Below are 72,089 nucleotides of genomic sequence, written 5' to 3'. Positions count from 1 at the left end.
AGTTAATGTTTTAAGTGAATAGAAATAGGGACTGAAATCAAATAGCAACACATCTTTACAAAACACGTGTCTGTTTCAAACTTAGTAAACGTTAACAGGAGTTAGTTTGAACAAAAACACCGTATAAAGAGGCAAGTAAAGTATAAGAGGCAAGCATAGTAAAGTTTTGACGGCTGTGCTTCATATAGCTATTATTAGATTTTAACAAAGGTTTAAACAAGTATTTTGAAATTTCAGCATAATATTAATAGAAGGGTGGTGGATCAACCAACAAGACTTCTCGTGTATAAAGAAGAGTCCTTGGCCCAGCAGTAGAATGTTTACAAGTGATTTGTGTGCCAATGTTGTACACTATTCATTCGTATTTTTTTACTATTTTAAATTTCTATAATCATATATAATCTTATATCTTATATTTGAAATTCTCGTGTCGCGGTGTTTGTAGCTAAACTCCTCCGAAACGGTTGACCGATTCTTATGAAATTTTGTGTGCATATTGGGTAGGTCTGAGAATCAGACAACATCTATTTTTCATCCCCCTAAATGTAAAGGGTAGTCCACCCCTAATTTTTTATATTTTTATTTTTATTTTTTGATATGTTATTTATTCTTTATTATGATTTGGCGTTGAAAAATGCATACAACCCTAAATTTTCACCCTTCTACCACCAACCCCTAATTTTAATAGCGTTTAGCGGCAAGAGAACGTTTGCCGAGTCAGCTAGTAACTATATAAAATTCTCGTGTCACAATGTTAGTTACCATACTCTTCCGAAACTGCTGGACCGATTTTTATGACATTTTCTGTGCATATCAGGTAGGTCTAAGGATCAGCCAACATCTATTTTTCAAAACCATGTAATTCAAATTAATAGGGAGGCTATCAGCTATTTATTTATAAATAATTAAGTAAGCTTCATAACATAACTTTATTTCTACTAGAAGATCAGTCTATTTTTAAATGCGTTTGTTTGCTGCTATATAGGTATATATACATTTTAGCGTAATGTATGATAAGTTGCTCTAAGTATGTTTTGTTTGTACTCTGTGTATGTATGTATGTTTTTGTTTGTCTATCTAATACTATTAAATGAGCAATTCTTGCATATTTAAATATATAATCTGACTCTCGAAAACAGATCCAACGATGAAATTTAGTATGTAGGAGATTTCGGGGCGATAAATCGATATAGCTAGTATTCATTTTTAGAAAATGTCGTTTTATCCCTATTTTTTGTCAATGAAAAAATGGCTACAATATCGTTAGAATACGAAGGTAAATTTCGCAATTGTCAATAAAGTTGTTATCGATTATTATTTTCCTTCGTTTTTCTAATTGCACTCATGATTTTTTATTTATATAACCAGTTCATATATTTTATTATTATGTCGGTGAAATCGGAAAATATTTTTCATATTTTATCAATATGTAATTCGTATTTAAATATGATCTCCAAAAAAACATGATTTACTAATTAGGGGAACACCGGGCAAGACGGGGTGGTGGGCAAGACGGGGCATCAGGCTTTTCAGGTGATTTAAATTGATCAATCTTATTCGCTCTGCCCTCTCGCTACTGGCCGCCACGACAGCTCTTAGTCACACGAGTACTAACACGGTGGCTATTCATTTGTTTTAGTTATCGTCGAAAAGTAGATTTCGTTTGTTCGTATTAAAATTTCTTATATATACGTTTCGTAGTGCATGAAACTTGTATTTAGTAAATTTTAAGTGGCACCTCGGTTAATCCTATCTACAGTACATTGCAGTAACAGATAATAACTTGTTTTGTTATGAAACATTATTCAATTTTTTTTTGTTTGAATATTAATGTTGAAACGAATCAACGGGCAAGATGGGGTATCTGATGCCCCATCTTGCCTGACACGATTTTGATTATTTATATTTTTTTATATATTGTTTTCGGATGGTTTATATTTTAAAACAGTCATATATGTTTATAAAATAAACTCAGGAAGAGGAAAACGATCAAGGGAAGCACTGAATAAGGCGATAGAAGTTGTTTTGAAGCGAGAAATGGGATATTATGTTGTCTGCAAAATTTTTCTTAGTCCCACAAACTACATTGGAATGAAAGGTAAAAAAGGCAAAAAAAGAATGTAAAGGTACCTTTAGGTACCAGTATTCTTGCAAAAAGAAGAAGAAGATGATGGGCTTGATGGATTATTTATTAGACATAGAAATCGGTTTTTTTTTAACTGTAGATACTGTGGCAGCACCTCTTACAACAACAGCAACGAGCACTGCAATTGTTGTTACAGATCCTGCTACTTCAACAGTTGTGACAACTAGTACAACTGAAATTAACACATATTTAAATTTGAGTCCTTCCCCTAGATTTTCTTATTGGCCTAATTTAGTGCATTAGCCAGCCCAAAGCAACTATTGCCTCTTCCAGTGACCAAGAAGACATTAAAAGTGGCGAAAAAACGCGGTAAAACTACTATCATAACCTCTTCACCCTATAAACAGTAGTTGTTAAGAGTTAAGTTAGAAGAATTTATTAAAAAAAAAATGTGACAGAAAAGTTAAAAAAGCAAAACAAGGAAATTAGACAGAGAAAAAATGAGCGAAAACAGAAAAAGGAAGAGTCACAAAATCTATTTCAAGACGAAAGCCACAAATAAATATAATCCAAAGAAACGTATTAGACAGTCGTCTTCTGAAAAGAGTGATGTTGAAACCGAAAACACTCCATGCCTACATTCTACAGGGTTATAATTCGGCTCCAAGAAAGGTTGGATTGCTTTTTCTTCTTGTGGTAAATGGTTACATTATGGCTGCGCAGGAGTGGATGATAATGAAGCCGAAGCAACATTCATTTGCGAGTTCTGCACTCCTGAATAGTCGAGAGAATGGCTATACCCCATCTTGCCCATTAGGCCCACCCCATCTTACCCGACCTATCGGGCATGATGGGGTGATATGTCATATTTTACATTTTGTTATATTATTAACAATTCTGTGGTGCTGTGTTCCTGATTTCAATTTAATATGTAAGATTGATAACTAAAAGCCTGATTAAGAATAAATATGATTATGAAACCATGAACCCCTACGATTTCTGGAGCTTTAAACCTTAACTACCCCATCTTGCCCGGTGTTCCCCTACATACATTTTGAAGCGGGAAAGTATATATCAACCATGTAATTCTCTAATATTCGGACAATTTTGAAGAAATAAATAAACAAATTAAAAGGCTCGTTAGCTTATTACTATTATAGAATTCTACGTGAAAATGTTTCTTCAATTTATTATACCATAACGCTTTTATATTTTGTCAAGATTGGAAAACATTTTAACTGAAAGATAGGAATTTAAGTTTTATTAATTTTTTTGTGTTACGTTGCCCTATTATCAACTTAATGTAACCTCAAAATCCTGCGGTTGGTATGATGATAGCCGGGATCAATTCGGTGCGATACAAAATGTCATTTTGAAAGTCTGCGGCTTTGTCCCTTAAACAATCTTGAGCCGTGGCTAATGTTTGTAGTCATTGAGACAAACTTATTAAATGTCTTTATCGTACAGATTTTAAGTTCCTATTTGAAAAGCTAAATCTATTTCAATCAGGATAAAATTTTCATTTATTCATTGTCTATACGCTGCGGTAATCGCTTACCATAAAATGAGCCGTACGCTTGTTTGCCCGGTCTTATTTATTTATTTATTTAATAAAAACCACTAACCGAATTACATGTTTAAAAAATACAATGAGTTATATGTTATATTCAAGGTTTAAACAAACAAATACAATCAAATATAGAATAAATATTACTATTATAAATTAATATTATATATAACTTTTGAATTCAGGAATCAAATGATATTATTATTTAAATTCTTCATTGTACAATAAATACACTAATACAAGTGTGTACAAAAGGCGGGCTTAACGCTAATGCATTTTATACCAGCCAACCTTGGTATGTGCAAGAAAGTATACCATAGTTAAATAAAATAAAAAATACAAACATTTGAAATACGATTAATTAATCTTAAAATATATGTACAGATTCATTGTATTAGAAAATTCAACAGATACATACTTATAGATTAATTTTATTTCCCTAAACGTATTTACATAAAGAGAGGACAGAAAGGGCTAAACACAATTATCAAGACATTCAATATTTGCAGGATCGAAGTTTTACGAAGAAATACATCATAGACACAATGTTAATACAAAGTTATATCTACATTGTTATATGTAATATATAATAATAACTTTGACACTTGAAATAAAATATTTAGAAGTATTTTTATCTTATATTTCCATATGGAATCGATTATGTATATATGATATATGTATGAATATCAATGTTTTAAAATCCGATCAATCCTCCTAACATTTACATTTCAGGGTACCGTTCCTAAGTACAAAGTTTGTATTCTCGAGCCATTGAAAGTCGTACGTTAAGTAAGTGATATATTTATTGTACGTGTGCTTCTGACGTCATGGTGAATCTTCATTGAAAGAGATTTTTTATCTGGAATAGAAGATTGTGATAAATTAAAATTCAGAAAGCTATAATGAATTATTATTAATTATTTTTGTGATGCAAATATATAGTAAAGTTTTCATCTCGCTCGCATTTCTCCGACTTGATGTACATAATAATATAACTATTATTTTTCTTGATCTGACACCGAGTTGGCGCAACGGTTACAGCCATGGATCGTACCTGTTGCGCTGGCGGTTGCGGGTTCGATCCCCGCACATGACAAACATTTGTATTGGCCATACAGGTGTTTGCCGTGGTCTGGGTGTTTGTGCAGTCCTTGTGGGGTCTCCCCACCGTGCCTCGGAGAGAACGTTAAGCCGTCGGTCCCGGTTGTTATCATGTACACCTGATAGCGATCGTTACTCATAGTAGGGAATATATCCGCCAACCCGCATTGGAGCAGCGTGGTGGATTAAGCTCTAATCCTTCTCCTACATGGGGAAAGAGGCCTATGCCCAGTAGTGGGATATTACAGGCTGAACGTAAATATTTTTTGTGATATTAGATTGTCAAAACATTAAAATGTTCTCAATGTTATCCTCTGACTTTTGTTCGGTAATTTAGAATATATATTGCTTATTATTAATTACTATCATGACAAGAATTTAGTTTACTGTGACGTAAATAACGTGAAATTTGATTAGAAGATTGTGTCACGCATTTTGAAGCTAAAGTTTTTTACGCACGCTTGGGGAGTAAGCTTGTCAATGCAATGCGTGACGACAGCGTTACAAAAAGTGTTATCGGGCGAGGCGAACGGAGCAAGAGAGAGAAGTGCGAACACACACTTTCTCTCTCTTTCTCTCATAGCCACGTTTCGTGTATCTAAGACTCAGTGCAGGTCTATTGCTAGGGAAGTTTCACTTCAGTCGTGTAGTCTAAAGCAGACTCTTTTTTTATTAAGACAAAACAAATGTTAAGTCAAAGGTATATTTTTAAATTAAACTTAATAAAGAAATCTGTTTAATTTTTTTTTAATTTACCTCGATCGTAATGAACTATTGTTACAATGAAACAATGAATCCTTTGTGTCCAACTCGCTTCAGAGAATTTAATTTTAACGCGTTAATCTCTAGTTACCACAACGTAGGAGTACCAAAAAGTCGATATACTCTTATTAGGATCTTCTCACTTCAACGTGGTTAGTCAATAAATCTTCAACAACCTTTGTAAGGACTTTTATTTACGGCAACCAACGTGTACTCTTCGTAGTTCTCACCGTTAAACTGTTTTTGTTAAAACACAATCAAGGACTGAATGCCCTCTGTTACAAGCTCGTCTTTATATAAGTTGAGTCAAATTAACAACATATCATCAAAAAAGCCTACATCATTTATATATAAAATATTGCACTACATGTCACAGAAAACAAAACTCAAACATCTAGTATTATAGCATAAAATCGTTGAACTCATAACTTATTCAGATATATGTAATTCAGTTTATAGAAAGCCAACCCTTGAATATCATAATATCCTTTACAAAAACGGTATTGCGAAGGTCAATTTCCTTTTAATGCTTAATCCTCCTTCGCCAACAAGATTTTTGCTAGCAAATAAACCGGGCACATAATTTAATTATGACTCGTGTGTAAGTGTGTTTCTACATCGTTGCCCATCTTTGTGGAAGTGTAATCCATCTTGTGAGCTTACGTCACGTGGATTTTATGTGTGTTGTACATACTTTATGTCCGAAACTGGGGCATGGTATGTAAGGAGTATAATTTATTTTTCAGTTCACGCCGGAAATTAAAATAGAGCATTTGTTGTTGCAGTACGGTTATTGGTTACAGATATCAGGTACATAATATATGTACTGTGTTCGTAGAATTAACGCCCCTAGTGAGTAAAATTATATTGGTTACAAAATAATTGGGATAATCTTTACGCGAATTTTACTCATTATAATGAAACATTTTTTTCGGATTTCATCTCGGTTTATTAAGTTTTTTAGATCCCTGACGTTTCGGACACTTTACAGCAACCATGGAAGGACTGTCCTTGATACGACTGTCGCGACAAAATCTGTAAAAGTTCTATCCTGCAAATATTGAATCTCTTGATAACTCCAAGTTTCTGACTGCGTAAAATAAACTTTTCCTCTCTATGCTATGGTAGCTATGGTTTTCGACGACGGTATGGATTACGAGTATACAATAAAATCCCACAAATGATTTTACTGTTATCAATACAGATTACGCTATTATTAATATACTATCAGGAAAATACCACTCTACAATAGCATACCAAATATAACCGTTGATCTAATTGGAAGTGACCGTGACTTGTGCCTCAGGAATTAAGTCATCAAACTCACAACGGTTTCGATTTCCGCCCCAAATCTGGATTATTAAATAATAAATGTATAAATATACAGCTAGAGCAGTCTCAAGTATGATGTTGTCGGAATTGTGGAATCCAACGACTGAGTTATGAAAAATGGCATACGCGTTCCGAGAAATCATTATCATAAATACTCAGTCAGTGTAGTGCGCAAGCATCTTTACACGAAAAATGAAGAGGATAGATCGTTATGTCCTACCCACAATATAATAACAAACTCGCAGCTCCTCAGTTACCCGTGACCTACTGTACTCAGAGTTACACACGTACTTAAATCGTACTCAAAATAGCGGCGCTTCCCCCCCCCCCTTCTCGCGTGATGTGTCACAGCTCTTACTTAGGGTAACAAATTCTTTGATCCTTTAAGTAACCAGTGGTGTAATTCAATTTTTGATGGAGATAATAGATTCATAACTGCAATACCAAACTATATCCCACGATATTCTTATCATTCATCTCTTCGCCAAAAAAAAGTTCAAAAAAAGTTTTTTACATATTTGAAAAAGCTATGAAACAACAATTCTCAGCCCTGACTGACAAAACAACCTCTGCTAAGGAAACCTCACTACATCTTCTGGAAATTTACCCTTATCGATCAATCACTCTATGACGATAGTAAAGTTATGTCTAATATTGGCTTTCATCAAAAGATCCACTTAAGCTACTCTTTTCAGCCCATCCGTAAGTTAGTACAACCGTTATAGCAATTTAAATTTAAGTTCCCGCATCAAACTAACAAAGTCACCCTACTCGATAATTAAATTAACAGATTATCGGACAGATTATTCCTGCCATGAGAACAATAAAAAATTGAATGACTCCTAAATATACGAGTATAGACGCCTTTCAGTTTTCCAGTTTAAGAGCGGTCGTTAAAAGCATCGTTAAAACTCGTATTTGCAATTTTATAATATATTTCGTGGTGTCAAAAGGAGTTCTTCGCATTTTGCTGTATATTCGTGAACATTGTTTTTTTCTCTTGTAATTTGATAAACTTGCAGTTTATTTAAAAACTTTTGTTTTTTGTTTATTTTTCGCGCTTGTTCTCTTTTGTCTTAATTTTCAAAACGATTTAACGCTATTTAATGGTATGTTAGCCATTCTCAAAGAATAACCTAGATAAAAATAACTAATCCTCAACGTAAATTAATGAAATAATCATAAATTATTTTACTGTTTATTTATATATTTATATAAATATACAATAATATTATTATATTTGTTATTAGTACACATTTACCTGTCTGTATTCACTGGTCATAATATCCTTCGCAACACGGATGTCTGGTAGAGAACGCTTTTTAGCGACAAGGCCGCATATTGTACAAAGCTAAGACTAATCTTAATGTATTATATTTTTTCTGTAGTGTACAATAATGAATATTTATTATTATTATTATTAATTAAAAAATACTAACCATTTTAAGGATCATTTTAAGTTCTCGACGTAATTTTAATTGGTTATTCACTGTTCTATGTAACTGAACTATGAAGTGCGCTTTAATGAGAAGGTGTGTTTAAAATTATAACAAAATACAAAGTAGGTTATATTTGAAGAGAATTTGCAAAAAATCTTTTGTCGTTTGTATAAAATGTGACAGTTTTAATGTTTAACCTACAAATAAGTAATTTACAAATGTTGCAACAATTAAAACTTGAGGTGTAAAAATAAGTAGTGAATTGCATTACCTAAACATTTAATACGCGCATCAAGGCTATTTTAGACAACAAAGACTAATAGAGATTTAGTGACCTATCTGTATATGTATGGCCTGAAACATATTACACTAGCCAACCCCACGGTATCAGTGTGCCTCCGACTTAACTTCATACGAAGATAATTAAACAATATATTTGAATATAAGAAACCCAGGTGTGCTCACATCCTTATTTTTCTCTGTACGGCACAGGTGCAAGATTTCAACATCATTTCGGACGAAGATGGCAAGCAACGGAAAGCGACCACCGCAGAGACTACCGCAGCGACGGCCCCACCGTTGAAACCTTTCTTCAACTTCGTTTTATTAAATCATTCTTTTACTTAACATCAGTAGGGAATCACCTCTCTTTAGTTTTAAGTATAATTGTTATTTAAATTAATAAATTATTATAAGTAAATTGCTTTTTTTGGCATCTGCGGCTGCAACAATCGTAACTAACATATAAATATAAATATTTATTTATTTGTTTATTTATTTATTTATTTATTTATTTATTTATTTATTTATTTATTTATTTATTTATTTATTTATTTATTTATTTATTTGTTTATTTATTTATTTATTTATTTATTTATTTATTTATTTATTTATTTGTACAAAAATCCACAGCTACATTTTATGTATCTTAAACCAATACAGAACATCCAAACAAAAGCCAATTTCGGATTTTACATTTTTTAAATTACACTGTTAAGGTAGACAAAGTGTAGTTGCGGTAGTTAACACAGTTACAATAAAATGAAAAATAAAAATATATATTATTATTATATTATTTTAAAACATCCATGGTCAATAATGTGTGGATGTGTATATGTAATTTTGTGTGTATGGCTGTGTATTTGTATGTAAGTGGGTGTGGGTATGGATAAGTGACTGTGTAGATTAATTATGCATGCGTGCTAGTAAGTTTCTCTATTAAAGCCCTTTTAAAGGAACTTCTAGATGTGAAAGAAAGGTCAATCTCAGAAAACAACTTGTTATACTGTCGTGGCAGTCGAAAAATATGTGTATATATATATTTATATGTTTTATCATTTTCTTATTTTTCATTGTTCTTTATTTTTTTTTTATATATATATTTTGGGCCAAGTGGGTGCAATTACAGGCTTGTATTGAATATGTGTGTCTAGTAAAGTCGTCTACGTTATTTTATATTAGAATATTATCTACGATCGTCGATCTACTGTAAATTACGAGTCAATGTAATTGGAGTTATTTTTTTATTCGTTGGCAAGTAAACACAATTATTATATTATTTATAAGTAATATTGTTCTGTGACATATAATTATTATGTTTTACGCGAGATTTTATGTAGTACCTACTCGTGTTTACTTAGTTTAATAAAAATTTTTAAAGCAAACCCATTCATTTGGTACCCATATTGTAGGAGTGCATTAAAAATAACTAATCTACCATGCTTAGAAATCCGCTACATCGGACTGGAAAATAAATTTCAATAGCTTTAATAGGAAAAGTTGACATATACTTTCTTTTATTGAACAGATAAACCTCGACAAACAATTGTCATTTAAAGTCTAAAGTCGTCAATATGCTCTGAAGTACAAAACAATCAGAAGTAAGTTATAAAGGGAATCCGTCAGAGCACGATATATGACAGGATTTTTTTCATTAAATGTACTTTACGAAAGTAACAATCAAAATTGTAATTACTTTTATTTATTATTATTATTATTTTTTGGAAAGATTTAAATTTAAATAATTCTTCGATATCTTTAATGATAAGAAATATTACGCTTCAACTTACTCGTATACCGCAATTCTCATACAGATACTACTGGCGATTTTACGTAAATTGTCGGTACAGCATACGATGTAACGGTGTAACACGTCGGTGCAGGAGGCCGTCTCACAGATATATATAAATATATATAATATATACTATAATATTTATTGAAATATTATACATTTTTACTATTCACAGCTTAAGAACTAAATATTTACAAATGGTTTTGGTATAAATCATGTCCGCGTGGAATAGTGCCAAGAATGCTGGCAGCATTTCCCTGTTTAATCGCTATGCCGATTCTCTGGGCAAAAAATGCACCAACCCTCTTGTCACCAGTGGAGGCAATAAGGCGATGAGTTATCTCTTTTAAAATTTTTTTAGCACTGCCACTTCAAGGTACAAATGTTTCGATTGCAAACGGCACAAAGGTGTATTTTAGAATTCGTGACGAATATTTGTGCCGTTTAGTCGTTTCAGCATTCAATAAAAAAATACACACAAAACTAAATTATAAAGAGAAAATAAAAGTAAAAACGAAAAAAGAAGAAAAAAGCAATTAATTTAAAATTAAATAATAATAACAATTTTTAACAATGTCTGAAATTATGTGGTGTGCCCCAAAAAGGTGTATCGCTCAGCTTAAATATTCGTACATATACTTGCTCTGAAGAAGAATCATACCCACGGTTGCAGGTGTCTTAAGTGAATACGCGCCTTAATAAGCAAAACGGTTTTCACAAGAACCTTACTGTCTTAATATAGCAATTGGTATGATATAACTTTAGTTTTATGCTTTGCCTGTAACGTATCTAAAGTCAAACTAAATTCTGGAAGTTACGTTATAATCCGAATAAAATCGAATTCCGAATCCGCATTAGCAATCAATAAATCGTAGAACCGAGCAAACGTCGATACATCCGTATGTCAACTTAATTTGTATATCAGAGTACTGCAATATTCACTGCGATATGTGATCCGGACTTAACGAGTTTTGATATATTGAACGCAAAATATACTTTGTTTTTCTTGAGAGCTTGTCCTTTTCCATTAGATTTTTTTTTTTCATAAAAATTATATGAATTTCCTCTCGGAACTTGGAGTTATTTATATCAAAAATGAAGGCCACGCTTGTTATCTATTTTTACCTTTCTGAGTAGGATGACAAATTTTGACCGACAAACTTACTAAAGATACTTTTTAACTTACCGTAAAAACGTTACAGTATAAAATTTTTATCTGAATGGATTACAAATCATCCATTTAAAACAAAATTATAATTTAAAATTTAGAATAAATTACTAATACAATTTTATTTAGACTGAAAAAGCTAAAAAAAAAATATTTTCTTTCAATAAATAAAGTTGTCGCCAAACGCCTTCATCTTATATGAATTCATTATATTCATCCAATGAAAAATTTGCCTTGAAACAACTTTTCCAATGCATAATCGTCACACTTTCACCTAAACTCAACTCTCAACGTTACATGAACTCGCTCTAAAGTTTACGATCAAACTAAACCTGAAATACTATAGTATTGTCGCGCGTTTAAAAGTTAAGTATAAATATGTATGTGTAATTAAATTAAATTAGCATGGAATAAGAGAATATTAATTCTTTTTAACGCGACGAACTAAATCAGAGAGAGGTAAATATATATTTAAAAAATTAATGATCAGATTGAATTGGAGAACAAAATTAAATTAGACTAATATAGAAAGTAATTTAATACAAAGGAACCACTTTTAAGCTTAATACCAATTTGAATGAACAAACAACTTTAAATATATTTTTTAAATCTAATATTAATTTAAACTACACTGGGTTCGAATTATTTCTGACACTTGGGTGGAGGTTAACAGAGGCCACTTATCATAGCGGGTCTCCGTGACATGTGGCTCCGCAAAAACTCCCTGGACGATCAACCACCAGTCTCTCGAGTTCAGATATTCCAGGTCCACGACGCCATCTCCATCACGATGTTAGCCGGGGATGAGAAATTTTGCTCAGCCAGAGGATAGAATCCCGATGCTTCTTTAACGTAGATGTTGGGCAATTCTTTATCGTAAATGTTAGGGTCCTAGCAGCCAATCCACAAAATCCGGCCACGTGGTATCATCGGCAACAACAGCACCGCACGTGTCCGCACGCCAAGGACTCCAACAAAATCGCACCCTGAACCTGACCGAGGCTGAACACCAAAGAAAACGAAGGAGCCGCACAGCGCCAGCGCTTATAATATAGGTGAGCCTAATCTACACCGCGAACCCCACCAATCGCCTTCTACACAAAACACGCTTACAGCGAAACGCCTAGCATGAAGAATAGCAACTCGACGAAACGAAATAATTGCTAAGAGAATGAACGAAGAAAAAAATATACGTTACAGTATAAAAAAAATTCTGTTGAAGAGTTCTTAGTTTTCCGCAATAAACGTTACTTAAAACCAACTTTCCAATGCAATCGATTCGATTAACTGAAATGATGTGATTAAGGAAATGACTTTTGTAGTTCGCCGCAGTTAAATACAACTACATAATCGAAACTGTTCTCAACATCGCTAGCTCGTTTCTTACGTTACGTATAGCAACTTTTAAACGATAGCCTCACCGTTTTCAGGGTTCCGTGTTCAAAGATGTCAAGGAACGCTCTTTTTTACACTGCAAAGGTGACAGACAAATGTACGTTTCGCCTGATGGTAAGTGGAAACCGTAGCTTATAGACAAATGTACAATGTACCATTGCTTATACTTTATCCATCACAGGACCGCGACATTAGTTGAGGACGATATTATTTAGAGTCTTCTGTGAGGCTGTGATACTTCCGTAGTCTCTGCTCTAAATTTTATTTTTCCGTAACATACCTTAATAAGTATTTCGGTAATTACTACTTTAATTTTAAAAATATTGTTAAATAAAATAATTTAGTTTTAGTAACTACTTGTGGCAATTGTAAGAAACAACTTCTTTCGCTAAACATCACAAACAACCTTTTTTAAAAAAATTCAATTTGACTACAGACTTTGACAATCAACAAAAGAGCATAATAAAAAGTAAATATGCGTGTGTGCATCAAATACATGGTAGTGTGTGTATTTTTTTTTTTTTTTTTTTTTTATTGATTTAATAGATTTTTATGAGTAATTAAAAAAAAATTACATTCTGCACTTCTTTTCTACAGAATATAAATTCTGAATGAAATTTGAAATTTTTTAAATCTAATAATCTAATAATCTGAAAAGAATGAAATTTTTTCACTTATAAAAGTGTACGAAATTTCATACCCATGCGTACGCGCAATTTTCGTAAAAAGAGGTACAAAGTTTTTACTTCACGTATTAATATATAGATTAAAAACACACATCATTTATTGCAAAATTTTTTTTAGAAACAATCAAGGACTAGCAACATACTTGGCTAACGTTACGCTGAGTTAAGAATTAAAATGGACCCTTTTTTCACGAAGCCTTTTTTTGTTCTTAAGAAATCGGTAGAGAGAGAAAATGAGTTTTCTTTTCGATCTCAAGAAGTATATAGTTCTTACTGTCCCAACTAAATAATACTGTTTTCAAGCAGTATTGTGTTCCTGTTGGTGAGTAAGGTGACCAGAGCTCCTGGGGGGGAATTGGGGATCGGGTCGGCAACGCGCTTTCGATGCTTCTGGTATTGTAGGCGTCTATAAGCTACGGTAATCTCTTACCATCAGGTGAGCCGTACGCTTGTTTGCGGACCTAGTGACATAAAAAAAAAATACTAAAAATTTAATGGTCGCACGAAACCTGCCGTGTGCAAGTCCAACTCACACTTGGTTGGATTTTCTTCAAGAGTTCAGTTGAATGCAAGAAGTATTTTAAAAGCTGAGACGTCGCCAAAGATACTTTAAATCTAAGCGGACTGAGAAAAACTTCGATGCTTACATACAAGTTTAATACTATATTTAAATGTGCTGTTTCAATTCAACCACTTCCTAGAATTCTCTGTTATAATAATGATGAATTATTTACGTATCTTAGTTTTGTAATTGCGTATTTCGAAGTTACCATATTTACAATATTAAAAGGATTTTTCTATTATTAAGTCTTTAGTACTCCTGCATTTATAATTTTGAAGTATTAATTGACTATTATTTCATCCCGTCTCCATTCTACGTGACTTTGGCGAAATCATTTGTGTCATCTCGTCACTTGGTATCTTGAATTACTTAATTAACTAATTCACCCACTAATGTCTGACTGCCGGGCCTTTTTCTCCACGTATTAGAAAGTTCAAAGCTCCACCACGCTGCTCCACTGCGGGTTGGTAGATACGTCTAATACAAGTAATTAATACCGTCAGGTATCCGTGATAGTAACACCGATAGGTTTACGAGTGTGTGCACTATGTGCACTCTTGGCTTGAGTATGTGCACTCTTAGGCACAACCAATAAGACAAAAACCCGGACCAGGAAAAACAAATTTTATACAAATACAAATATTAATCCCAAGTGGAAATAGAATCTGTGATTGCCGGCATTTAGGAGTCTACACTCACCTCTACACCCCAGTGGATGTCATTGGATGTGTGGTGTGTCATGATAATTGAAGTCAATCAAATAGATAAAAATCTTGTACAAATATTATGTTAAAATTGTGCCGAATAATGAAACTAAAATATATCTGTTTACTTTCCATTAATTTAAATAGTACCCGGCTACTCTTTTGTATATAGTTAACTCCTTTATTCCAATGAAGCAGTTTGTTGTCCCAGTTTATGAATACGGAAGAACTACTACAATGTATTGGACATTTCGATTGTTCGTGTGTAGCATTGATTTTCTAGGTAATTAAGTGTATCTTCATTTAAATGTAATTTGAAACTCAACTGGTTCTTGGTACAAATTATTTCCCATTAGAATTTCAATACCCCATTGAAAATTCAATACAATTTGTATTCGCAGCTTCTGTTAGTAAAGGAAATAGAGATTATCGTTCACTTGTTTCTTACACATTATCTTATCATTTTTTATTGACACACACATAAACACACAGATTTAACATTTGTACATAATTATAACATATAATATTTTTAATAACTTTTGTAGCAGTAATCAAAAATTTCAAAGATCTATACTAATATCATAATCCTGAAAAGCTTGTTTGCTTAAGCGCGCTAATCTCAGAAACCTCCGGTTCGAAGTGAAAAATTATTTTTGTGATGCCCATTTAGTAAGGAAGGCTATAGGCTATTTTTTCCCTCAAATTAACGCGTGTAAAACCGCGCGGCACAGCTAGTGTTAAGATAAGCACAGTAATATTTCATGAGTGTACTTTCACGTGTCAATTAGATACTTGTTTATATATGTAATTTATTTAAACACTAGCAGTGCCCGCGACTTCGTCCGCGTGGAATTTAACCAAAAGAGTTATTGTTCAGTTCGCAGAGTTATAAAATATATAAATTTCTGAAATAAAAGTAGCTTAAGTTACTCCTTAATATATCAGCTATCTGCGAGTCAAAGGTCCATGAAAATCGGTTCAGCCGTTTCAGAAATTAGCCGGAAAAAACAGATAGAAAGACAAAAATTGTAAAAAATGTTATTTTGGTACATGTACATTATATGCATTCAGTAAAAAGCGGTTATTTTAATATTACAAACAGACACTCCAATTTTATTTATTTGTATAGATAATAAATAGATATAGAAACTGTATGCAGACGTTAAGAGTGTAATAAATTTTATTGTAAACATTAAAAATATTAAGCATATTAACAAGCAAAATCAGGGACTACCTTATTGCTTTAAAACATTCTTGTGTTAAATTAATTTTTCAACCGACTTCAAAAATGGATTTTTGCAATTTGACTGTATTTTTTGGGTTTTACCTCATATGTATATTTTGACCTGGTGTATCGATAGTTTAATTAATTGAAACGAGATCTTATGACTACTTCTTCATTTATGCCTAATAATAGTTAGTGTATTTATTTATTTATTTATTTTTTTTGACTACCTACGTTGTATTACATGTGAATGCGAATTAAAGTCGGCCTTATTCATTTACGAACAAAACAATTATAACATAGAAAATTTCGTCGTCACTACCAACACTGCTTTTCTCGGTAGGGTTGACATTCCAAAAAACAGCAACTTAGGGGTGCATGTAGTGGTTACATAGGCTCCTTTGTTTCCGATGTTCACTGATCCTATTTCTGCTCAGTGTTTGTATTTCTAAGAACATGCAACAACAACAACTTTAAATCAATTTTCTATAATAGATCTCTCTACCGTTACTCGGGTAGCATTTTTTCGAGGCTGTCATCATAAATGCATGACAACTGAGACAAGTTTTATAGACATGTTTCATTCAGTAAGAGAGACCTTGCTGTCAATCTTATCCCAGTATTATTTTATTTCGGCTGACTATTACTCTCCTATTTCCTTAAAGAGTAACGTATGTTTGACCCCTTTGATATAAGTGTTTATGAGGTCGGCAATCGCTTACATCAAGATCCTCTCAGTAATTTACTGGTTATTACTCTGAAGGAAATCACACTAATTCATATTACATAGATATACTAGCTGACCCCGCAAACGTTGTTTTGCTATATATTTTATTAACCCCCTTAATCCCCCCCCCCTTATAACTTAGGGGGGTGAAAAATAGATGTTGTTCGATTCTCAGACCTACCCAATATGCACACAAAATTTCATGAGAATCGGTCAAGCCGTTTCGGAGGAGTTTAACTACAAACACCGCGACACGAGAATTTTGTATATTAGATGTTATAATTAAATATTAATTACAAAGGAAAAAAAAACTTACACCAAGGGTAGATTCGTGCCTGAACTTGGTAGGCTTTTTAATGCCATTCCTGTGAGCTTTGCGATCTAAAATAATAAGTTAACCCCATTTTAACAAACCGTCCTAAATAAGAGAATTTTATATATTAGATAAAGTTTCAAATACTTTGAAAATCTGCAACGCAGGTGAAATGCGGGTGGTCTAATGATGAAATGAACACATTGAAAGCCGATATACAGAATCTACTTGGAAGGGAACATCACGAAGGTTAATGGGCAAAGGCTAAAGACAAACGGCCTGACCGCGATAAATAATATTCAGTATCTATTTAGGAAATGGGAAAAATAAATGTAAACGTTTTATGACGTTTCATATTGTTTTTGTTTTCTTTTTTGTGTTTGTTTTATTGTAGAGCGTTTAATATTACTGATTCAATATTTTACTTCCTTTCGGTATTTGTTTATTCCTTATTGTATTCCAGACACAAAAAAATTTCAAATCAGAAGACAGAAAGAGAAAATTAGATGGAGACTGTGAATTAAAATGCGCGGTCTTATGGCTATTTAGCCATTTTCCCGGATCGATGTTTAAGCCTGTAACGTCCCACTGCTGGGCACAGACCTTTTCTTCATGTAGGAGAAGGATTGGAGCTTAATCCACTATGCTGCGAGTTGGCGTATATATGTATTTCCTACTCTTAAATAAATAAATAAATATCTAATCAAGTCGTCTGTTCCTAAAGTAAGCAAATTAATGCTTTGCCGACTGGTATAGCTACATATTTTTTTTATTGATAAACATACTTATAAATATTGCATATATAAATAAATATTTATATTACACCCAGACTCGGAATGAGAATCGAACCCACAACCCTCGAAACAGAAAGTAATCTGCATTGGCTAGGTTGAAAAAAAATAGTCATAATTCAACATAAAGGATTGAGCTAGCTACATTAATAAAAATTATTCGTATAAAAATCATATTTTTAAAATTAGGTGGCTATTTTAAAAAGTGAGGCATCTATCCCGGTTTTACCCTACAATTAATTTTCTTACAAAAACACATTAATCACTAAAGTTTCCACTAACAATAATATACAGACATGTCATTTGTCAAAAGTCGTAATTTTAAATCAATTAACATAATATAAATTAAATTAACTATCAAAAAAGCCAAAAAAAAATCACTTAGATATAAAAATGTATGTGATTTATAAAAAAAAAGTCACAAAAAGAGTCGAGCGTGTCAATTATGTCAAATGAAAGGATTATAATTTAAAAGTAAGTCAAAGATTAGAATTAAAATTAAGATTAATACAAAAATTACTGTAATAAATCAAAGAGATACATTATTATTATTTTTTACTTATTACGTCCCTAACATGCTGCTTAAATGAGGTTAGGGTACAATTAAAAATGTCAATAGAATTAAATATGTCGTCATAGTTTTTACAGGACCTGAGAACAAAGATGTTTCCAGCATATTTGGTCCTGGTTACAGGTTACCTTTTTGAACGCGAACTCGTCCGAGGGCATCTCAAATTAATATTTTGTAACAAAAACGCCGAATCAATATGAGATTTCAGTATCTTATACAAAAAGACCTGGTCTCTCTCTAAGCGCCGATCAAGCAACGATGGGAGAGGTAACGGTGCGGTAACATCATTGCGACTTAAAGCTTTAGAATTAAAGTGCCTTTCAAATTTTCTTTGAATTTTTTCTATAGCTTCAATATAAGTTTTGTATTGAGGGTTCCAGACTGTCGATGCATACTGTAATATTGATCTAACATATGAGTTGTACAATAATAATAGAGTAGATCTATACCTAAAATCTCTACCACATCGAAATACAAAGCCAAGCATTCGGTACGCCTTTGTAGTTATATGCTCGATGTGAGAATTAAAGGATAGTTTACAGTCAAGAAGAACGCCCAGGTCTCTCACTTTAGATACCCTGTTAAGCATAACATTGTTTAAAAAATAATCATATTTCAAGGACTCAGTCCTTCTAGAAAATGAGATAATGCTACACTTTTTGGGACTCAGAGTCAGGTGATTGTTTGTACAATAAATACTTAATTCGTTTAGATCGATTTGTAATAATTGACAATCAAGAGATGTTTTAATTTTTTTATATATTTTCATATCGTCAGCATATATCAGTAAGTCAGAATATTTGAGGATAAAACCTACGTCATTTATAAATAAATTAAAAAGAAGCGAGCCGAGATGAGAGCCTTGGGGAACACCAGATGTTACTGGCATAAATGTTGAACAAAAACCCTTTACTGTAACAGCCTGACTGCGCTCCCTCAAATAAGATTCAAACCATCGCAAAAGGTCACCATGTATACCAATTTCAAGAATCTTCTGAAGAAGTATAGAGTGTGGAATCTTGTCAAATGCCTTAGAATAGTCCGTATACACAGCATCAACCTGATAACCCTGATCCAAGGCAACTGATACCTGATGTACAAATTCACAGAGGTTGGTTTCAGTGGATCTTTTGTTTACAAAACCATGCTGCTGATCAATAATAATAGGCCGTAAGACAGGGAATATAATGTCATAAATTAATTTCTCAAATAGTTTAGGTATAGTACTTATTTTAGTAATCGGTCTATAATTTTTTATATTATGTCTGTCGCCTGACTTAAAGACGGGAACAACGTAACACTGTTTCCATACAGCAGGTATAACGCCGTCAGTCAAAGGTAAATCAAATAAGAATGTCAACGGGAAAGCCAGAGACTTATAACACTTTTTCAAAAATGAAGGTGGGATACCATCAGGTCCACAGCCCTTAGAAATATCGAGTGATTTCAAATATTTTTCTAATACGTCAATCCTGAAAACTATTTTGCCAATGGTATTTTTACCACTTACAGGAGTAATCTGGGATGAAGGACTCTGCCACACTGGGGGCTCAAAAACGGAATGAAAGTAGCTATTAAATAATGAACAAATATTATTACCCTCGCCAGAAGTCTCTACGTTGAAAAACATTGTTTCGGGAAGATCGGAGGAGTACTTTTTCGATTTAATGAACGTCCAAAAATACTTGCTGTTGATTTTTATTCTTTTTTCAGCATCGATAATAAATTTGTCATAACACTCTCGCATGACTCGCTTTTGACGATCACGCAGAAGGCTAAAAGTGTCATAGTCACATCTACGACCGTAAATCTTCCATTTCTTGTGATACTTTAACTTCTCCTTTATTATTTTTACAAGAGAACGAGAAAACCACGATGGATAGCGAGTATCATGTCGAAAAATTTTGATTGGGACGTGTTTAGAAATAATGTTATTAATCAAATCGTAAAATGTAGCCACCGCGGCATCAACATCCTTACCCTGAAGCAGAATCTGCCATTCAACAGAAGCAATATCATTGTCAATAGCGTCATAGTCAGCATTGTGAAACAATCTTACAACACGCGGAGCAGAATGAAGCACCTGTGGTGAAGATGATTTAAGAATCACATCCAGAGCCGGGTGGTGAGGATCCTCGTCGATCAAAGGCTCCTTATAATGAGTAACTAAACACTCCCTTTATGAAAAAACGAGATCGAGAATCGGTTCTTTGCGTTGAATATGTGATTATACTGCCTAAGATCCGTAAAACTAATGAAGCCTTGCAATGCCAGTACTAAATGATCGCCATTTATTGTGGAGTTTGTCATATAGGGTGCATGATCGGCGGAAGTCCATTGAGCTGAAGAAATATTAAAGTCTCCTAAGATGAAATAATCATCATCAGGATTGTTAACAATGACATCGGATTACACTCTCAAAGAAATGCAATAAGCTATCAAAGTGTCGAGGACAGTGAGGAAAATAACCACAAAAAATATGGAGTCTTTCTCATTTGTTTGAAGATTTTAAATCAACACACAATTCGATAGCCTCAGCTGCAGCACCAGGCATTGAAACCGTACTAAACGAATACACCTGCAGCTCTCGACGCAGAGCTATGAGCACACCTCCACCGAGATGATCCCCTCGCGTTTCATAATCTCTGTCACATCTATAAACTGTGTAACGAGAGTCGAAAATTTCCTGATCATAAATACCTGATAAAAGCCATGTTTCAGTTAGACAAACAATGTCATAGTCGACATGCATTATATTACGAAAAAAAGTATTTGTTTTAGTCCGCAAATCACGGACGTTCTGATAATACACTGATAGGTTTTTAGTTTTCATATTTGAACAAAAAATAAAAATATAATTTATACCACATATATAAAATTATTCTCAAATGATGTCGATGATGAAAATTATAACACAAAGCAAGACAAAATCCCACGACTAGTAATAACAGTATAATAGCATTTACATTCATAGTATTTACAAAAGAAAAACACGGGTCGCAATAGAGAAAACCGTTAAATTGAGAGTAGCGAGAACACCTGGACGAGTCACAATACACAAAATAGATAATATAAAAAGTCAATTCAATTAAACAAAACAAAAGACAACCCAACACAACCGGAATCAAAAACAAAACATACATTAATATTATCAAAAAGGCTCTTACTTGATCTTGTTTAAATCAGATACTCTAGATATATGTATCACAGGTGACGTATCAGAGCGGCGAACATTTATAGTACAATCTTTGACCCATACATATTTATATACTTTTTCCTTACAAATAGACTTAGCACGCTGCAAAAGGGCCTTATTAGTGCGGGTTAAGTGATCATTAAAGTGAATAAAAGAGTCACCAGAAATATTTATGTCAGTACATTTAAGCCTTAATTTTTTAGTAGACGACAAAAATTCATCCTTCTTCCAGCGTGCTAAAAAACGAACAACAATAGGTTTAATTTTTTTACAATCATTATTCTTAGGGGCTACACGAGTAACAAAATCAATATCTTGAGATGGATCAAGTGAAAATTCTGCTTTACTAGCAATGTCCCTAAGAATTTGCATTAAGTTCTCTCCTTTCCTCTCTGGAATGCCAAAAATCTCTACATTAGACCGCCGAACCCACTGCTCCCGCTTGTCATTATCCACTTCAGCACTGTCAATGTGATCCTTAATGGAACCAAGTTCAGATTTTATATTGATGCACGATTTCATATTTTTCTCAAGATCGTCTACACGCTTCACAATTGTCTTATATTGGCTATTGATGAAATTCATGGATTCCCTGATTACAGCGAGCTCATCTCTAACTGGCTTAAGTTCCATTGAAATAGCCTCAGTAATGGCTTCTCGCAGTTCAGATTTAAGCATTGCCATCTCGGAGGCCATTATATCCTTGACAGTATCCAGTAACGTAGGGTTTATCTCAAAATTAGCAGACGGTGGAGGAGAATCAGCGCAGGAGCCACCTCTGCGAGCATTTACATTTTCTGTGCCGGGCCTGATAGGGGTGTTATCATTTTTCACCAACCTGGGTTGATTAAGCGAACAACCAGGGCAAAGCCAAGAGTGTTTAAACTCCACACTAAAAGCCTTTTTTCTATCAGAAGGAAATAAGCACGCCACATGATAATTCAATTTACATTGAGTACATTGTAAAGATCCAGTCGTACCCTCAGTCGTAAATTTACAACAAGCGAATTTCATGTTGACGGTATTAGTATATAAGGACTTGCTAGTCGTAATTTATAGTCAAATATTTATTTATTTAATTAGTCTCTTATGAATTTCACACAATTCAAAGTCAAGTTCTTTGTATCAACCTTTGTCTGTCAAAACTTTAAGCGTCACGCTACCTTACACTATAATCAATTAGTGAATTCAACACAAGTAGTTTTAAATATTACTATTTCGGTAACTTCACACGCTAAAGTATTCAGTTCACTAAACGATTTGATATATATTTTACGCTTATATAGATAACTTTTTTCACCAATCTAGAATAAAAATGAAAGAACAACAAATAACACGTCTATCTCATAACAGTCTACAACTACCCACTGTGTATCTTTTGAGTATATCGCCAACAGATAGACAGACAGACGCCAAGGAGGACTTAGTTTTACTAACATTACAAACTACATGAGTTTGTTAGTTGTTTATTAATTTTGTTATTTTGACTTTTTTATAGCAATAACGACTTCGTTAGTGATTGTAATCTCTTTTATTAATTAAAAAAAAATATGTGGTGTCATGGAACACCAGGTAGGAACGAAGTTCCTTCGGTTAGTATAGAAGCAACACAATTTGAAAAAAAAATGTTGAATTTTATATATATTTTCTAGTTCTTGATTTTTTTTTAATTTTGTTGCTTGGTTTTTAATTAAGTACATAAAAGTATTTAGGAAATTTAGTACTTTAGAAAATAACAAATACTGTAAAATAAAATAAATCAAACAAAATAATAATAACAATAATAATTCAAACTATTAAGTGAAATAAAAAACATATAGTCTTTATTTATTTTCTCTTTCTTTTTTTACTAGTAATATTTTAGTTTTACAAACGTCATATTATACAGTCGTCTGACTGATATTACGTCACTTCCGTTATATATTTTTCTTACGGTTTTAATATCACATTTTTTTCAGTTCGGTCGCCCAGCCAAATGTCAAGCCTGCCGTAAGGAACTTCGTTCCAATAAACAAATAATAAAGTCTTTATTTGGACCAAATACTTTACTATTTTTTAACACGTCAAACTGCGTGACAGTTTATCGACGGTATATGTTATTAAATTTTTTTTTCATCTTGAAATGGTTGTCAAAAGCCAAAGAAAGTGTCACACTCATCGCCTATCCATCGTCCCATAAAAATTTTTTTTCACATCTATCATGTATATAAAATAATTAAACAGTCTTTGAAAGGATAACTTAATCAAACTTACAAACTTAAAACTAGATAACTAAATCAGTTTTAATTTTTTTTTTGTTGTGATAACGTCTTATAAATCGATGAACACCGGCGAAAAGGTGTAACCAGTGATAGCATACTTTGTGGTACACGTTTGGTTTAGGCCTGTTAGAGCCAATTTTACCGGTTGTGGCTTAAATTTATCCTAAACAGAAGTTACGAAGTTAAGAAGTTATAGAAATATGCTATAAATATCGTAGGATTCGATGAAGAGAAAGAATAATACATCATAACTTTTAGCGGTTGGATATGGTCATCAGTCAAATAGAGTTAACGGTAACCGGTGAAACAGGCGCTTAATCTATAGCATTTGACCTAGTATAGTTTATGATAAGTATAGATTGACCCTTTTAAAAAAAATCTTATGAACTGGATTAAAATTTACAACAATCTAACAAGTATCGCTAAGCGGCTTGTAAAAGCGTTTGAGATGTCTAGTGATGTGATATTTACAGTTAAATGTCAATAATAATTTCTTTTCTATATATTGTCATTGCTTCCATTTATAGACCATATTAAAATTAATTTTATTATATCTTTGATTATGGTAAAAAAAAAGTCATATTAAAATGTCATTATTGATGTCAAGTATTTCTTTTTTTCTTACAATAATTGTATTATATCAAATTTATATTAAGATGTTCTAGCTTAGTAAACACTAAATACAGCTTTGCGTAATACAAGTATATATTATCTTGATCAGTATAATAGCAAACTCAATATTCGTCTATTGATCTTGTAATTGTAAATTTAAAACTATTTACAAATACCAAAAATGATACACACAATAGTCAAATGTTCCAAGTTCGGCCGTGATATACCGATTTCCAATCACAGGCAAGCTCTACCAGATTAAAATTGCTATTGGAACGTTCTGTATTTCGCACCAAAAGTTATGTGTCTAACAATACACAGTGTACCTAAAATGAAACAATACTTATTGATAGATTACTTTTATTTTGCAAATTTTAACTAATTATATATCGTTCCACTGAAGTTTATAATAAACTTCAAAGATATTGAATTTTCAATACGTCACTACCTAAGCTCAAATCCGATCTCTTCCAACACTCGGCTAAGGTCATCAAAAAAAAATTACAGAACTAAGCTCACCATAGTTTAATTTTTTACCTATAATTTTAAATTATTTATATAACAAGCCTGCTGCTAGCAACCCTTACACTTGTTTACCATAATATTACTTTATAAAATGTTATTACATTTTTGTTTATCTTGAAATGATTGTCAAAAGCCAAAAAAAGTGTTACCCTCATCGCCTATTCTCCGTCGTCCCATATTTAAAAAAAAAACATACGTGTAAAACTATTATTTATTTATTTATACTTTATTGCACAATACATTAAAGAATTGTACAAAAGGCGTATTTCTAACAGCTTAATATATAGCAGCGAGTTTGATTGAAATTCAATTCTTTTCCTTTCTTCAGCAAGAAAAAGAATAGGGATAGGCTGTTATGATACAGTAAATGACTTAAAATATCTACATTACTAACAATTAATATTTTATGGCAGAGCCCATTTATTTAACAGAATCCCTGACTTCTAGAGACTATTACAATTTGAAAAAATATATTTACGAAAAGACTTTTTGTAGAGGAAACAGAGAAAAATATATGCTTCAATTGTCACCCTTTGTTTCTTTATAAACATAATAAGAATAATAACAATAAATTAGACAAATCCGACAGCTATCGATAATTAACATCGGTAGAAATATGAGAGACAAAGAATTAATATATATTAATCTTTTTTTTTTTTTTTTTTTTTTTTATGTCACTAGGTCGGCAAACAAGCGTACGGCTCACCTGATGGTAAGCGATTACCGTAGCTTATAGACACCTGCAACACCAGAAGCATCGCAAGCGCGTTGCCGACCCAATACCCAATCCCCCCCAGGAGCTCTGGTCACCTTACTCACCAACAGGAACACAATACTGCTTGAAAACTGTATTATTTTGCTGTGATCTTCTGTAAGGTCGAGGTACTACCCCAGTCGGGCTGCTCCATATTTTGAGCAGGAAATTCCTGCTGTGCCCTACCTCAGTCATCTTAATTAATTCTAGTCGAAGAATAATAATAAAAAATTATCGATGAGTAATTGAAATATAATTATTATTTTAAGCTCTGATCCTTCTCCTACACGGGGAAAGAGGCCTATGCCCAGCAGTGGGATATTACAGGCTGAAAAGATGAGTAATTGAAGAATATACTAAAAATATAATTTCTCACAGAACCTGCTACATTGTATTAAAATCATGATTATAGTCACGCTCTCTTGATTGGAGAAGTAACCATAAATTTTGCCACTCACGAAACCAGCGAACGGTCTTATCACTGTTAGACGTGCACATTAGGAGGTAATAAGATGGTCTGCTAAAATTATAAAATTTTTTATTAACTGCTTCTTTTAAATTAATCCTTAATAAAAACAATTAAATTAATTGTAATGTACATGACAATTCATTTATAAAGTCCGTATTAAAAATGTGCAACCAGTGCTTAAAAATGTCACAGATTATCGCTACAATAATAAGGTTAATGTGTTCATAAATTCTCATCGCCTGATAAACACTGAAATATTCGTGTAATATTTTACGCTTATATATCGGTTTCATTGGCAGGTGTAATGTGCATTCAACATAAATGTAACTTTACACTTGTTCGTTAATGAGTATATCAAAGAACTCATTAAAGAACTTTTAAAACAATTGTTTAAAACATTACATTGAATTGTCTTAAATCTTAACAATAACTATAGGTATATTCAACTCAGCCTACAACATACCACTACTTTACATAGGCCTCTCTCTCTCTCCACGTAAGAGACAGAGAATAAAATTACATTTAATGTATAATTAGAAACTATTTTATATGAACTAGGAACAACACAATAAAATTATAATACTCTTTATTGTACACCATTAAATGAAACAACAGAGAAAAAAAAAAAACATAAAATGAAAGATGTACAAAGGCGGTCTTATCGCTGAAAGAGCGATCTCTTCCAGACAACCTTTGGGTATAGGACACGAAATAGTAACTGCAGTTAGGAAGTAAACAAACGATTGGTGTGCGAATTAGAATACTCGAACAAAGTACTAATAGACAATATATAATAATAATAAACATACATAACACTTACATATATAAAATACAAATATAATACATAAATATATATATATATATATATATACACATAGTAAATACATATATATTATATCATACAAAGACGATATAGGCGATCATGACGTGCTTAGTGACAAATAATGTAGTTTAAGGTATTTTTTGAAGGAGAAAAGAGATTGAGCTTGTCTAATAGGAAGAGGAAGAGAGTTCCAAAGTTGGACAGCTTTAACGGAGAAGGAGTTAGAGTTAGGAGTAGAGTAGAGTTAAATTAAATATAATTTGAATACGTACATCAAAATTTTTAATTTTTATACAGTTCCTGTAACTAAATTGTTACCAAGAATTGACATTTTTAAGTATTTTAACCGACTTCCAAAAAAGGAGGAGGTTCTCAATTCGACTGTTTTTTTTTAATGTATGTTACTTCAGAGCTTTTGACTGGGTGGAGCGATTTCGACAAATTTTCTTTTAATCGAAAGGTGGTGTGTGCCAATTGGTCCCATTTAAATTTATTTGAAATCTAACAACAACTTTTCGAGCTATATCTAATAATGCGTTTTTACTAGACGCTTTTTTCGTCGACCTACGTTGTATTATACCGCATAACTTTCTACTGGATGTACCAATTTTGATAATTCTTTTTTTGTTAGAAAGGAGATATCCCTAGTTTGGTACCATGATAAGAAAACCAAGATTTGATGATGGGATCTTAGAGAAATCGAGGGAAACTCTCGAAAATCCGCAATAACTATTTACTGGATATACCGATTTTGATAATTTTTAATTTAATCGAAAGCTGATGTTTATCATGTGGTAATTATCGAGATCTGATAATAACTTTTTGAGTAATCTTTGATAACGCGTGATACTTGACCATTTTTTCGTCGATCTACGTTGTATTACTCGTCGATGTAATTGAAGTCGGTTTTTTTTTAGTTTGCAAGCAAACACAATTATTATTCATACACGGGTTATTTCAAACGTATTTTCAGCTCTCATGATCTTTGAAAAGTTTACTATTAATGATTATACTGATTCGCATCATATATCGCTTGATTAGAATTGAATTGAATTTCTTTTTTGTTAATAGTTGATATACCTACGGAAATATTTTACTTCAATTACTTATTAGCAAACTATACGAGGTAAAAAATTCAATTGAGCTAGGTAAAATGAATTACGGTCGTGATTATTATTCAAATCAGGTCGAATCTACTTTTTCATCGTGTTCCCATTTGGTTCAACCAAATTACTTTATACCACGCCTTTTTGGAGTTTAGTGATCTTGCCAATCGAGAAACTTTCGAGACATTAGAATTAAAAATCAATTTCATTATTATTTAGCTTAATTTTTTTTTATTTTTTATTTCAAACTTTATTTAAATATAATTACACCTTTTTGTTTGAAACACGTAAGCGACTAAACAAACTAGGACGTGTAATTTAGAATTATTTTAAATTGTTTTGTGCTTATTTAAAGTTCAAAGTAAAAACATTTTCTACTGTGGCAGATTGATTTTTCGGATACGTGTCATTGACGATTTTTAAAGTTTTTAATTAATCTCAAAAATGTTTCACAAAAGTACACACAATTCTAAGAACTTAACTTATTTCAATTACATATTTCACTTATAGATTCGATACCAAGATATAGCCCGCACTAATATGTCATACCTAACTTTATTAGCTTACTATCTGTACCCACGACTTCGTTCGCGAGGAATTTAACAAAAAAGCTATTGTTCAGTTCGCCGAGTTATAAAATAAATAAATGTATAAAATAAAAGTTAGCCTAAGTTACTCCTTTCTACATCAGCTTTCTGCCAGTGATAGTCCCTATAAAATCGGTCCAGCTGTTTCAGAGATTAGCCGGAACAAACAGACAGACCTACAGACAGACAGACAAAAATTGTAAAAAATGTTATTTTAGTATATGTACCGTGTACACATCCATATACATTTAGTATAAAGCGGTTATTTTAATATCACAAACAGACACTCCAATTTTATTTATTTGTTTAGATTTAAGACTAAGATGTCAAATTTCATGTCAATAATTGTGTTTGCTCGCAAAGGAAAAAAAAACCGACTTCAATTACATCGCAGAGTAATACAACGTAGATCGACGAAAAAATAGTAATACTTTGTTCGTATTCCATATAACGCGACATTATAAAATTGTAGAATTACATAATGTTCTACTGTTATTTCTAACATTTTGTTAGCGATTGTAGGCAGAAATTTCATAAAAGGCCCGTCGTCGATTCGCGCGAAGCGCTGACATCGCTTATTACGGCGGGTTTTTTAGTTGAAGCGGATTTATATTGAATTACGGTCTGTCTACGGTCGGTCTGTCTTCTTTATTAAAAATATGTAATGTTCATGTTTTCACACAGCTCCGATGCACGACTGGAGTTTACCCCTTCAGATTAACTGTCTAAATAGGCACAAAAAGGCTTACTAGACTAAGAAATATATTATTACTATATCAAATTGTAAATAAATGAATCCAATAACGCCATCTATCGGAACCTAATTGCGTTATTAGAAAACATCTGAACGCCATCTCTAACAAGGTCATTTGTTCAGTAGATTTTACTGTTCAATTTTTTTATTCCGGGGCCTTAAATGAAAATCGATTCTTAAGGAGAAAACTCCAAAAACAGTCAAGTAAATACGCCATATCAGATATAGCTCAAAAAGTTCGAGTCAAATCTCAATTATATTTAAATGGGACCACATGTCAAGCACCACCTATCGAGTAAAAAAAGAATCATCGATATCGGTCCATCCAGTAAAATAGTAATGAGGTTTATATAACGTTAGTCGACGTAAAATAGCCAAGTAAATACCCAGTATTAGCGATAACTCAAAAATTAAAAGCTCAAATATATTTATAAAGAATGAAGTGCTACTCTCTACTCTAGTGGAATATTATAATTTGATCGATAGTGAACGAAGTAATTAGTTATTGTGGATTTTCAAGAGTTTCCCTCGATTTCTCTGGGATCCCATCATCAGATCCTGGTTTCCTTATCATGGTACCAAACTAGGGATATCCCCTTTCCAACAAAAAAAGAATTATCAAAATCGGTACACCCAATAGAAAGTTATGTGGTATAATACAACGTAGGTCGACGAAAAAAGCGTCAAGTAAAAACGCATTATTAGATATAATTCGAAAAGTAGTTGTTAGATCTCAAATAAATTTAAATGGGACCAATCGGCACACACCACCTTTCAATTAAAACAAAATTTGTCGAAATCGGTCTACCTGGTCAAAAGTTCTGATGTAACATACATAAAAAAAAAAAAAAATACAGTCGAATTGAGAACCTCCTCCTTTTTTGGAAGTCGGTTAAAAACAGTTTCGGCGCTACTAACAAATTTTGTTACTAGAAAGGTAAACAGCGTATAAATATATTGTTACCAACGACATGGAACAACATATCATTGGGTGTTTGTACATGTACATGTACTATACACCTACTATCTAAGGCAGTGAAGTGAGAATTTACTATGCCTGGATGGTTTATGGATTTACGTTAGGTAGGTATTTTTGCACGTGGAGTATACTTGTAAATATTTGTTGCACATTGAATAAAATTACCGTAAAGCGTATTGTATAAAAATTTTGTATTGATTTAAAATGATAACATATTGTTAGTGAACCTAAAAAATATATTCATTAACAGGTTACGTTTCTTGACTCAAAAAATTTCTTTACTTGCTAGCACATGTAAAAAATACTCAATATTTAAAATTTCATAGAGATTTTGATACGAATATATTTAACGACTTGCGATAAAGGGCCATTTGAGATTAAGTTCTTATCCTTCCTTTTAATAACGAAACAGACCTTTGCCCAGCGGTAGGAAATTACGGACTGTTTGTTACGAATACCCCTAATATATTTATTTTTGCTTTCCTTATTGTATAACATTTGTAATGAGTCACGATAGCAAGTGTAGACAATAAAAATGTTTGCAGTTTGACAATTTTTTTTCTACCTGTATCTACTTGTAAATTATTTTTATTTATTTATACCAAAAACAGTTTATTTCGAATAACATAACATGAGTTTCGTACGTTGTCAACGTACTCTTAAGTTGTTATGTGACTTCAAAAAAGGAGGAAATTAAGAAATTTCAATTATATTTTTTTATGTGTATGTTTTGTTGTTACCTCAGATTTTTTTTACTGCGTGTACCAATTTCAATGATTCTATTTTTAATCAAAAGCTGGCATTTGTTACATGGTCTCATTTTTATTTAATCGAGATTTGATTAGCACTTTTTGGATTTTTTCAAACAACGCGGGTTTACTTGACTATTTTTTGTCTACCTACGTTGTAATTGATGTCAGTGTTTTTCGTTTGCACACAAATATCTTTTTTTTATGTCCACTGTCAAAATCTGTCTATAATTGAAATGCGCTATTAGCAGATGAAACTTCGATATAAGATAACTTTTCGTAATAGCTATACCTCGGTAAAACTAGTGTTAGTTGATGTGTACATTTTTTGGATTTTAGGTAAAATCAGCATTTTCATCATCGAACCTGTATCTCCGACTGACCGTGTTGGTGCTTCAGCCAACTAAGCTATGAAACGATTTACCCCTAGGTCGAAATTTTTGATATGATTATTTTATATTCTGTTCTAAGCGACCTCATAGCCGTCTATAGTGATTTTTTTACAGCATTCGTAACTATTCAGTTTTTAATTCTTATTATTTATTTTTGTGTTACCCACACATTAGGGAATTCTAAACATTTCAGCATTACATGTCAGTTGTAAATTAATTATTGATACATAAAAATAATTAAGCCACATTCCACTTACAAAGTTTTATTTTTAAAAAGTTATTTCGTTACAACAGGAAACAACCTAATTATTTTATTTCAATGCCTTTTGTATAGTTAAAATAAGTTGTGAAATTGACATGTAACGCCAGGGCGGCGTTTTGATAGGGAACGGGATTTAGGGGTAGGGTCAGCAATGCGCTTGCGATGCTTCTGGTGTTGCAGGCTTCTATAAACTACGGTAATCGCTTAATATCCGGTAAGCCGTACGCTTGTTTGCCAACCAAGTTATATATATAAAAAAATATGTTCTGTGTATCTCTTTTATCGCTTTCTCAATACATTGTGACTAGCAATCTTTTATGCTTATATTACTTTATCTAAGACATATAAAGCGTACGGCAAGTAAAAATATCTCATACATAAGAGCTTTTATATATGAGTACAGCTGCACGCCCTTAGTGCATAGTACATTTTACAAATATTTACATATATTTACGGAAGATGAACATACGTAGACTTCATGGATACGCGTAGTCCGGTGTATAATAAGTAGGTAGTAGGTGTGAAATAATTCTGTATTCTGACATACGTTAAGTAGCGCGTTTTTAACTTTAGACAATTAACATAATTATGCACCCGTCTCTTTAAATTTTAATATTACGCTATTAACGGAATTGTGTTGTATTAGAAAAACAACTCAAATAAGAATAATATGAATACATTTAATAAATTTAATAAATCTTTACTAAGATCATCGCTTTGTTCGTCAAACAAAAAGTTTCTATTTCCTACATAGAAAATGGTTATTGAATAACCTTTTATATCAAAATAATAGCTGAATGGGACACTCATAAACATTATTTTCTGGCTTTTATCCAACCTTTCACGTGGCAGAAATAAAAGTTTGTTTACGTGAAGGTTTTTTTATTATGTTACAAATCGATCACAATTTTATCTAGATTATTAAGGATTGTCGGAAAGATAAATTTTTATTTACTTCCTTTGCGCTGTTTTTTTTGTATTTACATCAAAAACAAACTACTATAGACTAGCCTGTTGGCGCAGTTTGTAGTGGGTCTGCTGTCTACTCCGTGGGTTCTGGATTGTGGTGTTTATATACACAGATATATTTATCATTTCCATGTATATTTATAGAAAAAAAATATTAATTTTAGCAGTCGCCTGTCACCTATAACACAAGCACTAAGTTGATCACTTTAGGAATAGACGGCAGTGTGTGAATATTATAAAATATACAAATATACAGATATATTATTAAGTAATATTAAATGATAAAATTGAATAAAAACAGTGTGTGTATAAAATATCTTTGTCATTTTAATAATCATTATTCAAACAAGGAAACCGTAAGGCACATAAATATAAAATATTACAAATTGTTGTTTTATTTTCACTAAAATTAAATTTGAAAAGATAAATAAATATTAATTTCGGCATCTTGATAGTAATAATAGATCAGTTAGCTAGTTCTGCTAAGTCGCGGACGCAGTATCAACTATCAACATATCGTACAGACTACGGAACCTTCACAACTGGATTTATTAGCACTCAACTAAAGCTATCACAACATGACAAATAAACCACGAATTCACATTCCAGCCCGCTCGTTTAACTCGTATTTAATTATTATGAAAATAAATATATACGCCGCGTTGGCGCAACGGTCACAGCCATGGATTGTACCTGTTGTGCTGGCGGTTGCATGTTCGATCCCCGCATATGACAAACATTAGTATTGGCCATACAGGTGTTTGCCATGGTCTAGGTGTTTGTGCAGTCCTTGTGGGACTCCCCACCGTGTCTCGGAGAGCACGTTAAGCCGTTGGTCCCGGTTGTTATCTTGTACACCTGATAACGATCGTTACTCATAGTAGGGAATATATCCGCCAACCCGCATTGGAGCAGCGTGGTGGATTAAGCTCTAATCCTTCTCCTACATGGGGAAAGAGGCCTATTCCCAGTAGTGGGATATTACAGGCTGAAGTGTAAATATATATAAACATCTACAACATACAAACACGGTCATCTGTTCCTAAAGTAAGCAATTTAATGCTTGTGTTATAGGTAAAAGCCGACGGGTATAGCTAAATTTTTTTTTTTTTCGTTAAACGTACATATAAATCCTACTTATACTATAAAAGCAAATGTTTGTATGTATAGATGTATAGATATATGGATGTGTGGATGTTTGTTCCTCTTTCAAGCATAAACTACCAAATGGATTTTATTGAAAGTTTACAATAATATAGCTTATACATTAGAATAACACATAAGCTATAATTTTTAATTATAGTGTATGAATTGTCCAAAATATAACGATAATTGTCAAGTAAGTCAGAAAAATCTGCCATCTGCGAGCTATTCTGGCGTACGCTGAAAAAAACTAGAGTTTACACGTATCTAATGTATGAGAAAAATGTTTATCTTCATTAGTCCTACAAAAAAGTCCGCGATAGCATTCATCCAGCCATAAGCCATTATCACCAAAACAGTTAACCCTAAATACAATAAAAATTGATAATATACCTACTTATTTCTAATGTAGTAACAAATTGATTTTTATATCGCCGAATTAATTTTGATGAATTTTGGTATAGAGATAGATATTGAGAAGATAACAAGCTACTCGAAGTATTTACTAATCCTGCGCCGACGAAGTCGACCAGCTAGTAATGTTTATATACATAGATAAATATTATACTTAGGGTGGTCTCGGGAGGTCTCCCCAGACTCGGGCTGGGAATCGAACCCACAACCCCGGGGCAAAAATTAGGGTCACTACAAACTATATATAATATATAAAATTTCGGTAATGGGTCAAACGATTTTCATGAAATTTAGTATGCAGGGGATTTCGGGGCAATATGTCGATAAAGCTAGGATTCATTTTTAGAAAATGTCGTCATATCCCTTTTTTAGGCAATGAAAAAATGGCTATAATATCGTAAGAATACGAAGGTAAATTTCGGAAATGTCAATAACCTTGTAATAGCTCAAGTGGAAAATCGTCCGGTCGGGATGGACCGAGAAGACCGAGGTTCAAATCCCCATGTCTCTCCAGGTCGATTACTTTTTTCCTTTTTTCCTTTTTTCCTAATTACACTGATATTTTTTATTATTATGCCGGTAAAATCGAAAAATATTATTAATATTTTATCAATAATTCGTATTCAAATATGATTTCCAAAAAACACTTTTTACTAAAAATACCGAGCTTAACTCGATCACCCAGGTAGTGATCAATGAACCGTGAATATAATACTTTTGTTCTGAGGAGACTTATTTGTTATTTACCAAATCCCAGTGTGATGATTGATGACTATAACAAATCTTATCTAATATTTCATTAACATTTTTGAAAAAAGTTATAGTATTTTAGATCCTGCTAATATTTTTATGACATATTTCAGTGTAATATGATAATAGTTAACCTTGACATAAATATATGCATTACCTTGAATTGTTGAATATCAAAATATCATCTCACTCAAAAAAGCTAACAAAGTTTTTCAACCCATATGTTTCTCGTCTGTAAGTAAAAAACTTGCACCAATTTGGACCGTTCTCAGTTTTGGCAAACACTGGAGGATTATATGACTTACTGAATGCACTATGTTAACATTCGAATTTTATTTTAAATTTCTGGAACGTGTTTACAAGAGTTAAAAGTCAAGAAATTCAGTAAAACTTGTAGTGCGTAGTACATTCATTAAGACAATGACGTCGGCGAGATTAACCTCGCTATTTTTTTAATAAAGTACCAATTTTATTAAAAAACTGGGAGGCATCTATTATATTGTCATTTTTCGAAATTTGAAACGAATTAACTACGAAAATTAACATTTATATTTCTTAACTGTCACGCTAAATAATGTATAAAAAAATCAAAACAAACACTTCACTTAAAAATTTTGCTTACACATGATATGTACTTACATACGTGTTAGTAAAATTTTTTTTTTTTTTTTTTTTTTTTTTTTTTTTTTTTTTTTTTTTTTTTTTTTTTTTTTTTATTAAAAAAGTAAAAGTAAAATTAAGAAAATAACTACATGACCTACACAAACAACAAAACTGTCAATCGCTGTGATTTCTATGTCAACCCATTGTCATCATCATCCAACCATCTTTACAATTTTCACCCTCACTATATTTATATAGGTGCCGAGTTTTCAAACGCAATTTTCTTGTGTATAAATAGATAATTTCCCTAAAAACAAAAATACTATTGTGATTCGCAGGTTTATACTTTGCTATCCTTTGCCAATGTTGGGTTCCTACGTGACGTCGACGGCTGCGACAATTCAATGTCCTTTTAATCTCAGTAGGCGAACTAATATCCCAATATAATGAGTCCAGCTGAAACGTTATGAGAATTCCTGCGAAAAATTGCCTTTATTATTTACAATAAATTATACTGTTTATTATGAACTGAGACTTTCCAAAAATAATTTACTTTATCTATATTATAGTTTTCAAAGGCCATGTTTTACCAGTTGTTGATTAAGCTTATTCTGCATATAAGTTACGACAAGACAGGAGATAGAATAGACCATTAGAGCCTATTTTATTCGTAACTAAAAACAGGGATATATACATACAAGAATAGCTCGTATAATAGTAGGTATATCCTCCAACGATTTTCATGGAATTCAGTATGCAAGGGATTTCGGGGGCGATAAATCAATATAGCTAAGATTCATTTTTATAAAATGGCGTTTTATCCCTGTTTTTAGGCAAATAAAAAAAATTGCTACAATATCGTTAGAATGCAAAGGTAAATTTCGCAATTGTCAATATAGTTGTCATAGCTCAGGTGGGAAATCGGCCGGTCGAGATCGACAGAGAAGACCACAGTTCAAATCCCCATCATCATGGTCATGTCATGGTTATTTTTCCTTTTTTACCAATTACACTCATGATTTTTTATTTAAATGACCAGTTCATATTTTTTATTAATATGACGGTAAAATCGTTAATTTTTTTTTATTTTTTTTTTTTATAGGCAATCCGACAGCGTTATGTTACAATAGTATGTTACAATCAATGTGTAATTCCTATTTAAATATGATTATCAAAAAACACGATTTACTAAAAAAACCGAGCTAAGCTCGGTCACCCAGGTACTACAATATTATATCCTAAATTATTGTTGTAAATTACACTTTTTTGCTTATGATTGACAATAACTTCTGTAATAAAAATTGAGTTCAAACGTTCATAATAACTGTGTAAATAAAAAGTTTTAGTTAGTTAACCATTCTGGTAGTATGATGTAGTTTTACATTTTAAAGAAGTGAGAAAACTGTTGAGTAATTGGAAACGGGCACTGGCTTATAATTGTAATAATCTTAAAATATTATTTTTCTTACCTATATCACCTAACCAAAGAACATTAATATCATGTATACTTACACAAAGAAATTAGTGTCATTTCCTAAAAAGTCGAAAAGGTATAAGAGAAATTCATTTTAATATAAAGCGCACTATGAAAGGCACTTGCCTTGATAATACGTAACATCTCTTTACTCCGCCCATCGTTATCAGTGAAGACAGGTGTGGATGCTTAACAATCATATAAAGATCAGGTCCTACATTCTATAAGATATTGTAAGCTATTTCCATAGCAATTTTCTAGCGAGATATTTATAACATAATAATAAACACTGGCTCATAAAATACAATATGTTCTGTACCTTTGACCACGGTCATTTAGTGTTATATATTTCGATGCGCTGAATCCGAATTCTAGTTCCGACTGGTCTCTACATTCCCTATTTTTGAATAAATTCCACGAACCCCCAAAAATGAGTAAAAATTGCAAAAAAGTTAATTCATGCAGATAAAAATATTTTTGTTTGAACTAGAACAAGGATGTTTCTTATGTATTTCAATGCGCTGAACCCTACACACTCTCTCAGTGTAAATTACAACAGTCGTAAAAATGAAATTCAAACAAAAAAATTTCGAACTAGGTCAAGTATATTTCTTATGTATTTCGACCTACTAAATCTATATCTCAAGTTATTTTAGCTGGAAGACCCCCCAAATTTGGAGTAAATAGCAAGAAACCGCTTTTAATCGCTAAAAAAATCGTGAAATATTGCAAATATGCTAATGAAAAAAAAATCTTAATATAGACCAAGTACCTACCTTATTTAGTCTATCTTTGAAGATTATACTTTTAACTACTATATTACACCACTATATAAAGTCACTTTTGGACGTGTCATACCAAACAAACATAAGGAATTTAGACCTAGCCTCTGTATGTGCACTCTTTTTATTTTATAACTAGATGTGCCCGCGACTTCATCCGCGTGGAATTTAACAAAAAAATTATTGTTTAGCTCGCAAAGTTATAAAATAAATAAATTTCTAAAATAAAAATAGCCTAAGTTACTGCTTACTATATCAGCTATCTGCCAGTGAAAGTCCCGTCAAAATCGGCTCAGAAGTTTCAGAGATTAGCCGGAACAAAAAGACAGACAGACAGACAAAAATTGTAAAAAGTGTTATTTTGGTTTATGTACCGTGTATACATCTATTTACATTTAGTAAAAAGCAGTTATTACAATTTTATTTATATGTATAGATTATAATCAGAAAGATTTTTTTTTAAAACATTATAGCAATGAACAAAACTATTTTTCGCACGTAATAAAACGGATACCTATAATGTTTATGTAGGAATGCTTCACTGGCCTGAATTTTGTTGCTACAGAAACTGGAACCGACGAAGTAAATAATATCTCTGTTGATGCACTCATTATTCAAGCCGCTGCAGACTAATTGTTGCAGCGCTAAAGTTGGATGGAAATCATAAGCTTTTAAACATTACGTGTAACGTTTGCTAACTTTTTGTTCACTGAAAATTAAATTTTACTCAGGAACATGTTCACGTTCATAACTTTTAACTCAATTATAAACATTTTGATTGCATTGTATTGTAATTTTTTACCTAAACTTTGTTTTAGTTTGTTAAGCTACCGTCTCAAAGTAAAACAAAATAAACAACATGTAAGTCTATTCTGAAGGGTGTCAATTAATTTTAAAGTTTCGATCTGTCTGTAAGTTTGTTGCCATTCTCTCTATATCATACAAAATCTGATGTTTGTATTTAGTTTCGGGTGCTTTAATTGTAATTCTAGAAGTTTAAGTTAAAATCTGCTGTAAGTTTCATCTTGGTCACAGTTTGGGAATGGAGTTATTAGCCTATAAGTAATCATTGTGAAATCGTAATTTTCTATTGTTTATATCGACTGCTATTATCTATATTATAAATATCACCAAATGCACAATTAACAATCCATTGTCCATCTGTATGTCCTATACACCTTACATTAATTATAATCAATGATACATTTAAACTAAATAACCAATCAAAAAAAAAAAAAAACAATCGTAAACATTTATAAATATTTTATCTGTAAGAGGACGATTTTCTTTTATTAGATTTCTCTTTCTTTTAACACATTCCATTGCTACAAAAAATAGCGTCGCATCTTTTAAATTGAACTACGAACAATACAATCTTCTCTGAGTTTGCTTGTCATAAAATGTGTTACTATTTATACCAATTATTTACATAGAATAGCTAGTTGGAACCAATCTCTCTAACATGATATTTTAATAACAATAACAAAAGTAGGACAAAAGTATAATCCACCTGAGAATTATGATCTTTTTATCTTTGTGATCCAATAAAATGATGCCATAGTGGACCACTGTGAACGTTTTATCGTCAATAAGACCTCCATTTCTTTGATTGTCGGTTTATGATACCGAGATTTTCATTTTATTTATTTATAAAGTTAGACGATTTCTTGTATTATACGTCGTAAATTTTTAGTGTTACAGAGTAATCGTTGAAGACAGAGTAATTGTTGACATAAATAAAAAGTACATATATATTTAATCATAATATGAGATAATTATAAGAGCTTTTTTCTAGAAGACTAACTTGCATTCTACAAAATATACATAATACACAATGTATTTATTAAATAAACACTTAATAAACACATTGTGGGGAAAAAAGAACCATTTGTAGAAATTAAAACGAATATATTGTCATAACTTTCAGTTAGAGAAAGTCGGATAAGCGGTCGGTCCTGGCGGGCGGGACAATTACCCGCAATTTACAAAAAAAAAACTGTTTACGATGACGATGCGATTACTCTTTACTCACTGTTGTAAAATTATTTATTGAGTTGTTCTATAGCTTTTTTTTGTCATTGACTACTGTTATGTTCCCGTAATAAATGGCAATGCAATAAGTGTATTACAACGTATTGCCTATATCTATTATATAAATATATGTGAATTGTAATGCATATGTTTCTAATATATGTACGCTGAAGAAATCTGTAAATATGTGGTTAAAATAAAGAAATAAAAAGAAAATAAATAAGGAATTGAATAATAATAAAAAACTTAAACTTGAGATTCCCACATTTATACGCACGAAGATTTTTAACGACAGGAAAATATGAAATGCTAACTTAAAATTTTAATTCAATTCAATTAACTTTTTGGATATCACATATCGATACGATACGATTTAGTTTGGATGTGAATCCTGTGTAAGGTGTAAGGAAACATAAAATATACGAAGGTTTGAAGACGCGCTAGCCCAACAGTCACAACACTTGTTTATGGCTGTAGCGCTGGTGGTACCTGCACACGACATTTATTTGTAATGACCATTTAGATGTTTGCCTTTGTCTGGGCGTTTGTGCTTGTGTATTATCTGTGTTATCGGGACCCCCAACACAGGAGTTGATCCTGGTTGGGGCCGTTGAGTGTAAGGTATTTATTTATTTTACTTATAAAAGCACTAACTCCAAGACAACATCAAACGCCAGCATGTGCCGAGATCATAATTTTGTTGTGTACAGTTATGAATACAAAAAAAAAGTATTACCATTTATATGTAAGCACAAACATTTAACTTTTATCTATTGAGTCGAATTCTTAATATTTTTTTAAAAGAACATAATATGTTCTCAGTGTCTCGACAACTTATCAACATTCCTTGCTGTTTTAGTCGTAAAGCCGTCTAGACTTTCATATCTCTGTATGTTTGATGAAACTTATTAAAGGAAACTTTAACATTTTCATATAAAACGAGATGCAAGTCATTGTTGTTTTTTGTTTTATATTAACTTATTTATATATACTTTGATAATTACGCCCAAGCTATTGCTTATGATTGTAATTGTAGTTGAATGATAAGATAAAAGAAATTATTAAGACAATTTTTGTCTTTTAAATTTTCCATCGACTCTATTTATTTCGTTATATATATACAGTACATGCATATATACTCGTATATTTAACATCAATTTTATCGTAACTTCCAAAACTTATAGTACCAACTTAGCATACCAAACCATAGAGAGAAAAACAAATTAATAAATTAAAATATCTCTAAATAATCTCTACCAGCAACAGAACTGATACGGGATAAAGTGTATTAATAAAGATTATTTTCTTTTACATTTTCTTTTTATTTAAGAGAAAAGTTTGCAAAGAAAATCTTTAGTTGATTTCGTGATATCTCTTGAACCGAGTTCATAAAGAGGTCGACGGAACACAATCTCGAGATCTAGGATATTTTACTCTTTCAAATTAATGACATCATTTATCCATTTTATTACAGATAATGTTTTTGAGAATTAATGGAATTTCTTTCCTGTGTGAGATAATCGATTTTAACAGTATAATGTGTCTGTAAGTAATACAATATCTAATGAACTAGTGAAATTATATATTTTGCGTATAATTAATAAGATTTTTTTAGTAAGTTAACTGTTGAGTTTCATGGCGGTTCTTTTCAGCAAAATCTACATTCAAAATCGATTGCACCTTGATAGTAACTATAAATATTCGTAATTAATTTATTAAACATTGACATCAAACACAACCACAGATACAAAGTATTGTAGAATGACGATTCAAAAGTGCTTCTGAAGCCAACTGGAAAAAGAAAATTCTGGCCTATCTTCTTATATATAAAAATGAATCGCAAAATGTGTTGCTAAGCGCAAAACTCGAGAACGGTTGGACCGATTTCGCTAATTCTTTTTTTTAAATGTTCCTTGAAGTACGAGGATGGTTCTTACGGAGAGAAAAATTCTAAAAAAAAAAAAATTTAAATTTCCTGAAAAAGTCTAAAAACAACACTTTTCTATACTCCCATACAAAAGATTTGTGATAACACTTAAAAATCAATTTGAACTTTAATAATATACGATAAAGTTTGTGTTAGGCGATACGAAGTTCGCCGGGTCAGCTAGTATGATATAAATTGCTTGATACTTCAAGCAAATTACATCACTTATTCATCTTACACATTACTTATTTCTTTATTTAATTCTCCTAACTACTCACGTTCAATATTGATTTTAAACTATCTGCGCCAAATATATTACAATTAACCTTATCCTCATAATTTCCGTGTTTGGAATGAAATGTTTCATCTATTACGAATTAAAGGCTTGTTTACTAGTCAATCCACATGTTCCAAGTTAATAAATGTATTGTTTTTGTTATTAGTCAATTTATAGTTAATTCATACGTAATTAACTACTTAATAATGATAGAGCGATCAAAACCAAACATTGCAATTCATATGTGACTTTGTACATTGAAAGTAATAAACTCCAGTAAAATAGCACTAGTTACTTTATTTAAACACGTATTTAGTGAACTGTTCTAAAATAAATAATTTTCAAATATAAAGCCTTATCGATGATAATTTATATCAAAATATTCTATTCAAAATATTTCAAAAACGTTTTCTAAAACTTTTACTGCACACTCATATTTAAATAAGCCTTGAACGCTGTAAATCTAAGCTTGAATGAAGATATTTCAAGATATCTGACATATAGTTTAACTACAATTAACAACTCAGTAACAAAATTACCGCCAAGACTTGAACGCGAGAGGCTGCGTTGAAAATGTAGAGCGGTGCAACTTGCTGTGCAACAATTCCCCGATGAACCGAGCTTGAGTATTACAAGTATTTAGTACGTGGTTCTCATATTTCATGAACATGTAAATTCATATTTTTTATAATATATAGTTTGTTAATTTATAACACAACCGTCCAGACTTTTCGAAATACTGCTGTGAAATCTCATCATCCTGTTTAAAGGTGGATAACCCAAGTTGGAACAACATTTTTTATTCGTGTTACCTCATAACTTTTTACTGGGTTAACTGATTTCAATTATTCTTTTTATTATCAAAAGGTGGTGCTTTTTGTGCGGTTCCATTTAGATTTAATCGAGATCTAACAAGGACTTTTTGAGTTATCTCTACTAATTCCTATTTACTTGACTAATTATTCGTCTACCTACGTTATATTACAGCCTCATAACTTATTACTGGGCGAACCGAATTTGATGTTTCTTATTTTAATCGAATTCTGGTGCTCTTATTTGTGTTCATTTTAAAATTAAAATAAATCAAAGACGACCCCGCTCATGACAAAAATTTGTATAGGCCTTATTGCCTGTATTGTATGTAAATATACTTGTGTATTGTGTGGTTTCCAGACCTATGACATTTATTTTTATTATTTAATTAGATAGCCGTTGTGAAGTAATGATGCGAATTTTAAACGCGAATAGCACATAACTTTAGAGACAATTACGATTCTTGCATATTTGTATATGTATAAATGATTTTTACAGATGTGGGTGTTATATTTTTGTGCTTCCGCTGTGACTCGAATAGTATGTAAATGTCGTCAGTTCCGCTTATTATAACAATTACCATATAACGATGGTTACTCTTGGTAGAGAAATTGCCTGAAGTAAGCTCTAACTATTCTCTTGGAAAAGAGCCCTTTAATAAGTTGCGGGACAGACTAATTTTAGTTCAATTAAGCTAATATATTATAGTTTGTGTGATATTTATCAAATTTTAATAAAATAAAACACGACTACGTTTTGTTATCTATACTATTATTATAAAGCTGAAGATTTTTTTTAAACACGCTAATCTCAAAAACTGCCGCTTCGAATTTAAAAATTATTTTGTGTTGGATAGCCTATTTATATTACTGAGCAAAGTATAGGCTATTTCTTTTAAATTAACGTGTGTGAAAACACGTGGCACAGCCATTGAATTTATATGCGAAATAGGGAAAATAATTACGCTCTTTAGTTGCATCGCAGTTAGATTAAAAACTCTTACGTCAGTTTGATTGCGGTATCATCGAGGGCTCTCTATCACGATCCTCTTGAAATTCAACGCTCTGGACATTGAGCGTAGGAGACGTACGTTATTGATAATTTAATTGACTGATAATATCGAATAAATAGAGCGTAATGAGTGTGACGTTAAAAAGAGGTGGGTTAAACTGCCTATGCAGAAGGGAGTTATTTACCTATATTGAAATATATAAATAAAGATTGTACTTTCCAGTCCTATCTGACAACATTGATAATGCCCTGTTATAAAATTAAATAAAAAGTATTACAAAAGTTAATTATAACAGAATTTCATTGAAATATCTATAACAAAGTTTTATAAGTAAAGATCTCTTATTTTTATTATTTCTTATCTAGATTAACATAAATAAAAAAAAAACCGTAACTAAATGTCAAATAGGTATTTACTAAACAAAGACAATTTAAGATTTTAAGATGGCAGATCACAATCACTAAAGTTAATTATTATAAATATCATTAAGACTTTAGCTCTTGAAGTCCGTGCTGTGAAATCTAAATCTGAATTTGTAAGATTAATTATTAATCCACTTCGCTTATTTACTATTGACATTCTAAAAGTGTTTCTCAAATATTTACCTGCAAAATGTCTCGTGGAATGATAGAAGTCTAAAGAAATGGCTGTGGAAATAAAATAGTAGAAGCTGACTACGGAACTAGAGTTGGAACGTCAGTTGTAAAGACAACGGACCGCAGCCTCTTGGTAAATAGTGCGTCTTTAGCACTACATTTTTCCTGTAAACCAGTTTGTTTGACAAGGTTTTTATTTAGTAAACGTTTTCCTTGAGAGCTCTTATTATTTTTTTATTTTTATTTACATAAGTTTAACTTGTTTATTTTCAATGCATTTTTATTTTATAAGTTCGATATGTGACTTATTATCACTAACGACTAATGTATGTTTTATTAGCCCACAGTTACCTGAAAACACAAACATTAAATTGCTTACCGTAGTGTACGCTAAATGTATTTCCTTATTTATTTATATGTTTTTATACAACGTGTTATTTAACTGGCGTCCTTTCATTTATTTTTAATATCAACATCGATAGTATAACCTAAATATACAGCTTAATTTTGCCCTCGTGATTAAATAAAAATAATAAATTTAAATAATTATCATTTATAAAATTACCGTTGATTGTACGTTGTAAATTTTCACTTTTTTGTCAAAATATTATGTTTAAAATCAATGCCTTTGTTATAGAAAACAATCAATAAACGTAGCTACATTTTTCATTCCGATATAAAAATATTAACATAAAAATAATACATATATTGTATCTAGACTACAGATTTCAATACCGGGCTAGTCAAATGTAAAATATTACGTGGGCATGCTACGTATACCGTTATTGTAATTGATTATCATCATTCATCATCATTACAGCCTATCACAGTCCACTGCTGGACATAGGCCTCCATAAGTTTACACCAAAAATAGCGTGAACTCATGTGTTTTGCCCATAGTCACCACGCTGGGCAGGCGGGTTGGTGACCGCAGGGCTGGCTTTGTCGCACCGAAGACGCTGCTGCCCGTCTTCAGCCTGTGTATTTCAAAGCTAGCAGTTGGATGGTTATCCCGCCATCGGTCGGCTTTTTAAGTTTCAATGTGGTAGTGGAACTGTGTTTTCCCTTAGTCGCCTCTTACGACACCCACGGGAAGAGAGGGGGTGGCTAAATTATTTAGTACCGTAGCCACACAGTACAGTAATTGATTATATATTTATTATATTGTCTTCTATAATTTGATTTATACATAGGTAACACAGATATATTTTATATTTGGAATATTTTCTTAGATTATAAAAATATTACAGCGCTAACTCTTATCTTTCTTTTGTTTTCCTCGCAGTTGAGAATTATTCCTTTTTTAAATTATCTAATTATCTAACTCGATGATCGTAACAGAATTATACGTCGATTGTGGAGTCACGACTTAATTCCTCGGTTCAAGTAATCTTCCGGATGAAGCGGTATCAACGCGGAGTTCAGTGAATTCTTACCGAAGTCCTTAATTGTTGATAACCTTTGTAAACGGGAAGAAATTTTCAACATTAACGTGAATATTTTCTCACAATTTATAATTTACTGCAACTGTTTCAGAGGTACGAAAAGTTTTCGGCTATTATTTGTTTACTAGATGAGTACCGCGGTTTTCGTTGACTTCCTACTGCAAGAAGAAATTGCGAAAATAGTAGATCCTGAGATTAATCGATTTTAATAAGCAAATGTACATGACATTTACTTTAACATATGTTAGTGTACATCGGCACTATGGGCAGGCGGGTCACCAACCCGCCTGCCCAGCGTGGTGACTATGGGCAAAACACATGAGTTCACGTTATTTTTGACGTAAACTTGTGGAGGCCTATGTCCAGCAGTGGACTGTATAGGCTGTAATGATGATGATGATGATGTTAGTGTAGATTTCACACATAGATAAAATTTAATTTTTATTATTTAAACATAATGATAATAAAATAATGAAGTGAAAGAAATTAAATTTGGATTAAATTAAATCCATAATTCAATTTATATCCAAACCCCGTATAAGCGACTTAAGTCGCAATTTTGATTCCTTTTATTAAGCTTCCAAGATGTAGTATAAGGGCCAGCTTAAGATAAGTTGTATGTTCAAAGGGTTTAAGAATATTAATATACTATAATAGATATTATAATATATTATAAAGATTATTCCGGGTTTCAAATTATTTCGGTGTCGTGTGTCGCGTAACCGATGGCTGCTAGAACAGTCTTATCTTGGACTGATAACTTCTTTTAACCCTCAGCTAAACTCAGAAAAGTAAAAGCTTCAGTTATGAATCTTGGCCGTACGGTACCTCATATACTTTTACAGATAAATAAATAAATATACACGTATTTTGCTTACCTGTATTATTTTCAGTCGAACTATAAATTAAATAGCTTGACGCTCTAGATTAGAATGTTTAAATAAATTAAGTATTCATCGATATGTGTTGTATTAGAAAATTACTTAACACTTTATTTACAAAAACCTATCAAATTAAAAAATGAGTTTTAATCTATAATATAAAAATGAGTCGCTGAATGTGTTGCTAAGCGCAAAACTCGAGAACGGTTGGACCGATTTCGCTAATTCTTTTTTTAAATATTCCTTGAAGTACGAGGATGGTTCTTACGGAGAGAAAAATTCTAAAAAAAAAATTAAATTTCCTGAATAAGTCTAAAAACAACACTTTTCTATACTCCCATACAAAAGATTTGTGATAATACTTAAAAGTCAATTTGAACTTTAATACCATACGATAAATTTTGTGTTAGGCGATACGAAGTTCACCGGGTCAGCTAGTTTACGATAAAGACAAGAATTTAAAATATTTTGAAATAAACTTAATTTTTAATTAATTAAAAAATAACGTTGGTTAAAATGACGTAGAATAAATTTACGTTTTGATTTCCAACTACTTTAATTTAAAACGATTTTTTTTTCCTTAATATTACAGACATTTTGTTTTCTAATGTTCACACGATTACTCATTACAATGAAACAGCTTTGACCTCCATGATCCTCCCGTAACCATGGTTGCTGTAAAGTACCCAAAACTTCGGGCATATAAAAATCTTAATAAAACGCGATAAAATCCGAAAAAATTGTTTCATCATAATTGCAAACATTGTTATGACGTATATTGGTAGCTTAATGTCAACAAAGTTAACAAACATATTTGTCACCATTTGACAAGCAATTTAGAAAGTGTCATGGACACACTAATTACGAAGATTGCGCCTGATGTTGGCTTGATGCACGGATTTCAGTTAATGATATTTCATTAGTGTGGTTGAAAATGATACCAATAAGATAACTATTTATTGTCGAAGAAACGTTTCAAGTTATAGCATACAAGTCGTTAGAAGAAAAAAACAATAGGGTTGATAAAAATGATAGAAATTTAAGTAGAAAAAAAAAATAACTGCCCCATGTACGAAGTGCCACTCTTTAGCTAAGAAAAGAAGAAAAGTAACAAAAGATCTAATGACATAGATATTTATACGTACAGTAGCTGATCTCGCAAACGTTGTTTTGCCATATATGTTATTAACCTTTTTAACCCCCCCCCCCCCCCCCCATAACTTATATAATAGATGTTAGCCGATTCTCAGACCTACCCGATATGCACACAAAATTTCATAAAAATTGGACCACCCGTTTCGGATGAGTATTTTAACTAACATTGTGTGACAGAGAATTTTATTTTATATATAAAATATAAAAAATATTCATTTGCTCAATTCCTCGAACTCGATCATCATAATATAGTTGTAACAGAACTTGATGAATGCATGAACTTTGACTTACTAAATATCTGTATTTTAATTGTATACATTAAAAAGATTACAATTAGAATAAATATTAAATTTCTGCTTGAAAGTAAAATTAATTACTAAAATGACACGTTATTAGGGTATTTTACAGGTTTATTTTTAAGACGTAAAACTTGAAATCATTTTAATTTCAACGTAATTTTATATAAATAAATACTTATGGGATGTTCCGTAACCCTGTTTACACGCTCCTTGGACAGTTATGCAGAAGTACCTTAACCCCAGATTACCAAATAGTTACTAACCTTGACAGAGTACCTCATATATTAAGACAAAGTAAGATTCAAAAATAGGTCGATTTTTTTATATGGAACTATTACACCTACAGAACCCCCCATTTGAAGGAACGCAGTTAAAAGTCGAACATTTTGTATATGGAGAACAGCTTATCATTTATTTCTAGAGTTAAGTAACAAAATGTAATATCAAAATTCCCTTTATTTTCCATTTTCTTAGATAACGACAAAATATTAAATTTTGTTTAGAAAATTAACATGAAATGGATTTCGTGTTCCTAATAAGGAGTAAAAATAACGTCATTATAAATGAGTAAAGACGAGACAAGGCGGGGAAATTCTGAATTAAAATTTAGTTATCTAAATTAACTAGAGAATGGATTCGTTAACGTAGATAATAAAATTATTAGCGTTCAACAAATTTTGAAACGAATGATATATAATTCGTATTTTGTATTTATAAAACATATTTTTAGTATATATTTTGATATATCTTCAATAAAAATCCTCGTAGAAAATAAAGAAGAAATAGCAACAATGACCAACAAACTCTATTTATATAGTGTATGCTTGCAAATGAAAATGCTTCAATAATCTTCAATAAATGAAAAAATAGTCAAGTATATCAAAGATAACTCAAAAAGTTATTATCATCAGAACTCGATTAAAATTAAATGGGACTACAAGACAAACGTCAGATTTCGATTAAAACAAGAATCATCAAAATCGGTATGCCCAGTGAAAAGTTATGAGGAAAAGTTTCTCTAAAATAATTGTGTTTGCTCGCAAACGAAAAAAAAACCGACTTCAATTACATCGAAGAGTAATACAACGTAGATCGACGAAAAAATAGTAATACTTTGTTCATATTCCATATAACGCGACATTATAAAATTGTAGAATTATATAATGTTCTACTGTTATTTCTAACATTTTGTTAGCGATTGTAGGCAGAAATTTCATAAAAGGCCCGTCGTCGATTCGCGCGAAGCGCTGACATCGCTTATTACGGCGGGTTTTTTAGTTGAAGCGGATTTATATTGAATTACGGTTTATGTCTTTTTTATTAAAAATATGTAATGTTCATGTTTTCACACAGCTCCGATGCACGACTGGAGTTTACCCCTTCAGATCAACTGTCTAAATAGGCACAAAAAGGCTTACTAGTCTAAGAAATATATTATTACTATATCAAATTGTGAATAAATTAATGCAATAACGCCATCTATCGGAACCTAATTGCGTTATTAGAAAACGTCTGAACGCCATCTCTAACAAGGTCATTCGTTCAGTAGATTTTACTGTTCAATTTTTTCATTCCGGGGCCTTAAATGAAAATCGATTCTTAAGGAGAAAACTCCAAAAACAGTCAAGTAAATACGCCATATCAGATATAGCTCAAAAAGTTCGAGTCAAATCTCAATTATATTTAAATGGGACCACATGACAAGCACCACCTATCGATTAAAAAAAGAATCATCGATATCGGTCCACCCAGTAAAATAGTAATGAGGTTAATATAACGTTGGTCGACGTAAAATAGCCAAGTAAATAACCAGTATTAGCGATAACTCAAAAATTAAAAGCTCAAATATATTTATAACGAATAAACTGCTACTCTCTACTCTAGTGGAATATTGTAATTTGATCGATAGTGAACGAAGTAATTTCATAACATTTTGATAGATGGCGTTGTGGCAAAGTATTGAACATGACCACAGTCGTCTTAACATCGTCATGTAAATACGTGTCATCAAAGATTACTCAAAAATTGCTCATTATATCTCAATCATATTTAAAACGGACGACATGACAAGTATTAGCTTTTGATTTATACAAAAAAGATCAAAATCAGTGCACCCAGTAAAAAGATATAACGTATAATACAACGTAGGGTGACGAAAAAACCGTCAAGTAAATACGCAATATTAGATATAACTCACAAATTACGAATCAAATCTCAATTAAATTTGAATGGGACCACGTGACAAATAGTAGCTTTTAATTTATATAAGAAACGTCAAAATCGGTGCACCCAGTAAAAAGTTATGAGGTATAATACAACGTAAGGTGACGAAAATAATGTCAAGTAAATACGCGTTATCAAAGATTAATCAAAAAGTAGTTATCAGATCTCGATAAAATTTATATGTGACCACATGATAAACATCAGCTTTCGATTAAAGTAAAAATTATCAAAATCGATACACCCAGTAAAAAGTTATTGCGGATTTTCAAGAGTTTCTCTCGATTTCTCTGGGATCCCATCATCAGATCCTGGTTTCCTTATCATGGTACCAAACTAGGGATATCCCCTTTCCAACAAAAAAAGAATTATCAAAATCGGTACACCCAGTAGAAAGTTATGCGGTATAATACAACGTAGGTCGACGAAAAAAGCGTCAAGTAAAAACGCATTATTAGATATAATTCGAAAAGTAGTTGTTAGATCTCAAATAAATTTAAATGGGACCAATCGGCACACACCACCTTTCGATTAAAACAAAATTTGTCGAAATCGGTCTACCTGGTCAAAAGTTCTGATGTAACATACATTAAAAAAAAAAAAAAAAAAAAAAAAAAAAAAAAAAAAAAAAAAAAAAAAATACAGTCGAATTGAGAACCTCCTCCTTTTTTGGAAGTCGGTTAAAAATACAATCGAATTAAGAACCTCCTTCTTATTTAGAAGCTGTTTAAAACATAGTTTTTCTCATTAAACTTTGAAAAAAAAGTAACGAGATTGAAAAAAAATTATAAGTAGAGATTAAAAGAAGTAATTATGAGAATCTTTGGTAGCACAACTACTGACAATAATTTTTAGGTTAATTTTCTTACATGTAGATAATCTGTGAATTTTTGTTACGACTCAAACAAAAGAAGATATTGTGGTTGTAGATAGACGTAGCCTTAAAACGTCCAATGCAGCCGGGCGTAGTAACTATTTATTTGGAAAATATCAGAATATCGAGATCGAGAAATATTTCACTACTACCTACGCCTTTACAACTCAGTGACTGTTACATTTAAATGAAATATAACGTTGCTTGCTAAAGTGACAGGGATTTCGATGTTGAATGTTTTCATGTATAAAACATAGCTCAAAAATATTACAATTACAATAATACAATACAAAAAAACTTATAGAGTATTATTTAACTGTCGACTTAAATATGTCTGATTAGTAAATCTATACAAATATATAAAATTGGAGTGTCCGTTTGTAATATTAAAATATACGCTTTTTACTAAATGCATATGAGTCCCATGTATATACGGTACATATACCAAAATAACATTTTTTTAAATAATAAATTTTTGTCTGTCTGTCTGTCTGTTTGTTTAGGCTAGTCTCTGAAACAGCTGGACCGATTTTGACGGGACTTTCACTGGCAGATAGCTGACGTAGTAAGGAGTAACTTAGGCTACTTTTATTTTAAATTTATTTATTTTATATTTCTGCGAACTAAATAATAACTTTTTTGTTAAATTCACTTCCACTTCCGCTGAGCAATTTCTTGCTTCATCGGGATTTGGTGGCATCGATTCCAGAGATCCTCGTTGCTGATAGTGTTCGGCCAGAATCTGCGCAGGATGAACCTAAGGCATTTGTTGCAGCGACTACTTCTGCGTATGTAGGTGGAGTCGTTGGCAGATTCAGGAGTGGTCCTGGGCTGTTCGGACCAGTCGTCGGTTGAGTTTGGCTTTGGGTTAATAGGTTGGAGAAGTGCTCGGTCCACCGTTTAAGTTGCTCCTCTGTAGTACAAAGCAGCTCTCCCGTGGCGTCCTTCAGCGGCTTTTTGGAGGGACGTGACTTGTTGCACAAACGCTTAGTGACGTCGTACAACTCCCTCATGTTTGATACCTTGGCTGCTGCGTTGGCCCGGTCGGGCAGCGTTATCTCGTCAGCGGCGCGTCGTATGTCACGTCTAGCCAATTTACGAATTTGGAGACGTATGGCTGCGTACTCTTCATCGAGGGTCTTTTTGGTGGTAAGGTTATTAGCAGCCAGCAGGTCTAGCTTTATACTTTGCCTTTTCTCTATTGCAGACCACAGCTCCTGGGACATCCAAGGTTCTTGCTTAGAGTGTTTATGGCCCAGGGCTTTTTCGCCGGCTTTAGTGAAGGCAGTACATACGATCCCAAGCTTCGTCCATGTCCTCGTCTTCCAAGTCTTTCAAAAGTTCAAATTGGTTGCGAAGGCAGATACCAAACTCCTTTCTTCCCTCTTCGCTCCTCAGGATCTGCAAATTGAACTTATTGGATGCCTTCTCAACCTTACGTCGAGCTGCTGCCATCCTGAGACGTACATCAGCAACAACAAAATGGTGATCGCTATCCGCATCTGCGCCGCGACGGTTCCTAACATCGAGTAGCGATGTTCTCCATGCTCTGCTTATCGCAATATGATCGATCTGGTTTCGGGTCACACCATCAGGAGAAATCCAAGTGATTTTGTGGCACTCCTTGTGCTTGAACAGGGTTCCTCCGATCACCAGATCGTGCGCAGAGCACAGGTCGCCGAAGAGTTCTCCGTTTCCATTTATTACTTCGGCGGCTCCTTCGCGTCCCATGTAATGCTCTCGATCCTCGTTGTCTGAGCCCATCTTGGCATTCAGGTCTCCCATCATGATTACTATATCCTGCTTCTTTGTGCTCTTCAAGGTCGACTCCAGCTGCCCATAAAAACTCTCCTTTTCATCCGGCAATGCCGAGTTAGTTAGGGCGTAACATTGGATCACAGTGATTTTTCTGACTCTAGATGAGAACCGAGCTGTGATGATTCGTTCCGATATCGGATTCCAGGACAGAAGGCTGTTCTTCGCGCTACGGCTTAAGAGCAACCCCACGCCGTACTCCCGAGTTGCGTTCGCATCCTCTTTTCCACTGTACAGAAGGGTCGAGTCAAAATCAGATGTTATTTCACCAAATCCGTTCCATCTCGTTTCGTTTAATCCTAGGATATGAATGCTGCAGTCCCGCATGATTTTGGCTACCTGCGGAAGCCTTTCAGGTTGAGTCATGGTTCTGACATTCCAACATCCAATTCGTGTCCGTAATTTCGCGCTAAAGGTCATCGGTAATAAGGGGGATCGGTCTTTATTTCTCTTTGAGGGCTTCAAAATCTGTTACTTTAAGAATGTGCAGGTGATTAGCCCACAGCATCCCGATCACGGTGACGGGGCTGCCATCTTTGCAACCGTGCTGACAGGGCCAGTCATTTTAGGGAGACCTAAGGCTTCTGGTAGCCTAAACCGCTGGTTTTTACCGGTGAGTAGTTCTTCTCACGAACCCTCTTCCTTTCACATCCGGGCTTGGAACCGGCAACGGCGGAGTTAAGTTTTTATTAAATAAATAAATAAATATAAATAAATAAAAAATAAAATATTAAAGCTGTTTATTTTTAAAAAAGTAACTGTAGAGTTTTTTTCCGGTTCTTCTCTACAGAATATAGATTCTGAATCGGTGGTAGCTTCACTTTTAACCATAATTTTTAAAAAAATTTTGAGTAAAGTTATTTTATAAAATGTAAATATGGCACGAACGAATGTGTGTGTGTATGTGTTTTCTCAATAATTTATTTTAATTTGCATATTATTAGTGTCGTAAATAACTAAACAAGTAAAGTACCATAAAAAGAAACCCGTTGTAAGATTTTGCATTGGTGTAATATTATGGTATAAAATTATTTTACAAAAAGGTTCTTTTCAGGCTATGTTATCTATTTATTTATTCAAGACATTTGCCTTATATTTGGTTTGATACCTTGTCAATACGATTTTAATGTATTCCAAATTTTTAGTTTCCTTTTTTCTATCAAAACACACCCCGTGGAAGTATTCTTTTTATGTGGTTAAAAAAAAAACAGTTTCAACAGTATGAACTTTTCTTTTGTATCTCTATTTCCTGTTCTGGCCCCCGGTCATCATATAAGTCTGTCTAGTTTCCAACATGTTTTGTTTGTACTACGTTCACAATAAAAAAAATATAATTTGTATAAAACTCTGAAACGCGTTATCAAATTCATACTTATAGTCTGAAATAATATCTATCTCAACTTTGTTACTTTCTTTCGAGTTAGTTAAGCTAAGTAAAAAGGATTTTAAAATGAATAATTGCATTTGAAATATTTTAGAATAGCTACTATAAAAACTACACAATTTCATGTGTTTATGTCACATGTCTCTGTAAAGTTCAGCGCCCTTAAGATTACATGTATCTTTAAAAAATATATTTAAAAACTTGATATAATCTGTGCGGTAAGCTATATGTACCCACTTTATTATTACAGTTCGGACATGGTTCTTTTAGTCCTTGTTATTTCTCTTACATGCATGTTTGCCATAATTATGTCTATAATGATAATTTTCTACTTTAGAGGTGTCATTATAGAATAGTCACAATCATTTTCAGTTCAGTTCTTTGCTTAATGGCTTTTAGTTGTGTCAGTTTGACACATATCATTTCGCCAATGTCACGTGGGATGGAGAACACACGAAGGAGATTGTTCGGTGCACAGTCATTTTATTTGGAGTGTTTATTTTTATATGGCAACAGTGTTATGACCATTGCATAGATTATTAAAACTGTTAAAATCAAAAACAGTTGTGTAATTAATGACACTGATAAAAAACGAGACAAAAAAAAATATGTTTACGTTGAAAAAAAAAAATAAACGAACTAAATTTAATAACAGAAAAGTAAGATAAGTTAAACAGAAACGCTTTGGAAATGACATTTTCAATTTATGAAAGATGGAAGACAGACTCGGGTGTTTCATGCTTAACTCTTGCGGGAACTGGGGATAAAATTGGATTGTCGCTTAGCAGCGGGACAGACAACGCCACTTCACCACCGGCTGTCTACTAGCTGCTTATTACAATCTTAATAAAATCAAGGATAAACGACTAGGTTTTTACTTTATAAAAAACTGTTTTTGTTAAGTGCACTTTTATAAAGATTGAATTTAATCGTATTTTAAGGTAGATTTGTGACGTACAGTAATAAAAGTTTAACGGGCAGCACTGAACAATGATCGTATGTGATAAAAAGTAACTGTCCTTAATTATTTATTATTACATTTACGTTTTATCGTACTGTTTTACTTACAGTTACCTAAAATCTTGAAAAGTTATAGAAATATGTTTTCGTTGTTGACATTATTACTGACTAGCTGTGAATGTAATCAAAAAATTATTGTTCAGTTCGCAGAGTTCTAAACTAAATTAATTTCTAAAATAAAAGGTGATGGCGGAACCAAACTGTATAGTTCTAGAGCACACTCTCCGAAATATAACCTGTAAAATACCGACAAACAGGCAACCTTGCGCCGATGTTCGAGACTTTGAAGTCTAGAGCAAACCAGCGATTCGTCACCGATGAGTCTTCTAGCGCGTCGATCCACAGAATCCGAAGCAGCAAGCTGGTACTTGGCAGAGCCATCCCATCCCATAAATGGCTGCAGTACTCAATGCACGATCGAACTTGTGCTTGGTACAGAGTAAGAAGCTGTTCCGGTGTGAAGTACTGCCTAGCTTTATTCAGGATACCAAGTTTCTTACCAGCAGTTTTTGTACTGGTTTCTACGCATTGTCCGAAGTTCAGATTAGACGAGACATTTATGCCAAGAAAATCAATACTATTGGTGATCGATACAGATACACCCCGGAAAGTCGGAGTTAGTAAGAATGGACTCCGTTTTGCGGTGAATATCCATTTGCATTTAGTAAAAGTAAGCGCTTATTTTAATATTCCAAACAGATACTACAATTTTATTTATTTTTATATAAATAATTTTATTTTTAACGATTTTTTACAAAAATTTTCGAAAATTTTACAACGTTCTCTTTACGACATCAAAGCAACATAAAAAATTGTAGGTATTGCTGTAACCTCCTCTAATGTAATAAACCTCTAATGTAATAAAGTGACGCTTAATAAGCTATTTTTAGAACACTATTTTTAGAAAAACTTGGTAGCAACTAATAGTATTTATAGACCACGCTATCAATAGTCGTACAAAAAACTTATTTTGCATCTTATTTTACTTCAATAGATGATGTACGAAAACGTAAAATGGAGTTACAATTTATTTTAATGTTAAAATCCAAATGGTCACAGATAAAATATGAAATTGTTTTAAAATATTCAGTGGAACTGTATATCACCAGCGAAAAAGACAAAAGCAACACTGGCCTGTTTTTTTAGTCTCGGCTTATATAAAGTAAAATATTAACATTCGTAAAAGCGGTTATCTTCAGTGACACCACACGCTGTAATATAGCGTTGCGTTTTCACGATTGGAATAATCTAGAATTGTATTGCACTTTAAGCGCGGATACGTATGATGGTGGGACATTTGTTATTTATTACAGATAATGTTTTTGAAGTAATACTTCTTTACGCATACTTGACTTGGGGAGTAAGCTAGTGAATGCGTGACTAGAGCGTTACGAAAAGTGTGATCAGGCTAGTCTAACGGAAATTGAGAGGGAGGTATATGTTAGTGAAGATAAAAAGAGAGAGCGAGAAAGTTACGTTTCGTTAATTTTATTTCAGTCGTTTGGCCCATTTTTTTACTTATTTATAGCTTATATAAGTTATATTAGCTTACTTTGTTTTACTTTGTTAATAGTAAAGTTATACAGCGCTTTTAGCTGTTTATGTAAGATAAAGGTTTATTTAATGTTTCGATTATTCTATGAGATCTATTACAATCTAATAAAATTAAAAAAAAAACAATTATTAATATTCATTTCATTAACAACCATCGACTTAGGACAGCTCAAACATTGAAGTCAAATAGTCAAAAATTAATGTCTATAGTCAATTTTTTGTGATCAATGTCAAATGCTGGATTTCGCATAATTTAAACAACAGTGATAACAGCGTTAACAAAACATTACAATTTCATATTTTATTTTTTCTGAACATATTTTGTTTTTTTCTATCACTTTTTATTTATTATCTTGATATTTTTGATAAAAATATTTTAAGCCCAAAAACAAATTAATTGTTATTAAAGGATATTGAATGGATATTATAAACTCATTAATAATAAATGTTTTGGAAAATTATGATTATAGAAAATGATGAATTATCATTTATTGTATTAAGCTAATTAGTACATGGATAGCGCATTTTATGATCAACAGTAAGGTATGTGCAGCGGGAGTTTGACAGTAAATAATCCTACTTTAAAATAATTAAATTTTTAACATTTTTTTTTATAAAATTATTTTTTAAAAGTCTAGAATAGTTTTCAGTAGTTAACATTAGTACAAGATTAATTTTAAGAATGCAGACCAAAATAAAACTAGCGAGTTATACAACAAAAATATAATTGTTCTAATAATCTATGCAATGTTGTTAGCACAAATATCTATACTAGCCCGTTGGCGCATTTTATAGTGACCCTGCTTTCTGTTCCGAGGGTTGTAGGTTCGGTTCCCACCCCGAGTATGGGTGTAATATATATATTTATATATTACCATTTATAAGTATGTCTATCAAAAAAAATTAGCTATACCAGTCGGCTGTTACCTATAACACAAACATTAAGTTGCTTACTTTAGGAATAGATGATCGCGTATGTATTGTGTAGATATTTATTATTTATTATTATTATTAAGCTTAATAATAATTAAAGACTTTTAATATAATTTATACTTGAATAAATAATATTGAAGTTATCACATAACATCTAAATAGTGATACAAAAACAAAAATAATTAATACCTTTAATCGTATAGTTTCTACGTTTTAGCGTGTATTTTTTTCGATGTTGTGGAATATCGACAGCTACCCCATTAATCACTGACCCTGATCATAGTGCTAGACACAAAGAAATATGTTAGCATGTCATACATATGATGTGTTTCATACGAAATTTCCGTTAACCCACGAAAGGCGCGGAATCGGCATTTTTCAAAATAGTGTTGTTTTTACTTCGCACGTCTATCAATTTAAGTCTATGATTCATAGAATCTAGAAATATGTTTAAGTTCTTCCTATTTTATTTACCTTTGTTTGTATTAAAAATTATTTTCTTACATTTTAACTTACATTTAAAATTGATCAACGGTCTTATTTGAAAACTTATGATAGAGGTTACAATATTTTTAAAATACTCAAATTATTGAAAATATTATTAATTATAGGCACTCGGTATCTTTTTCTGTTAATGAATACATTAAATGTTGGGCCAGTCATTCAAAAACGTACTAATGCCAGCTAAACTTATTCAGTTTAGAACTTACATCAGTGTTACGTGATAGGTACAAACAAGTACTTTGTACATGATTTTTACCTGTCTATTTATCAACCCTAGAAATATTATGCTAATTTTTTGTATGCAAAAGATACCGATGCGCTTTAAGGGGCAAAATTTTTAACACCGATTTACTTACAAATTAAAATAAGTAATGATTTTTTTTTATTCAGTTAATTTCCAAATCATTAATAAATTAACAAAACACGAATTTGTAATAATATACAGGGTGTGGCGTAAATAGTGGTCCACCGTTAAGGATTCGATAAACCAGATAATTTACTATAACATATTACAATTTTATCCATTTTTACCCAAAGGTTCCGGAAATATAATTTTTTTTTTATTTTTTAACGATATTTGTACCTCTTGTTACAAATTTGGTTGTAGTTTTAACAAATACCATTATTTTTTCCTTTTGATTACTGGTAATTACTCCTGAATACTAGAGCTATCGTTAAATAACATGTTTTTGATGTAAATTTAAAGCTTTTGAAGAAAAAAATTGGTTTTACTCTACTTTTAACCCAAATTTTTAACATAACATGCTAATTCAAGAGCGATTTTTGTAAAAAAAATGTACTAAGCCGTCAGTGCCCATTCATTTAAAAATATGCCTACTAAATACCAATTTCAAAATGGTATCACAATAGCAGATCCTTTTGTTTAATAGAAAGATATCCAATTTTAATTGAAGAAAAGAAGATTTTCATTAAAATACATTTTAAAATTTAGTTGGGTGAATATTATTACAAAACGTATTAAATTCTAAAAAACAGATAAAATGTAACTTTTTTCTTTTGAAATATGATTGTAGTCTGACAACGACATGTCTCAGGTAAAAAAAGCCCGACCTATTGTTTACGTGAGACATATTTAAAAACAAAACATCTGTTGAAGCTCTCGCCAATTGAGTAACTACTAACTACTACTTAATACTTATGATTTTTGTAAAAAAGTTACTACACTGTCCATGCCTATTCATTTTAAAATATTCCTACGAAACACAGATTTTAAAATGATTTGCCATCCCATTAATAAAAAAAATATATTGCATTTTTAATTGAAAAAGGCTTAAAATAAAAAAAATTACCACTGTTACAAAGTGATCTTAACCTAACTTGTAAATTAGAACAAGGCATTAAAAAAAGAACAAGTGATACTAGTCATCTTTTATTATGATTCTTTGACATGATTACAAACACTGTAAAAATTACACCAAATGCTCGAAATGGCCCCCATTCGCAGCTATACATGCTCTGCAACGTCGAATAAACGACCGTTTAAGTCGTCGAGCAAACTCGCTCTCGCTGATTTTCCTAGCCGCTGTCTGGATTCTAGTCCTCAAGTGGTCAATAGAGGTAATTTGTTCCCTGTAGACATTTTCTTTCAGGCAACCCCAATAAAAAAAGTCCAGGGGATTTAGGTCCGGCGAGCGCGGTGGCCACATTATTGGAGCTAAGCGCCCTATCCACCTATTTGGATACGCTGTGTTAAGGTGCTCTCGTACTCTAACAGCATAGTGAGCGGGACAGCCATCGTTCTGTAGCTACATGTCTTCTTGGACTTCAGGAGCGACATTTTGCAGAAGCAGGGGCAAGTCAATTCGCAAAAAATTTAAATAACTATCTGCGTTTAAAGTTTCTGGCAGCTCGTGTGGACCGATTATCTGTCCGTTAATGATTCCAGTCCAAAGGTTTATTTTAAATTGATACTGTGATCTATCTTGTCTTATGAGATGCGGGTTTTCTAGCTGCCAGCTATGCAGATTGTGTAGATTTAAATATCCATCCTTTTTGCAGGATGATTCGTCACTCCACAATATTTTGTTAAAAAATTGCGGGTCTTCTCTTATTCTGCGTAGCATTTCTCTACAAAATCTTACTCTTAAGGGATAATCTCTTGGTAGTAATGACTGTACCCTTTGATAGTGGTATGGGTACAGTTCATGTCTTTTGAGTATGCGATGTACAGATCTACTGGATATGCCAGTTCTGCGACTTAAGACACGGACCGATGCTGAAGAATCTTGAGTAACTAAATTCATTACCTCTTCACCAGTGTGTACTTGCGGTCGTCCTTCACTTGCACCGCCTACTCCTGTGCCAGGTATCCTCCCCTCGCTGTATGCGTTATGCACTCTCCCAAAAACTCGATGATCTGGATGTCTTCGATCGGGATATCTCTCCCGATAAAGTCGAGCTGCTTCTCTACCGACACCTCTGCATTCACCGTAAATAAAATGCATGTCAGCATATTCGCGCGGTGTGTACCGAGACATTTTCGTCACTGCACTGCACGTTTGTCCAAATCTTTGAGCAAGCCAAAGTTCAACTAATCCAATCAGTAGGCAAATTAAACAGAGTCCGGGGCAGGGATAAAGAAACGACGGAGGTAAACACATAGAAAAAACAAAACGCATACGACGCACGAGTGACGAGATCGTACTAAATTATTTCGAGATTTCTGGAGATTACAACGTTAGGAATGAAAGGGATAGCATTCATTAACCATATCTTTTTCTAATCACTCGTATTGTGCGATACTCAATTGGCGAGAGCTTCAACAGATGTTTTGTTTTTAAATATGTCTCACGTAAACAATAGGTCGGGCTTTTTTTACCTGAGACATGTCGTTGTCAGACTACAATCATATTTCAAAAGAAAAAAGTTACATTTTATCTGTTTTTTAGAATTTAATACGTTTTGTAATAATATTCACCCAACTAAATTTTAAAATGTATTTTAATGAAAATCTTCTTTTCTTCAATTAAAATTGGATATCTTTCTATTAAACAAAAGGATCTGCTATTGTGATACCATTTTGAAATTGGTATTTAGTAGGCATATTTTTAAATGAATGGGCACTGACGGCTTAGTACATTTTTTTTACAAAAATCGCTCTTGAATTAGCATGTTATGTTAAAAATTTGGGTTAAAAGTAGAGTAAAACCAATTTTTTTCTTCAAAAGCTTTAAATTTACATCAAAAACATATTATTTAACGATAGCTCTAGTATTCAGGAGTAATTACCAGTAATCAAAAGGAAAAAATAATGGTATTTGTTAAAACTACAACCAAATTTGTAACAAGAGGTACAAATATCGTTAAAAAATAAAAAAAAAATTATATTTCCGGAACCTTTGGGTAAAAATGGATAAAATTGTAATATGTTATAGTAAATTATCTGGTTTATCGAATCCTTAACGGTGGACCACTATTTACGCCACACCCTGTATGTTCATTGTTAGAAATTATATCAGAATTTACAAAAAGTGCCAAAAAATTATAGGTATTTTTATTTATACAACTAGGTCAGCAAACAAGCGTATGGCTCACCTGATGGTAAGCCATTTACCGTAGCTTATAGACGCCTGCAACACCGAAAGCATCGCTAGCGCGTTGCCGACCCATTTTTACGACGAGTTTTTTAGAACAATAACTCATCTGAACAAATCTGTCAACATCATTTTTAGTCTCGTTATAGAACAAAATAATCTCAGGTTTATCGGTTGTGAGTTTGTAGCATATTCGTCATATGAAGACCATATATAACACCAACTTTAAATGCTAGGGTAAAAGGTCCGTCGAAATAGAATATAAATGATGCATGAGAGGGTATTTTTCAAATTGTCAAGAACTTTCGTTTGTTTGGCCTTATGATGTTAAAGCATTCCTTAAAACCAAATACATTATGAATGATAATAACTTATATAATATTAATTACTTATATACGTGAACATATGTGACAAGTACCTAAAACAAAATAACGAAAAAAAAGACACAAAAGCTAAACATGTGCCTCTCAGGCGTAACGCGTGGCTATAACATGTAAACTCTGTTACTCACTGTTATCTTTCGGACATTTTGACCCATGACAGAGTTGGCAGAAACACGCGCTTTGAAACGCGTCAGTTAAAAAGATACAGCGATATATCTGTTTTGCGTGCACTTCGTAGGCACACGTGTTCTATCTAAGGTTAGGTAAGCCATATATGTGCTTATACTAAATTTTCATCATTAATAAATTTCATCTAATAATAACTAAGTTTAGTTATTTCTACCTAGAACTATTTGCATATTTATTTAAATGAAAATATTTTTCAATTGCACGACTTTCAGTTGTATGAGCGTTTCATTCTTTAAACTAAACAGAAGTAGGCACTCTTTGAAATTAATAAATATAAATAAATAGTATTTTAACAGAATAAATAATAATAAAACGCAGGAAGCCAATGATGTGAAGTAAAAATACTGAATCCAAAGATAATAACAAAATTGTTATGAAGGACGCATAAGCAATCAGATCAGAGAGAGAGTAACATTGCTTGTGTAGAAATAGTTTTCATAAAGTAATTAGAATCAGAACTGGTAATACAGATTTTTATAAAGAATCTAAAAGTAATGTATATAAAAGTAAATGTACCCACGAACAACAGTTAAAATATGAAATAATTCCTAATAATATATTATTTCTCGTTTACGTAAATGAACCTATGTTTCGACAGAAATTCTTACACGATGTCCTTATTGATGATTCACTGAAGGTTGACGAATAAAGATGATCAAGAGACTAATTATTTGCCACTTGATATTTGACACCAATACTGAGCACGAGATAGTTTCTTAGAAATAATGGTCGACCTAAAATATTCAACTCCTTATTCGTGTTTAACGTCTAAGCAAGTGACTGTTAAGATTTTACGACTATATTTGTTTTTATTGTCTTTTTATTTAATATTAAAAGCATCTTAAAAGCTGATAGCCTCTTTAATTAAAGAAAATAAAGTTAATCTCAAATTTAAGCCATGGAGAGAACTTTAGATCTCTCATGAAAGTTTCAGTTCGTATTTATTTTTGGAAACGACACACAAAAGTTAAATATTTTAAGTGTGCTTTACTTTGAAGGAAGATTTTGTTGCATTAGATTTGAGACCATTAAATTTGTACACAAGAAGATCCCAAGTTAGTACAGTCTGTTAGCGACAGTTGATATTCGTCACTGAAAACATGTTTTTATAATCATAAGATCCCTTTTTAACCGATTTCAAAAAAGGAGGAGGTTACTCAATTCGAACGTATATATATATATATATATATATATGTATATTTTTTATTTGGTGGTGGTGTTTTAGTTGGAAAGTTAATATCCCAGGTGTAGTATCATGATAAGGAATCCAGGATCTGATGATGGGATCTCAGAGAAATCAAGGGAAACCCTTGAAAATCCGAATAACTTTTTACTGGGTGTACCAATTTTGAGAATTTTTAATTTAATCGAAAGCCAATGTTTATCATGTGGTCACATTTAAATTTCATCGAGATCTGATTACAACTTTTGGAGTAATCTTTGATAATGCGTATTTACTTAACTATTTTTTCGTCTACCTACGTTGTATTACTTGTCGATGTAATTGAAGTCGGTTTTTTTAGACACAAATATTAGTGTATTATTTCTTATTATAAGAATAGAAAAAATAACTTTTCAGAAGTGAGACACATATCTAATAGACACTCAGACGAGCAAGAGCATGAATGAGTAAATTTTTTTGAGTAAAATACGAAGAATACGAATTTCCTCAAATATGAAACTTTGTTAAATCGACTTATCATAATAAAATTTTCTGAATATTTATGTTTTTTGTATGCTCAAATTAATTGAATCTATCTTGATATTTCGTTTAATCTTAAACAAATGATAACATATCACTGTCACATCATGATCACTTAGCACGGCGTACGATGGCTTAATACTAAATTGTTGTTTTTTTTTTAATTGTCTTTTTTTTATAATTAGATGGGCTTGCGTTTGACCACTATTTCACCTAATGTTAATAGAGAATGTGGTCTAGGATGGAGCACGCTTACCTAGAAGTAGCCTATTCACTCGCGACTTAAAGATCCCCAGATAGTTCCATTCTTTAGCCGTACGCATCAAGAATGTACTAGCAAATTGCTTAGTGCGTATAGTGGGTATGTCAACCATTTAAGGGTTTTAAGAGAATGTGGATTATTATTATTTTTCTTTTGAATTTCTAAAGTATTGATAAAAATCATTTTATTATTCTAAAATCAAGGTAAATATTCTGAAGTTTTTAAAAAATGACAGTTATAATGCAACTTTCCTAATTATTCTGGAATATTCTTCCAACGAGAATAGCAATAGTGCTCTTCTCGGCACTGTCACAAGTACTCTAATAACAAGTCCGTATCCACTTTGACCTACGAAATTGCATTCGAGATGAAACCATAACAGATGTACGTGACGATAAAATAACACGTTCCTCGATGATACAGAAATACTAGGCTAGTAGGTTGGGTAACAACTTTCAATTTAAAAAAAATAAGAATTCCATACTACCTATTTTAATTTACATTTGTGATATCAATATGGGAGATTATAATAATGAGAAAAGAATTATGATCATGGTTAAGATCAATTTAAAAGAGGTGAGGGCTGGTGCATTTTTTGCCCAGAGAATCGGCATAGCGATTCAACGGGGAAATGCTGCCAGCATTCTTGGCACAATTCCACGCGGACATGATTTGTATCAAAACTAGCTGTGTCTATCTGTATTTAGTTCTTAAGCTGTGAATTGTAAATATGTATAACATTGTATTACATTAATTTGATCTATTTAAAAGTTTATTTTAATTTTCAACGGTAAATGTAACGGTAAGAATATTTTTAGTACTTAAATTTTATTTATACAAAAATACTTTTTACAAAGTCTCATAATATTAGGCATCATAGTGGAGCTTTTTGAATTTAAAGACCTACAGACCCTTAAAAATATAAGTAATCCACTTCTCGATAGTTCAAAGACGATTTAAAACACAATAAATTACATTGCTTAAATTTAAACTCCGAACGAATATAAAAGTATGTGTCGACAATGTGAAATTTATTTACTAAAAAAAATCCTATGCGGGTATGAAAATGGATCCTCGTTTAAGTAGAGCTAGCTGGACTGCAAAAGAAACTTTGAAATTTTACTCAACCAACCAACTAGACTGGCCATCCACTTATCTATATTAAGGTAGCTGAACTGAAGAATATATGTTTAAAAAAAATACAGTATTATTTTCTTTTAGTAATATACTAACATTTATGCTCAATTGTCCAACGTATAAGTTCCTTTCTGAAATCAGTCCTTTGTAAGATATGTCGACCGAATAATGACAAAAGCGCCACTCCGTCGTTATATAGCTTAGTTGTTACTATTGTACCGAGATACATGAAAGTAACTAATTATGGTAACATAACATAATTATATCTTTATAATGATCTACGTATAATTATAAGATATGAACAATATTCAGTAGATAAAATTTAGTGCTACTCGAATTTCTTTATTGATTAATCAATCGTTATAATCTCAGTAACTATTTATAAATAATGCAGAAGCAGACCACTAATTAACGTTGTGATTTAATCGAAAGTATAGGAAACACTACAAACTGTGATGAAAAGATATTATGTAGTCAATTATCTGATGTCTTAAGTTAAACTTAAAACACACACAAAGACATTTTTTTTCTATTTTCACTTACTATGTTATATATAATTATTTCTTACATCTACCAGATTTATAAAACGTCTTATGGATTCCATTTCATAATTAATTCGATTGTTCATTTAACATCCTAAGTGAATTTTAATGTGCTCGGTATAATATTGATAGTAAACTATTGCCGGATGGTAAATAACCTTACGAGATACGAGACTTACTTTATACAATTATACGTGTTTTTTCTTATGAGCAAAGAAGGCAGTATAGAATAGAAAGAAATAAAAATCAAATAATCTCGTGATCAACAATAAATATTAAATGTAACGGTTGTCATTAATAAATTACTGGCTGTGATATCTTATCTTATCTTCTTATACTATTAAACGAGCAATTCTTGTATATATATATATATAGAATCTGGATCTCGGAAACGGCTCCAACGATTTTCGTAAAATTTAGTATATAGGGGGTTTCGGGGGAGATAAATCTATCTAGCTAGGATTCATTTTCAGAAAATGTCGTTTTATCCCTGTTTTTAGGGAGTGAAAAAAATATCGTTAGAATGCGAAAGTAAATTTCGCATTTGTCAAGTTAGTTGCAATAGCTCGGTGGGAAATCGGTCGGTCGGGACCAACCGAGAAGATCATGGTTCAAATCCCCATGTCCCTGGTCAATTATTTTTTCTTTTTCTTTTTCTAATTGCACTGGTTATTTTTTATTTAAATAAGCTGTTCCTACTTTTTTATTTATTATGTCGGTAAAATCGAAAAATATTATTCATATTTTATCATTATTATTTTTTAATTATTTTTTATTTTTGATTTTTTATGTTTATTTAAATTTTTTATTATTGTCGGTAAAAAAATATTATTCATATTTTATAAATATATAATTCGTATTTAAATGTGATTTTCACAAAAAAACACGATTTGTTAGAGCGCCTGTCAATTTTTAAGACGCAATTACTCTCAATCTTGTAATTGTGTTTGACACGCGTTGGGGCAACGGTTACGCCATGGATTGTACCTGTTGCGTTGGCGGTTGCGGGTTCGATCCCAGCACGTGATAAACATTTGTATTGGCCATACAGGTGTTTGCCGTGGTCTGGGTGTTTGTGCAGTCCTTGTGGGTCTCCCCACCGTGCCTCGGAGAGCACGTTAAGCCGTCGGTCCCGGTTGTTATCATGTACACCTGATAGCGATCGTTACTCGCTTAATATCCGCCAACCCGCATTGGAGCAGCGTGGTGGATTAAGCTCTGATCCTTCTCCTAGATGGAGAAAGAGGCCTATGCCCAGTAGTGGGATATTACAGACTGAAGCGTTGTAATTGTGTATTTTGTATCAATTTTTAATTTATCGTTATTTTTTATTTTTATTTTGCGTTAATTCATTATTAATAATTGTGTTTGCAGGCAAACGAAAAAAAAATCGACTCAATTACATCGACAAGTAATACAATGTAGGTACACGAAAAAATAGTCAAGAAATACGCATTATCAAAGATTACTCCAAAAGTTGTAATCAGATCTCGATGAAATATGACCACATGATAAACATCGGCATTCGATTAAGTTAAAAATCATCAAAATCAGTACACCCAGTAGTATGTTAAGTATTATGTAGTTAATGTAAAGTTATGCGGATTTTCGAGAGTTTCCCTCGATTTCTCTAGGATCCCATCATCAGATCCTGGTTTCCTTATCATGCTACCACACCAGGGATATCTCCTTTCCACCAAAAAAAGAATTATCAAAATCTTTTCATAAACGACGAAGTTATCCCCGAACATAAATTAAAATATATATATACTAGCGACCCGCTCCGGCTTCGCATGGGTATAAAATATAATTATAGCCTATGTCATTCACTGAATAATTGTGTTTGCTCGCAAACGAAAAAAAACCGACTTCAATTACATCGACAAGTAATACAACGTAGATCGACGAAAAAATAGTCAAGGAACTACGCGTTATCAAAGATTATTCAAAAAGTAGTTATCAGATCTCGATAAAATTTGTATGTAACCACGTGATAAACATCAGCTTTCGATTAAATTAAAAATTATCAAAATCGGTACACCCAGTAAAAAGTAATTGCGGATTTTCGAGAGTTTCCCTCGATTTGTCTAGGATCCCATTATCAGATCCTGGTTTCCTTATCATGGTACCAACCTAAGGTTATCCCCTTTCCAACAAAAAAAGAATTATCAAAATCGGTACATCCAGTAGAAAGTTATGTGGTATAATACAACGTAGGTCGACGAAAAAAGCGTCAAGTAAAAACGCATTATTAGATATAACTCGAAAAGTAGTTGTTAGATCTCAAATAAATTTAAATGGGACCAATTGGCACACAAAACCTTTCGATTAAAACAAAATTTGTTGAAATCGGTCTACCCGGTCAAAAGTTCTGATGTAACATACATTAAAAAAAAAAAAAAAAAAAAAAAAAAAAAAAAAAAAAAAAAAAAAAAAAATTGAGAACCTCCTCCTTTTTTGGAAGTCGGTTAAAAATGATTAAAATCGATCCAGTTGTTTTGATTTATTCATTACTGCCCGTGGCACGCGTTAACTTTAGAGTAAAAGCCGGCCGGAACTGTCGCAAACGCTACGTATCGCAATTTTTAAATCTATAATATCTTTAAAAAATATTCATTTAAATCATATGCTGTAAAGGGCTATATTAAATCAACAATGTATTTAAGGTATTTAATTAGATAAGGATTAATGCTGTATTAGTTAAAATCGCTTTGAAAATCAGCCATTATTTATCGTAAAAAGTAAATGACAAAAAAATGTTATTGTGGGATATCCATAAGAGATAGACATATACTATAGCGGAGTTTTCTGTAGAACTTTTCAATGTGTATAATACTTAGTACATTATTTTGATAAATCTCGTAGGGTTCAGGCTGCGTTTGCAATGTAAGCGAAAAAAATGTAATTATTTACGACATCACATTAGAAACCTCAAAAATAACAGTATTTCTCCACTATTTAATGGATGTTATTATACATATAAACCTTCCTCTTCAATCACTGTATCTACTAAAAAACCTCATCAAAATCCCATTGCGTAAGTTTAAAGATTTAAGCATATGTAGGGACATAGGAACAGAGAAAGCGACTTTGTTTTATACTATGTAGTGATAGTGATATATATATATCGCACCTTCGGTGCAACAAAGTCAAAACAGCTCATTTCTTAATTTTACAGGAGAGGATTTTCAATTTTTTTTTTCGCTTTTACTTCCTCATTTCTGGATTACTATTTATAGTAGGTTTGAAATCTTTATAAAATTAATAGTTTACTTTCTTTGCTATAGTTTAAAAATCTTATATTAAATTATCAAAAAGTCCTAATAAAAGACATAACAAAAAAAGTGTCCTGAATTGTGACTTTGTTGCACCGAAGGTGCGATATATATATATTGAGTTTCCTTCAGCCGAATTGAGTAACCTCCTCCTTTTTTGAAGTCGGTTAAAAAAGACTTCATCCAAACCGGCAGCGAATCATTTTAACTCTCTCTTCTACTACTAATCCTTCACGATTTACTAAAAATACCGAGCTGGGCTCGGTCGCCCAGGTACTAAAATAATTAATTTTAACAAAACTTCTATAGCATCCCGTTATCCCTGGACAGTGACCCTAAAACTACACTTACAATTCTGAATTACATATTTAAACGCTCTTCGTACGTACATGTGCTCCGGTAGTATTTTCTTGAAATTATCTAATATTTATTGCATGGCATATTTTCGACGTTTTCCTTAAAATAATGGCGAAAAACCAAGTGTTTTACCTAAAATTTTACAACGCATCCGCAACTCGGCTATTGTTGCAGACGTCCAAGGAAGGAAGTAACCATTTAAGATCAGGTGGTGTTTGCCAGTTTCCTCATTTATGTCACCCATTTTTAAACGACTACAAAAATATAATAAACTTCACAAAATACATCAACTTACTGCCATTTTGGAAAAATATGGAGGCTTAAGAATAAGTACTCCGCATTTTGTGAGAATAAAGCACAGCCACTTGGAGGCGTGCAAAATTAATCGAAAAATGTATTAGGTAAATTATTAAAAGCTTTTATTTTACTTCCAATGTATGTATAATTATGTATGTTACGGTGGAATTTACCTAAGATTACATATGTTGATAAATAAGGAAATTAAATCAGTTGATCTGATTGATTATAATTTTAAAATTTTAAAACTAACTAAATATGAGTTCTCAAATCTCGCAACAAACTTTTTATTATATAAATGATTTAATGATGATCTTGAGTGTAAAACCTTTAAAGTAAAAGTTTTTTTTAAAATAAATTTCTCAAAAAAAAATTATTTAAGCTCAATTAGATATTATAAAATTACTATAAAAGTATTTAACTTAATTAACGAATGATTGAGTTGAGATGAATATGCCATATTGTTGAAAATATACACGAATAATAATTGATTTACATAAATAATCGCTCTCTTTATTCACCGAAACACAAAATAGGCAATCATATTTTTTCCTGTCACTTTATTTAAACACAGTAAATCACGTCGACTCTCCCAACTTCTGTGTAATTGAAAATTGAATTTGATACATAAAACTATTAGGAAATCAGAAAAACTTTGGAATTCACTTGCAAAATCCGTTAATTCCCGTCAGAGGGAATCCCGAGATTAACGTACGGATTAAGGAATCGAATTCATTCTGCCGGCAAAAGAAGTGTTATTTTCAAATTACGTTAAAAACGCGTTACGGTTACGTTAAGTAATAAGCTTACGTTGATAAAAACATACACAATCAACAACAACAAACACAGACGCACCTTTGTGTACAAGTAGGCTGTATTACGTACGTGTGTTTGCTATATTGATATCATTCACTGTTTATATACAATTTTCTTGACACTACGTGCCTCTGAAAACGATTCCAGGATCAAGCCAGTAACGATGTGACTGTCATGCTTACTTTTGTCTGTTTTACTGTTATATGATAACAACTATTTATATAACCTTCCAATATTCTAAAACACATTAAACATATTTATTTATTATTTATTAATTTACAGTTTATTAAACCAAACAAATAAAATAAGCAAGAAACATTAGCATGAATTTGTAGAAAAAAAAATGTACAATAGGCACAAACATACATTTGAGCTCTCCAATACAGAGAACTTATAAAGTTTAAAAAGTTATAAAGTTTAATCGACTCAGCAGGTCATTTTTGAGCAACATTTTTACTATCGATTTTAAGCCTTTTAGGAATTTTATGGAGATGTTCTTTTGTATAAAGTTTATTTAATAATATAAAAGTTTTCTTCGAAGCAAAACTTCTTTACGCACGCTGGACTTGGGGATTAAGCTGGTGAATGCGTAACAAGAGCGTTACGAAAAGTGTAATTTGGTGAGGCGAACGGAAGTTGAGAGGGAGATATAAGTTAGACAGAGCTAAAGACGTTTTACTTTAGTCGTATAGTCTAAGCAAACTCGTTGGTATAATTGTACCTTAACCTTT

The 72,089-nt window shown here is 32.1% G+C and overlaps 1 protein-coding gene, 1 long non-coding RNA gene and 1 pseudogene across 2 annotated transcripts; 1 reads left to right on the top strand and 2 right to left on the bottom strand.

Moving 5' to 3' along the window:
• Window positions 1–5,268: 5,268 nt before the first annotated feature.
• Window positions 5,269–19,887, top strand: LOC123657130. The gene is made up of 3 exons (XR_006743660.1): window positions 5,269–5,403; window positions 7,736–7,740; window positions 19,875–19,887. It is a non-coding gene; the product is annotated as an uncharacterized LOC123657130 (long non-coding RNA).
• A 1,776-nt stretch (window positions 19,888–21,663) lies between these two features.
• Window positions 21,664–22,710, bottom strand: LOC123657436. Its single transcript, XM_045592980.1, has one exon. The coding sequence runs from the start codon at window positions 22,708–22,710 to the stop codon at window positions 21,664–21,666; it is 1,047 nt and encodes a 348-aa protein (XP_045448936.1).
• Window positions 22,711–52,314: 29,604 nt separating this feature from the next.
• On the bottom strand, window positions 52,315–54,013 carry LOC123657435 (annotated as a pseudogene).
• Window positions 54,014–72,089: the final 18,076 nt, after the last annotated feature.

The sequence above is a fragment of the Melitaea cinxia genome, chromosome 10, assembly GCF_905220565.1.
Source record: "Melitaea cinxia chromosome 10, ilMelCinx1.1, whole genome shotgun sequence".
In the NCBI taxonomy this organism is placed as follows: Eukaryota; Metazoa; Arthropoda; class Insecta; order Lepidoptera; family Nymphalidae; genus Melitaea; species Melitaea cinxia.
This window is presented reverse-complemented; position numbering and strand designations above follow the sequence as displayed.

What these genes read in the sequence shown, in the direction of transcription:
- LOC123657436 (XM_045592980.1), bottom strand. Translation starts at nt 22,710, where the DNA reads ATGAAATTCGCTTGTTGTAAATTTACGACTGAGGGTACGACTGGATCT.